This window comes from Mustela nigripes, chromosome 12, assembly GCF_022355385.1.
Source record: "Mustela nigripes isolate SB6536 chromosome 12, MUSNIG.SB6536, whole genome shotgun sequence".
Taxonomy (NCBI): domain Eukaryota; kingdom Metazoa; phylum Chordata; class Mammalia; order Carnivora; family Mustelidae; genus Mustela; species Mustela nigripes.
This window is the reverse complement of record NC_081568.1, coordinates 13,539,611-13,611,699: the sequence shown is the minus strand read 5'-3', so window position 1 is coordinate 13,611,699 and position 72,089 is coordinate 13,539,611. Positions and strand designations below refer to the sequence as shown.

General features: G+C 43.3%; 1 protein-coding gene across 1 annotated transcript; it reads right to left on the bottom strand.

The window, feature by feature from the left end:
• Positions 1 to 14,330: 14,330 nt before the first annotated feature.
• On the bottom strand, positions 14,331 to 69,006 carry BASP1 (brain abundant membrane attached signal protein 1). Its single transcript, XM_059416467.1, has 2 exons — positions 68,791 to 69,006; positions 14,331 to 15,924 (listed from the first exon to the last, which is right to left on the bottom strand). Exon 2 carries the CDS (start codon positions 15,913 to 15,915, stop codon positions 15,250 to 15,252), a length of 666 nt encoding a protein of 221 aa, XP_059272450.1. The 5' UTR covers positions 15,916 to 15,924; positions 68,791 to 69,006; the 3' UTR covers positions 14,331 to 15,249.
• Between the last annotated feature and the right edge of the window lie 3,083 nt (positions 69,007 to 72,089).

Below are 72,089 nucleotides of genomic sequence, written 5' to 3'. Positions count from 1 at the left end.
GGATCGAGCCCCACATTGGGCTCTCTGCTTAGCAGGGAGCCTGCTTCCTCCTCTCTCTCTCTCTGCCTGCCTCTCTGCCTACTTGTGATCTCTGTCAAATAAATAAATAAAATTAAAAAAAAAACAAAAAACAACCTCAGAGGGTCCGGTCTTATTTCCATTCTTGGTTCTCCTCTGGTTTAATGGGAAAAAAAATGTAAACTGGTAGTTCCAGAAATTACCATTAATATAGCAATAATTCTTATACTTTATGGTCTCAGGAAAGCGGAAAGTGATGGTAGCAATGTCATTCTTCCTCTGATGCACTGATGTCAATCAACCCTTTCTTGTGATCACTGATGTCTTAAAATTATTTCCCATTCCTTCAGCCTGTTCCTTTCCCACCAACTTAAAAGCACCTATACACCTGCAGACATATGTATGGAGACCTGCCACTCCCCATTGTCACCTGTTTGCCCATATACTAAGTTAATCTAAAGTTCAAGTCCGAATCTGCAATGTTTCCATCCAATTTTTCTTTTCTTTTTCTATCTCTAATAAATGTACATATCAACCTCACCCATATCTGAACTCATTATCTATAAATAATGGCCCCTCCCAAACTATGTTAGTACCTCTCCAGGAATGTTGCCCTTTTAGAGGTCTGATTAACTAGACAAACAGGGCATGGAACTCCAGCCACATTTCCAACACGAAAAATAGCCTTTTGTTTTAAAATGTGATTTTTTTCTAGTGAAAATTGAATATGACTTATGGTGACCACGGAACAATTCCTCAAGGCAATAATTAAGAACCATTTTTTCTTATTCTGGAAGTCAGACTTTTTGAGAAATCCAGCCATCTTGAGCACAGATATGAATGCAGAAATAAGTTCGTCATTACTGTGGAGAAGTCCAGATTACCAAGTCAGAATGTATTCCTGACTTTGTATTCATGGAGTCACCTGCTTGCCGAGAATGCACCAACCACGTTTATGCCCAGTGCTTGTGTCTTCGCCCTTGCAGTAATTCAGACAGGAGAAAACATTACTTTCAAATAAAATGGCAATTCAATCAAGAACAAGTGGGGCTTTGAGGCAGATTTAAATTAAGACACTAGCCATAAATCCACAGAAAGTCAGTAATATAAAAACATGTGGATGCTGTCAAACATCGATTTGAGATTGAGATTTCTATGTAGTAAAAAAAAAAAAAAAGGCACAAAAATGTAAGCAGTACTTACCAAGGACCTGGCACTGTTCACTCCATTTGTCCCCACAGGACCCTCCTAGGGTAGATGTTATTCTCATTCCCATTTTACAGATGAGGTCAAGGGTAAGTGACTCAGCCAGGATAATCAGCATTTAGAACCAGAACTCGTAAATCACCAAGTGAATCCCCAGCCTGTTATTTACCCCCATACCATCTACTTCAAGAGCAAGAGAAATAAATCTTTTCTTTCCACCTGGCGATATGGCTTTTAGTAAGGACTTTGGAGTATTAAAATATGGTCTACGTGTTGTTGTTTTCTTAAAAACACTTCTGGTCTTATGTCCATGACGTTATATTTTACACTCAGGTAAGCTTCCCTCCTCTGCTATATAACACATGAGCTGATATTTAGGACAGGTCTTACCATCAGGCAAAGATGACAGTCCTCCCTCAGTGGATTTAAGGATGTCCACTTCCCAAAAATATCTCTCCCACCCACTGATTACACTGAGTAAAATTGCATCCCCAGAAAATGTGTGGAAATGGCCACATACTGACAGCTTAATGTAAATGTGTCTTCAGCTTGATTTCTTCCATCCCAATTATTCTGCACCCATGGGCATGGTCGGGGGGATGACAGGTTCTTGTTGCAGCAGTGGCAGGTCATAGGTGATGTTTCAATCACCACCTCCTCACCTCCGGGTAAGGAAGGAATCCCCACCCAAGAGTCATGCAGGGGACCAAACACATGATGCTCAACACAGACCAGATGACAGCAACAGCAGTTTCTTAACGCACATATGCACAGCCTGGGAAAAGAGGACACCACCCGCAGGGTACACAGGGGAGGCACTTGGGAGCAGAGTGAACAGGCAGAGGTTGTGGGAGCCTGACACTGTAGTAACAAGGGGGTGAGGTGGCTCTCCCTTCCCAAGAAGTTGTGATGAGCTTGTTTGAATAACTCCGGGGACTTGCGGGGAAAGGAGCCTGCCACTCAGGGATAAGCAGGACCAGTGCACATCTCTATGATAAGGACTGGCTAGAGCACCCTGCCCAGGGGAGCAGAGAGCTGGGGGTAACACACTGTTTGACCCTTCAAGACGCTCCCAGATTCCCCTAGATGTGCAGGCAACACATAATACTGGTCCTTAATTTTAACCCTTACAGCACAAATGGACAAGTACAGAGGGAAATGGAAGAGAGATGAGGTCAAGTGAAGAAGTTATGGCCTTGAAACTGCAAAACTAGATGATTGGAAGAGTTGGCTGGAGGCGGCTCTTAGCAAACTCTAGAGAAGACATCTCAAGGGCATCTCAAGGGCACAGTCTGTATGGAGACAAAGTGAGTGGTGGGTTTCTTCTTGATCACTATTTCTGGGTTGAGGAGCATTAAGTTAATGACAAAGCCAGTGAAAGGAGTTCTTTGATGTTATTTAAAAGAGGACAGTGTGTGATTGTATTCATCTTTCACTTTTCAACTGATGGTATTGGCCGCTTCATGAACAGAAATGATGTTCAAGATCGCACAACCCTAGATGGCGTCCGTTGAGCACAGACACAGCTCGTTGTTGACAGTTGGGTCATTGTTTCTCAAGCAGTCTGATGTCTGCCCTGGAGACTGGCAAGATGGTGTTAGGTGCTCCTGGGACCCAACAGGAAATAAAAGGGGATTTCATAGTTGTTGCTTCCTCAGTGTTCTTCAATCCAGACTAAAGGCAGGTTAGAGTCTCCGCTTGGTTGCTAGGACTTTGTCCCATTCTAACTAACACTTACGGATCTTTATTGATCCAGTGTGCCTCTCATCCCAAGCCGGCAGCAGCCCACACTATCAGTCTAGAATTCAAGTGCCTACCATCTTCCGGTAGCTCCTATTTATGGCAAATTAGAATGGTTTTCTTGGGCAGAAAATTCTCCATCATAGTTGCTATGAGTTATCTTTAAATATACTTGTTAACTGGTAAAGGTAAATATGATAAGAAACTTCTTGTTTCTATCCTCCACCTCTACCATTTCAAAATGGTGAAAATTCCCTTATATTCAGCACACCTATTATCAGAAATACAAGTAGGATAAGGAAGGGTGCAAACAGCCAGAGTACACATGTTTCCACATGTTCAGGAAAAGCTCTGGAAGGCCTAGGGAAAAGTTAAAAGCTTAAGCATTTATGGTAGATGCATAGATGGCTCGGTGTTTCACTACATAAATCACAAAGATCTTTGATTTTGTACTTTGTCTACTGACTGAGTGGTAGACATTAGTTCTACCATTAGTAGACATTAGTTCTACTGAATGGTAGACATTAGTTCTACCAACTCATTAGTTCCCAGTTGGCATGCTCATTTCTGGGCCCTGTCTGTTTTCAGGCAGGCATCTGTCCCATATACAACTCTGACCTGAGGACCTTGGGTTTCACGAGTCCTCAGAGATCACACAGCACTGTCTTCTAACTTTTCTGTAAACCCAACCAGTCTCAAGGAACAGTGCAGAGTCATAGTCTAAAAAATAAAAATGAAGCCAAAATTCAAGATACTTTTAGGCTCAACTCAACAAAACCATCTGGATCATCAGCCGTATTTTAGGCCTCTTCTTGCTTTGGAAAGTTGTGGTGGCTTGTAGCTGGTATGAAATCTCTCATAACTATGAATTTGCTCTTGCTTCAGAGAATAGGGAAATAGAAAAAATTGGAAAAATTTGATTTGAGCATCAGGAGGACCTCATATGAGTGAATCTGAACTATGGAATATAGAGGGTTGGGCAGCCAACAAGATGGTGGTCTTCAAAAAAGGTAACTAAGATTTCATCAAAGTTAAGGATCACTGACAGATCCAGTTGTTTGGTTGAAGACAGAGATTATAAGACAATATTGATCAAGCTAAATAGCATGACTAGCCAGAATCTCTCCTTAAAACCAGAGGCCAGTTTACATGGAGAAATACCAACGTGAGTGTTTTGTTAATTAGAATAATCCATGTACTTTACAATCTTATACATACTGTTTTCATTGTATCAAAAATTTGATCATTGAACAAGCTTTAATACACTAACAGTAGTATTTTAAAGTGCAATATAGGTGAAACATCCTTTTGTATGACTTGTATAAATGAAGAATAGTAAGGACTTTTTTCTAATTATGGAAATATAATGAAGATATAGGCACATGTGTAGGTTTAGCATGTTAGTGGATGCTATAATTGATGGAAATCATGAAGACATTTTTTTCCCCATTAGGAAAAAAATACCATGATTCAGAAAAGAAAATCTATAAGAGAATCATGTATATTTCCACTGGAAGTTGACCAAATCACTGTGCATAACATAGAGAGAGAGGATAACCTTTATGTTACTTTACTATAGGGACTTTCCCAGAATAAACTTACTCTCCAGATATCTAAGAACTTTAAAGGATTGGTTCTAGACTTGGTATGAAAACCTTGACTTCCTTGTTTTAAAAAAGGTAAAGAAAATTAAAGATAATTATTTAATAAATATTAGTTGGTCATCTGGAAGACTTGGTGAGAACTAGGTAAGAAAATACCAGCTCTTCTAATCAGGTTAGAGCAGTCCATTGAACCTCCTGTGGGACCTTCAGAAAAAGACTGAAAATCAGACTCTGAAATAGTTGTCAAATTTCTAAGAACTCATGAAGAACCCAACAGTAAATGTTACTTTGTCCAAAGAATATTAAGCAAAATAAAGGCCTTGCTTATTGCTTTTGTCTTATCCAAATTTAAATTGAATAACAGTATTTTCAGCAAGATGGCTATAAGGACCTCGATTCAATGACTGCCCAACCCCATGTGAATACTGTTGGAGATCCACTGGAATCTATTCAGACACTGAAGCTCATTGATGCCATTTCATTCAACATCTCTGTAAAATAATACCGCTTGGCTTCAGTCGGGGAGTCACAGATGTTTTTCATTTATAATATTTGAATTAGGACAAGCACTCACATTCCTTCTTTTCCAAATACGATTTACATTTGAAATTCATTAATAAGATAATGGATGATGTTGCTACCGAATAAAGGATTGGTGCTCTTAATTGAGAGAGTCAAAAATGGCCAGGCATGACACAGTTCCAGTGGTTCTAGAATGATCTTCACTGATAATACTGCGCTGCCCACCCAATGTCACCCCACTCTTCCCCAAATAACTATTTCCCCTCTGCCTGACCATTTATCTGAAACTAAACAATTGGGAATCATTTTTACTTAAATTTTTTTTAATCTCATTTTAAAAGACAAATAAGTCCGGGAAAGAACATAGAGGTCATAGTATATGAATCATTTACATCTCATCAAATATTTTTAAAATACTTACTAAGTGTGAGGCAACGTTCAAAGTACTAGAAATAAGGAAATGAGAAGGAATGCCCTCACCCTCAAGTCACTCAGCCTAGTGGGGGAAGAATCACATGCCCGTGAGTCAATCTCATGGAATTTGATGTTGGCTGGTAGGGAGCTGTCTGCCAGCAACAAAGGGACCTCATGAGTTATGTCCAGTCTTCTTGAGTCAGAATGAGGAGAAACCTACAGACACTCAGTGATAGGGGTTGGTAAAGGCAAGAAACACACAGACATGGGGATTATGAAGGAAAAGAAGTCTAGGCAGATTCAAGGACAGAGCAGTGCTAACAGGTGAACTGGAAGAAGTCCAGTAAGCCTGGAGTTCTGGGAACAGTTGAAGAAACAGGAAGATACAACGCAGTATATTTTCTCTGGTCCCTTACTAGCTTCCAGGTCCTGTGCTTTAGATCCATTATGTGATCTGAGCTTGGGTAAGTGATATTATTATTGCCATTTTACAGATAAGAAGGACGAAGCAGTAAGAGGTTAAATAACTTGCCCAAGGTCCCTGAGCTCACGAAGTCTCAGAAATAGGCTTCAAACCAGGGGATCAGCCAGCATCTTCTAAATGCAGTTTGTGAGAGAGGGAGAGTGAAGAAGCATAAAGTCACCGGAAGTCTTCAGAGAGATTTCAGGTGATTAGAAGAGCGTGCTTGGCCCATGTGCAAAGCAGGTTCACCCAGCTGGGCTTTATTTGAGTCCCAGACTACAAGGTCTCCTGAGGCAAAGTAGTGGACATCTTAAAGAAAATTAAGGGCTTCCTCCTTTCTACTCATTTGGGCAGCATCTGTTTCCAAGAAGTCACCACCCAGATCAGTCAGGAGCAGTATTAATCACCTCCCTGACCACTGCTTGGAAAGACCTCACACCAGGTCTTACTAAACAAAACCAATGGCCATTTGGGATGGAACTCACCGTCCTCAAAGGGAATGATAGAACCTAATCTCCATCCCTCATCTCCAGTCATCAGCCAACACCCAACTGTCCGCTATCATGGGCTCCCTCTTGCTGTGATTCCCTCATGCCCATAATGCCTTCTGCTTCCTTGCCCCAGTTTAGCTTGCTTTCTTCCCCACCTCCCAACTTCTGCCACTACAAGCCCTGAAACCACAGCATCATAGCCAGCGAACTCCTTTTTACCCTCAACGCTCTACTTGGAACACCCCCCTTCCACGTCCCTGCCTTAATTGAAGCCACTGGGCACATGTCATGTGACATACACAGAATGAGTAAAGACCATGCCAGACTTAACCCATTAAATATTATATTGCTTTAAAAGAGATATTGATCACAAAAATCATGGTGAGGGGAAGGATGAAATTGCCCCAATCTTCACTGTCACTCATTCAAGAAGGAAATGCACATCACGGGAAGACATCCATTTAATGAACATTTATGTACCAGGCACTGTGCTAAATATGACCTTCATTTCTCACCACGAGCCCTGAGACAGGAATATTCTCTACTTCTCGGATGAGCACTGTGAGGCTCCAAAAAGTTAAATCTGTTTCCAGGTCCCAGAGCCACCTGCATATACAGTTGGGACTCCAGTGACTTCATCTGCCATACGCTGAGGCAATTTGTTCTCTCTCCTTGATTCACACCTTAGCTATCTTGGTGATGTAATCTGAATATTCTCAGGAAAACCATCTTGAATCCTGATGTCCCTCCCAAACAGTTTCCATACATCATATATGTGTTTTATCATTTTCCTACAAACAAGGTTGTCTTCTCTAGGATAACTTGGGTCTCGATTCCATGGGCATTGCCTTTGCATTTCTAAAGAAACATGAAGAAATGTCTTCCCATTACATTTTCCTGTATAATTTCAGTAGATAATCAGGCCAGAGCTTACGATCCTAGCCTTTCTAAGGAACTGAAACCTCTGCTGTGGTTCATGGAGTATATGTCGTGAGCAGGTCACTCCTAGGTCCCACTGAGAACTTTCACAGCAACTCTATTATTGTTGCTATTCCCTTTTTCTCTAAGGAGGTCAGTGAGCCCCAGGATGTTAAGGAATTTACTTAAGGTGAGAGTAAAAGCCACAAAACCCAGATTTTAACCTTGTGTCTTCGCAATCTTATGCAAGTTACACTATCAAAGTGGATCCCCAGGGTGCCTAGGTGGCTCAGTCAGTTGAGTGTCTGCATTGGGCTCTAGCTCTGATCCCAGGGTCCTAGGATAGAGCCTGCACTGGGCTCCCTGATCAATGGGAAGCCTGCTTCTTTCTCTCTCTCTGCCTGCTCTTCTTACTTGTGCTCTCTTTCCCTCTCTCCATCAAATAAATAGATTAAAAAAAAAAAAAAGTTAATCCCCAAAGAAGGGCTCCACAAAACTCCACCTTCCACAAGAACTCCTGAATCAAAGCTATGCCTAGGAGCCTGGAAAGTTTTTATTTCAATATGCAAGAAGACTTTATGTAACCAGTTTGTATGGCATCTAGAAACCACGGCCCTACCTTCTAGAACAGAATTTCTTGGGGTGGAACATTCAAGATGTTCTTTTTTTTTTTTTTTTTTTTTTTTTTTTAAGTTTTTGTTTATTTGACAGACAGAGATCACAAGTAGGCAGAGAAGCAGGCAGAGAGAGAGGGGGAAGCAGGCTTCCTGCTGAGCAGAAAGCCCGATACAGGACTTGATCTCAGGACCCTGGGAACATGACCTGAGCTGAAGGCAGAGGCTTTAACCCACCGAGCCACCCAGGCGCCCCTAAAGATGTTCTTTTAATAAGCATCCTACATAGAAAGTATTTCAAATTATCTCGTATCCTGAATACATCCTCCTAATCTCCCTGCTACAGACAAACCGGGGAGTGGGGGCAAGGGAGACGGGAGGTTGATAAAGGGGAGTAAGAGACACGGGCTTCCGGTCTGGGAATGAAAGAGTCACAAGAATAAAAGGTACAGCAAAGGGACTACCGTCAGTGTATTAGACTCTCCCTGTGCGGTGCACATGGCGGCTACACTCCCAAGGTGACTTCAATCACCTTGTGAAACACCTGAAACTAATGCAACAATGTGTGTCCACTACACTTCAACAATAACAACAACAGCTACTACACATTTAAGACGGATGTCATTTCTCGAGTTGTGGCCCAGTGCAAGCGTTTGTGTCAAGGGAAGGAAGGAAGGAGGGAAAGTAGGAGCGCAGGAGCGGGAGAGGGGAGCCAAGCTGGCGGACATGACCACTTTGGAATTCAATCAGCTGACCGAAAAATAGGAGAAAACTTGACGGGGAAAGACAAAATGCAAAGGAAACAGAGTAAGGAGGAGAGGTAACAAAAGACAAAAAGTTATAATGAGGGGCTGACTAGCGCCAGAAATGTAAGCATCTCTTTTTGATGTATTCTCATTAGCTGGTCTCCAAATTGTAGTATTTGGGGTTTTGTTGCTTTTACATGCGCGCGCGCGCGCGCGCGCGTGTGTGTGTGTGTGTGTGTGTGTGTGTGTCTGTGTGTCTGTGTGTGTGTTTTATTTTGAAAAGGTAGAATTCGCTCTGAATGTCAAGGCAATTTCAGCTCCTGCCAGAGAAGGCAACTGAATAGGTAGCAAGTAAAATATAGTCTCCATTATATGCGCCTAAAAAAAAAGGAAAGAAAGAGAGAAAAAGAAGCCTCCAGGGAATTTGCATACTAGTCAGACTTCGGTACCCTGCAGTGGGTGGTTCCGGCTGAGAGGCAGCTCTATTCTTAGATGTCTGAGCCGAAGCAGGAGGGTGAAGGCTGGTCACCGCTGCTCTGGGGCCTTCCGTCACTTCCCTTACCGGGGTAACGTGTCAGATCAAATGCCCCGACCCTGTGCAAAAGACCGTTGTCATCAGACACGTCATCCCCTTTTTTTTTCCACGGGCGAATCTCAAAACAGGGCTGTTTCTGTCAGGAAAGTACTGAAATGTGGTCTTTCCCTGGCATGAATAATTGCACTTTCTTAGGAGCTAGAAGGTTTGTTTGGGGGGCTTTTTTGGTTTTGTTGTTGTTTTTTTAATTTTGTGTTTTTGGTTTTTTTTAAATTTTTCTCCCCCATTCTTTTTGTGAACAAAATTTTATTACAAGGGAATGTATCTACCTCAAGGTAGAAAAAAAAAATGTGTGCTTTTCCTTTAAGTAACCACACGATGGGCCTGGCTTTCTGGTTGTGTGTCCCTTAACTACAATCCAGGCGACATTAAGAATTAATTTATTCTTTTATGAGGCAAGTCTTCGGTGCCTCTTCCAAGATATTTTCTACTTCAATACATTCATAGCTTAAAAAGCCAAAAGATAGTGAGGTTGCCAGTAATAAGCCTTTCTTACTAGTACTGGAACTCAGTCTTCAACATACGTTTTTAAAAAATTTATCAGAATGTAGATTTTAAGAAATAGATTTCTTTTTTGAAGTTTTAGTTTACATTTCTCCACCCACGGCTTTAGGGAAGCCTGTAGCCTATCGGGCTTATACTCTGGTTTCTCTTCAGGTCGTATAAATCTTTCGCCTACCAGGCTTCAGAATCCGGAAATAGATGTAAAATCATATTTAAGATGAGACGTCCCCAAAACAGCATTTTTCTTGAGGCCCCCTTTACTCCTACCCTCTTAAGCTCTCTAAGCAAGAACAGATGTGAGGAAAACAAATATGCACTCTCTAAATGATTCCAAATCAGCGCACATGGCTTCATCATTTTGTCATTTGACAATTTAACACAATGGCCTGAGGGAGCGAACACAAAAGAAATGGATACATTATATGAGGCCAATTAATTTATAAATGAGTGATATTAAACGTGAACTTTCTGGACTCAGAGAGAAACTCAGGAGAAACATAAAACCACCCTCAAAGGAAAAAAATGAGGAACATATGTTATATTTGGACTTAAAAAATATGAAGGTCAAGTGTACATGAGATAGAGATATATGATATTGTTATTTGATTTTTCATTTTGGTGTGTACAGTTACCCTAAGAGTATGTTTTTAAAGATCACAGTTCTTTTCCAAGAAGATACTCACTCTTTTTACTTAAGTCTGTATGTGGATAGAAGAATACAGTTTCATAAAGAAAATTGCTGTCAATAAAATGAAGACTGAGAAAGACTCAGAGAAATGTTCCAAAACAGTGGTTTCTGGGACTTCAAGATTTCATACATTAGTAAAATTTCTATCATTAAAAAGGCATTAAACGGGGGGGAGGGATGTCCCTGGGTGCCTCAGTCAGTTAAGCGTCTGCCTTTGGCTCAGGTCATGATCCTGGGGCCCTGGGATGGAGCCCCACTTTGGGCTCCCTTCTTATTACAGAGCCTGCTTCTCCCTCTCCCTCTGCAGCTCCCCCTGCTTATGCTCTCTCGTGCACTCTCTCCCTTTCTGTGTCAAATAAATAAACAAAATCTTTAAAAAAAAAAAAAAAAAAAGAAAAAAGGCATGAAATGTATAGGCTCAGGGTAAGGTATAGCTTTTATTTTTTTTAACCGAAGATCTGTATCTTCACAAAAAACTCCCTGCATGGCCCTTTTCACTTTTCTAGTAGCAGAGAGAATTTAAAAAATAATAAAAATAAAATAAAATAGTAAAAAGAAATTTAAAATTAAATTCAATTTAAAAAATTAAAAAACTGCAGTCTCTAAACTAAATGTTTAAAATATTAACTCTTTGGCAGACCAAAAGCCCTGTAAGCTAAAATGAGGCAAATGTTGCCTCCTTTATGAGGATGCATATAAAAACTTTATTGATTAACCTCACAACTATAGTGATAGTGTTATTTGGCCTGTTCTTAAATTATCTTCTGAGCATCCAACATTTAATATTGAGGGGATTAGTTAAAAATAATGATCAAAAGAATGAAGATTAATCTCATTGATTTTGGGACAAGTAGTTGATCACCAAAATAGTCATTTTATGAATAGTAGGTTTTGTCCCCAAAGATGAAACTTGACTGAGATTGGCTGTGTATCACAGCTTTCTATCGGTAAAGTAGCAACCTAAGATGTGTGTCCCAGCACCAACCCTTGACAGCAGACATTAAGTGGTATGTTGTATGTTTCAGTGAAGATAGCATGTTTCAATACACCATGATGTTTCATTGAAGAAAACTGTGGATTCAGGAGGCCTAATGAAAACGAACTTTGTATAGCTGCTGGCACTTACCAATTTACCCAACTTGGGGAGCTGAAGAATGTCTAGATCTTGTCAGCACCAGAACTGGCCATCAATTCCATCCTGTACGCTAGACCTTGGGTCTGGACCCCACTGGAAGATTCTCCAAGAATGGTGAATTTTGTTCTTGGATCATGGCCATGTGTGACCTCTGCCTCTATCAACAGGGCCAGGCTGAAGATGGTCTTGGTTGAGGCCAGGAAGGCCCACCCTGGAAGGCCTGGCTCTCCCCAGCTCTTGGGATTTGGGTACATTTCCATCAGGCAGGGGCTGTGTCAGCCCCTAGACAGGATCTTCAAGATGGAGAGACAAAGCTGGTAACCTCGGACAAGTTCATTTCAATTCCTGTTTCCTCCTTACAGTATACACATTAGGTCCCCAACGAGTATTAGACCCTGGAACCCTCCATTCTTCATCGTGGTTGTACTCATGAGTTCATGGGCCAAACAGGTGGTGAGTTCCGAAGAGGGCTAACTTGCCTGTTAAGCACTGCACTGCCTGTGTGCCTCTTCAGCTTGGATTATTCACGAGGCGGGTATAATCTGGGTTAATCCAAAATTAATATGGATTGCCCAATTGTTCCCTTCCTGGCTGAGCCAATTACTCCCACACATGCAATGTTTTCTGCTGAATATATGATTTCAGACATCTTAAGTTTGCCTAAGTATGATAGAATTGAAACATGAACCACAGTTAGGTTCAAGTCTGACTTAATTTTGGTGACCACATTGATGACTTTAATTGTTTGAACATAATTCTTATAGTTAGGAGGAAAAAAAAAAAGGCATACTTGGCTCAGGTTTTAATTCTCCCATATGCTACCTACCCAACACATCGAAGTGTACGTCAACAGAGGAAACATCTCTTTAGTTTCACTTACCCCTAAACAGTGATTTATAGTGATAACTCTTAACCCAGGAGGCTGATTTGATTTTAAGATTTTTAAGTAATCTCTACATCCAACATGGGACTCACAACCCTGAGATCAAGTCACATGCTCTTCCGACTGAGTCAGCCAGCCGTCCCTGATTTGACTGTTCTGATCACCAAAAAACCCAGTGAAATTTTTAACTCAAAGAAAGGGATGAAAACACAGTGAATGTGTAATGTATCACTTCCACCAATCACATTTATCTGTAAGAAATGCATAGCATTTAATATTAGTAACCATATAAATGTCCTCCAGGGTTCACTGAATCTGTTCTCTTCTTCCCACCACTAGCAACCTGCCCCCAGGCTATTTTATATCTGCCAGGACACACTGTGAACAACCTGGACATTCCTCTGCCATTTTCCTTACCTAAAACAGGTGGTTGGTGGTTAAGGTGTTTACATATTTCTTGTATGCTGTGCTTTCAAGCATTAAGAATTCAAATTCATTTCACTATAGAAACAAGAACCAGAAGTGCCAAAGGCGGTAATAGAAATGAATTGACCCCAACACTCATTGTATCTGCCCGGGATTCAATTTCACCATTTTTTGTTCCAGCATGACCCACTGCCAACATGTTAGGTGTGGTAATCACTACAGACCACTCAGGTTAACTGGAGCCAAGTTCTTGAACCCATAGGAACAGGACCAGGTTCATTTGCGGTCACTGTATCCCTCATGTCTCTTTGGGAATTAATTCCAGTGTACTGACCCTTCCCAAGTTCTCCAGAAAATTTTCTATGTTAGAGTGTGAAACTGTATTTATTACAGATTACCACCCAATCCCACTCCCCAGCATAATCTGTCATTTATCTGATTCAATCACGAAAAAACTTTTTGTTAGGGTTGAGTTCATTTTTAAGAGCTTTACATCTGAGATGTAGTTTCTAGAATCCAACTAGAAAAGACCCAGTGACTACCAAGAGATCCAAGAGACCATTTCTCCTTTTATGTTCCAGATCGATGAGCACACTCAGTAAAAATTATCCAGGTTCTCCATGCTCTTCCCCAACTACAGAATACGGAATCCGAGCAAGCTCTGGGGGAGAAACCAAGGAATGGAGGTGACGTAACATCTATCCATCCTATAAAATTGTCACCAGGTGTACACACAAACTACTAAATATTTCCAAAGTGAAAGGAGTCTTTCTCTAGCCATCATAAAGCCTTCACCCTCTTGTAGTTAAAACAGGGAGGCTTGGAGGTTAGTGACTTAGAAGCCATATGTCATTAGTGACAAAACCAGGACAGGGCCACTATGAGGTCCAGTTCCATGCTTGTTCTCACAGTGCTCTTCTGCCTCCTCAGAGCCCTTGGGTCCCCTTTCCAGGCTTTGCAGGAATATGGTTAAGTAACGGGATAAAATATCACCATCATCAGTGGTCTCACAATGCATGTACATAGGATTATTTCTACAAGATCCTCTAATTCTCTTTCCAACCTTCAACTCCACTTATTGCCTCTTGTTTTATTCAAAATATCTGTTCTAAGTAAATTAATAACATCCATTTTTAGAGGGTGCCTATCCATAGCCATAGTCAGTTTTCAGTTTGGCCTCTCCAAGGTAGTGTACAGACACGGATCCACCGGCTAATTGTTGAAACAGAGAATGTTCGAGAAAATAGGAGCGCACTGCTTTCTACCCAAGTACCACCAGGAACAGGTCCAACAAAGCATTCTGTTCTCTACTGAGGTAATTACAGAGGAAAGGATGGGTGGTGAAAGAAAACCATAGTCTTCATTACTTTTTAATTGTTTGACTTTATTACTGTTGCACCATTTATACAATTACATATAATTTCAATGCATCCATTGTACATTTTTTTTGTTTTTTTTTTTAATTTTTATTTTTTTTCCATTTTCCAATGAGTGGTGTGTTGGTGTCTGTGACACAGAATGGAAGAGAAACCGGAACTGCAATGAACTCATATTTTTTTTTTTTTTTTTTTTTTTTTTTTCATTTCCACTGACCAATAAACAGAACTACAGGTGCACCCAACCACGGACATGCATTAACTCGTCATGAGAAATCTAGGGAGGCTAAGTAGGATGAGAGAATGTTTGTTACTCCCAAAAGTACCTGGGGAGGAAGAATGGAGTATTGGCATCAAGATACACACGTGGACAGGCTAAGTGGGCTGTCTGAAAGTTGGCATTCATCCACAACATTAAAAAAATATCAAAATAAGAAAAGCTGTAAATTAAAAAGAACACACAGAAAATACTGCTCTCATAAAGATCTGATTGCCTTGGCATAGGCCCCGCGGGCAGAATCAATCGCATCCCTCCCGACGCCCCCTTGCAGAAGACAAGAACGTTCGGATCTTGGCGGCGGAGGGCGTGTGGCAGCAGTCGGTGCGGAAGATGTGCACTTTCAGACATTGATCTTCAAAATCCAGGACTGACTGGGAACGAGGACTGAAGGTATATTAGATATTTCCCCACAAAAATACTATTTGGATTCTCCCCACCCCCTCCCTCCCTCGATGGGACAGCATCCTTTTTAGTTATTATTATTATTATTATTATTTTTATTTCCTTGGGCAATACATATCATGACTTCCAATTGAAACGAGTTAGTAGAGGAGAGAGAGAGACAGAGAGAGGACACAGAGAGAGAGACAGCGGCGGGAGCGGGACCGGGCTCAGAGGTGTCCGTGTTACTCTTTGACCGCTACGGTTTGCTCGGCGCTGGCCGCGGGCGCCTCGGCGGCGTCGTCTGCGGGGGCTGCGGGGGCCGGGGCCTTGGCCGTGGCCGTGGAACTGGGCGCTTCCGTGGCTGCCGGGCTCTCCTTGGACGACGGGGCAGCCTCGGTGCTGCTGGGTTTTGAGTCTGAAGCCGGGGCCCCGTCGCTTTTCGTCTCCTGCGCGGCAGGAGCTGCGGGAGCCTCAGTCTTTGTGGGTTCCCCGGCCTCCGGGCCCTTGTCATCCGCCTTGGCCTCCGCGGGCGCCTCGGGCTCCGCCGCCTGCGGGGCGTCGCCGGCCGCGGGCTCGGGCTCGGCCTTCGGGGGCTCGGCCTTGCCCTCGGCCGCCGCCTCCGTCTGCTCGGGCTCGGCCTTCGGGGCGTCTTCCTTGGCGGCCGCCGCCGTGTCTTTGTCGCCTCCCTTGTCTTCGGGCTTGCCGGCCGCCGCGTCGGGGCCGTCCTTGTCGGGCTTCTCCTCCTTGGCCTCCTTCACCTCCGCGGGCTCGGCGGCCGCCTGGGTCTCGTTCTCCTTCGGGGTTCCCTCCTCTTCGGTCCCGGCTCCCTCGGCCTTCTTGTCCTTGTCCTTGGCCTTCTCATCGTTCACGTTGTAGCCCTTCTTCTTCTTGCTGAGCTTGCCTCCCATCTTGCGGTTCTGCAACACAGCACAACAGGGCACAACACGGACACGGGTTACTGCCGGCTCGCGCGGGAGATCCGGGGGCCCCCCACCTCCCCCGCCCCCATTCCCGGGCCCAACTCCGACCCCCCACGGTGAGGGCAAGGCGGGGGGGGGGCGGGGGGGCGGGGCCTTCTCGCGGGGACCCGGCCCGGAAGGTGGCGCGCGTCGGTCGGGGCTGGTGGCGCGGCGCGCCCTCGTCCCCGGGGGGGAGGCCCGGCGGGGAACCGCCCACCCGCGGCCGCACAGCCCGCACCGGCCTGCACCTGCACGTGCGGCCTCCCCGCCTGCGCGACCCGGAGGGACAAACTTCCCCTTAGACGCCCTCAAGTCTACCCTAGTTTGTTTCAGGGGCCGGCCTGGGCCGCGACGCTGCCCTGCAGGAACACTGACGGCGGCCACTGCTGCTTCCCAAGCCAAGAGCTCAGCGAGCTGCTGGAGAGGGGACGCTTCCACCAGGGCGACCGGGGTCAAGCTGCTGTGGACGGTCTTTTGCCACAATCCAAAAATTCTTAAAAAGTGCATCATAAAAAAGTGAAAGAGCTCGAGTACACCGTGTCCAGCCGCAGCAAGCGAAGACAGAAGAAACGCAGAGCAAAGAACCCGTGATTAGATACTAAGCTCGGCCGTGGTAAGGGCCGGCGGAGCAGTGTGTGCGCGTGAGGTGCCTTCTGGCGGGCGGCTCCGAGAGAAGCTGGAGCACTTCTGTGCGAAATGGCAGAAGCAGCCATTTTAGATCCACGGCAGAGCTGGAAACAGCCTTCACAATCTTAAAATACTTCCCCGAGAAATGGCACAGCTGTTGATGAAAGCACAATCCCAAATTTCTAGAAAATAGTCTCTAACTACAAACTCCTCTGAAACTCCGTTATTCATATACCTGCTCATAGAAGCGCACATAGCTTCAAAGACCAAAGCAAGTAGTATTTGGCCTATCTCCTTAGTACAGCAGGACCAGTTAAAAGAAAACTGTCGCCCCAAACACGAAAACCCTAGACAATGTCTCTAGCTACATTTAGTTGGTTAGTTGTGTCCGACTTGTATTCATTGCTTTTTTAGAGGTTTTTGGCTTTAAAGATACTCTACAGCAATATAGAAATGTCCCTCATGGTCAATTACCGGATTCGAATTCAAACTAATAAAATGGTCATTAATGGACTTTTTTACTCCAGGTGAACTCCCCAACTTCTTGAAGGCCTTTGATTCTGACATCAGAAACTACAGTTGTATTTGAATCCTTGATTTTTCTCCTCTGGTATGAAAATGAACCCAAATACATAATAAATCCTAAAATTATAAATAATAAATTCATTCTAGAAACACTGCCAGAACTACACAGTCACAGTGTTTTTATTTTCAAGTGCATTTTGATACCATCATATATCAGTGGGAACTCCTGGAAACTATTGCTCTTCAGAGGAAAATCTGTTGCTTCTCCTTGATGAAGCATGGAAGAGATCCAATGCCAGTATTCTTTAGTCCCCACAATTAAGAAGAGACCAGGGGAGAGAGAGAGCCTTGCTCTGGGGCCTAGGGGAGTACAAGTGACAGCTGACCTGGCTCTGTCCTAGGTGAAGGATGACTCTGGGTTGAGTTATGAAGTTCTTATTGACCAGTAACCTTTTTTTTTTTTAAGTCATCCATTTAGAACAGAAAATTTTATTCTTTACACTTCTTGGAAACATGCATGATTCATGAGAGTGAAATAATCTACATTTATCTTATTTAAAAGCTGGGTGTTAGGTAGGAGAGCGCTATTCTTCAGTCAAAATTTGTCTCTATCTGCTAATTTCTACCCTGTATGTGAATTTCCTGTCTGGAATGCCTTTAACATTGGAGGAAGAAAAAAAGCAGTAAGCAGAAAGATGACCAAAATAATGTTCCAAGTCTGAAGGAAGGCCTTTATTATGTTCCGAAAGAATTTCTCTTACATATCTCTTAAAAAAAAAAAAAGGAATGGTTTTTGGTCATAACCCACTTCAGACACCCAATGATGGTTTCTATTTGACTTAATTTTGGGTTATTTTTCCCTCAGAAGTGGGGGCAAATACATATGGTAAAATACAATTAAATATACTTTAATCTTATAAGCAATCACAAAGCAAAAATGAAAATACAAAAAGAAAAAAATTGGACCAGTGTTTTAAATAGTTTATAACTCAGTTAATTAGCCAGTGTGCAGGAATGTCAGAAGTAATTTCAGCTCTGACACTTTGAGATATATTCTGGTACATTAGGTTAGAGCTAAGAAACAAGAAAACCTGACAGCTCTGCTCTTTCTATATATTCTCCCATTCTACAGTAGAAAACCATACACCAACTTACAAATTAAAGAATAGAAGACAAAGTGTAAATGTGGTGTGCATTCTGAACATAAAGGAGTGCCTCTTTCTGACACACACAGCAAGAAACTCTATACGGCCATCCCCAGAGGCTTAAAGTCATGTTGGTTTACAAACCTAAAATCTATGTTACTAAAATTGGTTTTTGGAAACACAGTCAGGGACACTTTCTATCCTTTAGGCCCAGCTGCGATTCATTTCTGGGTTGGAAATAAATACATATCATCAAGTTGTAAATAAGAAAGTCTCTATCCTTATCTGTTTTTCAAACACAAAGTTAATAAACACCCCTGCTTTTTGCTAATTTTCTTGTAGAAGTTGCAGTGGGGTATCAGAGGCAGGCTTATAGAATCCACAAGAACCCTGGAAAAGCAAGGTAGTCCGGTTTTTCCCAAGATAATATGGGTGAAAACCTTGCCTATATGCAATTTAACATCTATTAATGGTTTTCTGAGTGTCAAGCACAATCCTAATCCTAAACACATTACTAAATTATTATTTAATCTTCTCCACAGTACCATAAGGTAGTAAATTTACCATTAGCACGCTCATTTTACCCATATGGAAATTCTAACCAGCAGAGTTCATGGGGCAGTATCGTAAGGAAAAGGTCAAATCCAACAGAAATAAGGTGAGAAGGCATCATCCAGGAGGTCAAAGGGAACATCATGAACAAGCCGGTAACAGGACAGAGCTCATCTCAGGAATGTTACCCACGCTGGGTCACAAGGTTGGTGCACACAGATGTGGGGTGACTCAGAACTCAAGACATCACCAAGTGAATGATGAACACAGAACTTCAGGTACTCTCTGCCCCTAACCTTGTCATCACCCCATTGTCAGTGGAGCTTTGTATCCATAAGAAGTAAGGAGAGCAACGGGCACAGATTTTAACCATTTCTCTCGAATCTGTTATTTCTAATTTTGAAGGAAATTAGCTGGTATATAAAGTTTTAAGTTCAAACATCTAGGTTAAAAAAAAAAAAAGGCAGTCAAAAAACAAAAACCCAGCAACAAATAACCCACCTTGGAAGTCACTTAAACCTCAATCTGAGCTACAGTGAAGGCTGAGACTACCTTTTGCATTTCTCCACATCTGGGACACTCACTAGCCACTAAAACGCGACCCACGCTGATGGACTGAACTAAGCTCCATGTGTTGATGATATAATAACCCAACACTTACGTTGATCTCGTAGTTAAAACACGTCAAAAGAAAGCAAACTCCAGAGCTGTCCTTTAAAATTACAAGAGAATCTGATGCCACAAGGACCAAACTACAGACTTATTTTCTATGCCAACGCGAAGACCTAACAGTCAGCAACAACAGAGAGAGAACTTCACTGTCCATAATCTAGAAAATTCTGGACAAGAATTATTTCATGGACTATTTGCATGTTGCCTCATGGTTGACTCCTATAACATGTTGCTATGAATCCCATCTCCACAGTGTACCTGCCCTGAATCTTTGGGCAAGTCTATTTAAACTCTGTCCTCTTACTTCCTGTACAGCACAAAATGTCAACCTTATAAGAATTTAACATGAGGCATCAGGACAATGTTTGACATTTCATGGACCTGCAATAAATGTTAATTCCTTTCCCCAACATTTAATTTTGCAATTCTTGGGTAGTTCTATCCTCGTAAATCCCAAGAGAATGGCAGAACATGGGCTCGGAACACACAAGCTCTATGATCAGGTCTGAGAAGCGCTGTAATTAAAAGAATATTTAAAAATATTTAAGTGTCATCATGAACATTTTTTCTATGTGTATCCCAAGCTTGTGCCTGATGACTGAGTGTACGTGGAAAGGAAGCTGGTGCATTTATACGCTGTCACCATGCTGCCGACAGTAAATTAGTCTACTGTAGACTAGCCAGCAAATCTCCATCCTCCAAATTTGAGCTGATACTAGAGCGACCACAGAAGAAGTATTTCATCTTCCCACTACCTCTTCATTTGTTCCAGAAAAACAAGAGAAAATCCATTTCAGTCACGAGGATGAAGATAGAACCCAAATTCTGCAGTTGAAACTCATTTACTGCCTATTAAATATGCACAAGGCAACAAGCCTGACCACATCTTAGCTAGTAAGCTAGACTTCAGTTTCTTAGGAGTGAGCTAACACCCTCAAATGCCTCCCCCTCCCCTTTTATCCAACTTTCTGCAGAGGAGTTTTTTCTTGTATAAAGTACCAATACTTTAATATTTTGAAGGTCCTAACTTGGGTCCCACAGCTGGCCTGTACTTATTCCCCCACTCTTAGAAAACCAGACCTTTTTCTGGTTAATTAATTCTATTGGATATAAACGAATATTCAGAAAAACTGAAGTCCTGCTTTTTGGTGACTGGAGGAGAGAGAGGGTCACTCTGGCATTGTGCACTGATCAAAGAAACCTCGCGTAGGAAGTGGGAGTCCAGAAGAGAGGCCATGAAAGAGTAGAGCAGGGACCAATGGTGCTGATTCTCTAAGGTTCTCCTGGGTGAGGGAACTCAGAGCCCGTATCCGCATCCACCACCTCCCTGTTGTTAGCTTACACTACACACTCATTTCTTTTCTTTTCTTTTTTTGGGGCGGGGGGCTGGTGGTGGTGGTGGTAAGGATTTTACTTATTTATTTGACAGAGACACAGTGAGCGAGGGAACACAAGCAGTGGGAGCGGGAGAGGGAGAAGCAGACTTCACACTGAGCAGGGAGCCTCTGATGCTAGGCTTAATCCCAGCACCCCTGGGATCATGACCTGAGCGGAAGGCAGACCCTTAATGAATGAGCCACCCAGGCGCCCCTACATACTCATTTCTGACACAACTTGCCTCTGTTTATTGGCAGCTAATGACTTTTCCTAATAAAGGACAGTGTATTCAGGAACTTTCATGAAAATTCCAACGGTGTGTTTCTCTAACATCTTCAGGTGGAGAAAGACACACAAAAAAGCAATTTTTTCTCAAAGCAAATATTCTGTTGAGGCTTAAAGCTGACAAGCACTTTTTTGGTTTAAGATATTATTTATCTGAGAGAGCAAGCAAGCGAGAGAGCAAGAGCATGAGCAGGGGGGAGGAGAAGTAAGAGAGAGAGGGCTCGATTCCAGGACCTTAGGATCATGACCTAAGGAGAAGGCAGATGCTTAACCAACTGAGCCACCCAGGAGCCCCAAGTATCTTTTTTCTTATAAAACAAAATCCTGTTTTCAAGCTAATGTGCAACTATTAAGTTGGGTACCATATTTTCTTTTCTCATTATATATATATATATATATATATATATATATATATATAAAATCACTATATATATATATAGTGATCCTATATATCACCACTATAGAAAACCTAAAAAAAAATGAATGACTCTTGAGCACTTAAATTTAACATGAAAAATTTCTTTGGGGGATTAATGGCAAGAAATCATCTGAAAGGTTACGTTGTAATCAACATACTCTAATAGATATGATTTCCCCTACAGAGTTCTTGAATTCTTTTTTACTTTTGCTCTAGGAAGCCTGCCAAGGAACATGGAAGATGTTCCTTAGCCACCAAAAATCATCTAAATCGTATTTATTTTGTAGACACAACCGCCAGGATACACGGAGCTCGGAATCACCTCTCTACAAGCTGAATTCAATCCAGAATTCATTCAACAACAATTCTTGCAGTGTGTGCTCTAATGTGATCAGCTCATCTAAAACTTTCCTGATATGCACCTAATTTTCTTACCTTAAAACAAACCAATCTAGTGGCGCCTGGGTGGTTCAGTGGGTTAAAGCCTCTGCCTTCAGCTCAAGTCATGATCCCAGGGTTCTGGGATCAAGCCCCACATCGGGCTCTCTGCTCCACAGGGAGCCTGCTTCCTCCAATCTCTCTCTGTTTGCCTCTCTACCTACTTGTGATTATCTGTCAAATAAATAAATAAAATCTTTAAAAAAATATATTTTCAGCATAGCCTCTGAATTAAAATTTAGTCTGAGAAAATAAAGGCAGAAAGGCAAAGGACAAATGTCATTTAGAAAAAAATTAAATACATTATGAATCTTTTAAGACGTGTCAAAAACAAACCACCTAGCACTCAATATGAAGTTTGCTAAAAATGGCAAGTATGCTGAGTGCTGGTCCCAGCTGTAAGTAATTTGTTGAAGACTCTGCGCAAATCACCTTCCCCTCTGGGTCTCGAATTTCCTACTCAGTAAAATGAAGATATTTAAAGTTCATTCTTGGGGGTGGGGGATGTTATGTGTGTGTGTGTGTGTGCGTGTGTATTTTATGAATGCTTGTGACACTAACAAAATACTAGTGTGTGTGAAAAATGTGTTATGCTCAATATTCTGAATGTTTGTATCCTCCCAAAATTTGTTAAGTTGAAAACTATTGCCCAAGGTGATGATACTAGGAGATGGGACCTTTGGGAGGTGCTCAAGTCGTGAGGGTGGAACCTTCATGAATGGGAGTGGTGCCCTTTTTTAGAAGAAACGCCACAGAGCTCCCTAGCCCCTTCCATAAGGGTAAGGACACAGCAAGAAGTTGGCATTTTCCAACTCAGAGAAGGCTCTTCGCCAGAACCTGACCATGCTACTTCCTTATCTTGGACTCCCCACTCCCAGAACTATGAGAAATAAATTTCTGTTGTTTAGAAGCCACCAGTCAATGGTACTCTCTTAGAGCAGCGGGAACATCCTAAGACAATCAAGTTCGAATGCCCGCGAATTATTTACCATAAAAAATTACACCTTGTGTGTAATCTTGCACCCTGAAGATGAAATCAACAGTCAGCTGGCTTACTGATATAACTGGATTTCTTTCAACATATGTGAAGCCTGTTAAAAATTAGAAATAAAATTTTATTTTTATAAATCCAAATATTTATCAAAAAGTATTTTCTGGTATCTTCAATTCCATTATTTTAAAGATTAATTTCTTTTGGAAAGAGAGACAACAGGGGGAGGGATAGAGAGAGCATCTCAGTGGACTCCCTGTTGGGCGAGGAGCCCATTTTCGGGGTTAACCCCACAATACTGAGGTCATGACCTGAGCCGAAATGAAGAGCGGGAGACTTAACTGACTGAGCCACCCAGGCGCCCCTTCAATTACATTAGGAAATGTTTTCAGAATGTTTCATCTCTTAAGCATTGAGTGAGAATGGAACTTAACACTGAAAACATGTCAGATAAAGACATAACTGTCTGAAAAATCATGTTTCTTTGGCTTGGCTCATGCAGAACTATTTTGTAGTGTTTTATTTACAGAAAATACTCTGTTGTTCCCCTTGACCTACTTTTGACGGGTCACCTACCAACCACTGGTGGTCCTGCTTGGCAAGATTTGCCCTGTGTCACACTCTAAGAAGGAGCATTTTCTAAAAATGATCAAATGCTAGCCATCTTCCCTTTTATGCAATGCTAAAGATAATTGAAAACTATCTTTTCAACAGAATTTAAGTCAGTCTACAGAGGATCGATCTCAAGTTCCTCAAGCTAACACGACATTCAGTTAAGTGTTGTGTAGAAATATTGAGAAAAACCATGTGGGAAGAGTTCTTGGGTCCAATTTGCTAGAGCAGTACGTAACCCTCAAAAAAGAGGTCAGTGACTTAAATAGAAAGACAGTGACATAAAATGATTACCAAGCCCGAGTTGCCAAATTAAACAGTTTCCTAATCCCATCCTGTGTCATGTGAAAACCATTCAAATATATAAATCCTGGGGCATGTGGCTGACTCAGTCAGTAGAGCTTGTGCCTTTTGATCTGAGAGTCATGAGTTCAAGTCCCATAATGGGTACAGAGCTTACTTAAATATATCACATATATATAAATTCAGCAGTTATCTAAGTCTAATTAAAGAAACTGTTTCCTGTATATAAAAAGCATTTATAGGGCTCCTGGGTGGCGCAGTCACACTCTTGGTTTCGGCTCAGGTCATGATCTCAAGATGATAAGATGGCGCCCCACGGTGATAAGATGGCGCCCCAGGGTGATAAGATGGCCCTCCATGCTCAGTGCAGAGTCTATTTAAGACTCTCTGACCTTTTCCCTGCGCTCTCTCTCATTTTGAAATAAATAAATCTTTTTTAAAAAGTGTTTGTAAAACATAAAATTATTTTCTTGCCATCATCCCCATGGCCTCATCCAGAATTAGCCGATACCAACAGTGTTTGCAAATGCTTCAGGAACACTGCTCAGTGTAAATGGAGGACTTGCCTTCCTTCTAAAGCAAGATTATACTGTTTCACAGGACACTAACACTAAGCGCTTAGTCATGTGTGGCCTCCTGACAAAATCTATTTTGTCTGCCAGAAACCAGTTTTCACCCACTTGCTACGGGTGAGAAAAATGATCTAAGCAGTGATTAGATTCACTTCTTCTTCAGTAAGTGCTAAAATTCTCAAGCTCCTAACCAAACTCCCTCATACCCAAGAGCTGGCAAGAGGTATTTAAAATATACAGGGCAATTCTGCTTAAACCTAGGCTGATCTCATGGGGGGTGGGTGGGGGGGAAGCTATCTTGAATTTTATGGAAAAACGTAGGTTTAATTCTTGAGACAGAATAAATATTAAGATTGTCCAGTACTTAAAAAAATGGTCTACATTTTGCGGGAGTTGAAGGTTTTCTCTGAAGACTCCTCCTTCTCTTTTCCTTTCTTTTGAGAATCGGAAGAGCTTAACACATAAGCACTACCGTCACCAATCAATTATACCACTTACTTTGGGTAGAACCATTTTTGTTTGTTTTATCTTTAATTGGGCACAGATATATGGAACATTTCTTCCAAGGGGAAAAAAATTTCAATTTGTTTGTAAAGGTCCAGATCTTTTCTAGATTCTCTTACATGCTCATAACTTCATTAAACAGTTTTATCTACGACATCTCTCATGAATAGCTCCCCCCCCAATTAGGGGATAATTCATTTCTACATTTATTGTCATGGAAAAGTCACACAAGACAAAGCCAGGACATACCACCACTTTTACAAAACTACCAGAAAGCAACATTTTAGAAGATTTTTTTTGGAGTCTGTAAGTCGGGGAAGAGTTCAGACCAGGTATAGATATTAAATGCCAACTCTGCTTTGGGAATATCAGCATGAGGTCATGGTGATTTTAAACACAGTAAGGGCCAAGATTCATTACCTTCACATGAAAGAGAGAGCTAGAGCGACAGTGAATGAGACAGGCAAGACAGAATATTTTTCATTTTGAATAAAGTCTCTCTCCAGCTTCCATATAATGCTTTTTCTGAAAATCTACTCCTCCACCAGATCCAGTATCTTTCTGCATTTTTAACCTACAGAAACTAAAGCCAAATGTTCTGTCCTGCAAACTTCCCTAGCAGGACACCTCCAGGGCACCTAAGAATGAGAACACCCAGCTGTACAGGATTTATACCTTGACTCCATTATGCACGGAAGCTAAAGCAAAGGCCTTCTAAATCAGGAAGCCCCTTAAAATAGCTCCTCTGTTCTCTGGTGCTCAGAAAGGAGCACAATCTGGCAGACACCAGTTGCTGTGGTGAGCGGAACCCCTGATGTGACTTAGTGTTCAACAGCCTCCATAGACAGAAGACAGCTCTCCCTCTTCCAGAATTGAGGTTCCCAAATCCTATATGGCTGCTATCAAGAAAAACACATGGCTTCATCCCAACCATCTTCGATTTCAGTCAAGAAAAACTGCCAATGTTTTAAAACAAAGGAAGGCACAGCCCTCCTTACCTGGAGAGCATCTATCACTATTTTAGCCACGATGGAGCTGTTCCTATGGCTTCCCAGTGAAATGTCGGGTTTCTAGGAGCTATCATTTATGCTTTCCTGTCTTTAGTCCCTGATATTAAACACTTCCCAAAGAGTCTGGTTGGGTGCAGGTGAAAGAGAAAAAGAGAAATGTTAGATCAAAAGGAGTTCTAAGCAGAAGAAGAAGCAGGGCTGACTTCGACATTTTAGTCCTTTGAGGCAAGTCTAAGTAACATGCCCGCCAGCCACCCCAGGAGAGTCCCTCCGGACACCTGGGTCATCCTAATAGCTTGCTTGCTTTTTATTTTTTCCAGAACATTCTTCTCACCCTCACAGTCCCACTGCCATCAGAACAGAGTTCAATGATAAGAAATGGACTGCGTGTTTTCGGGGTAGCTGTGTCACCCAATGAATTCCTCTCTCCCAAGCTTTGCTTTCTTCCTCTACATAGTGGGGGACACTTCATCTCTATTTTGCTGTATTTTTTTTAATTGAAAAACTTTTTTCTTTTTCATGCCTCAAAGTTCCCAGATGCTTTTTTTCATTGTAGTTGATAGCTGATATACAACGGTACATTAGTTTCTGGTGTACAACATAGTGATTCGACAAGTCTACACATTAGCTGTGCTCATCCCTTGTGTAGCTGCCATCTGCCGCCACACAACACGATTAACAATACCACTGACTATATTCCCAATGCTGTACTTTTCATCCCCAAGACTCACCCATCCAGTAACTGGAAGCCTGTATCCCCTGTGCCCCTTCTCCCATTTTTGCTCATTTCCCACCATGTCCAAACAGCTTTCAAGAATCCGTCTGCACCTTGGTGGCAAATGAAATTATTGGTAGTTTAACTATTAATATTTATCTTTGCCCACTTACTGAATTTTAGATGTTTTGATATGCAGAGAGTCATCACTTGTGATCTTTGAATCTTTATTTCAGTAGCACAGTGTTGGTTATATTTATTAGTGTTGCACAAGTCTTTGGAACAAAAATGCATGCCCTGATTATAGCACTGTCTCTCTTCAGAAAATGCAACCTTGCATGATGACACAGTTTCCAGGCATTAACCACCTCAAAACCACGGGGGCCTACATGCACTGTATTCTTTCTACAATTACTACATACTCCATGTATCACCCAATTCCATGTCTTATTAGCATTATTTTCACACTTTTGTTGCTCTGCCAGTGAACACCACTGTAATTCTAGGACAATGAAAGTAACTGGTATACTTAACTGGTATAGAGAACCAAATAAAAAAAAACGGCTAATATATATAAATTTTCTCCCATATGACCCCAAAGTTACGACATTTACAACTTCACACACTATTCTATTTATGTCTTCCTTCTCTAATACCCAAGCATCTCCTCTGTAGGACAGTTTGAATCACACAAAGGTCCCACCCACTGCCAAGTTTTGATTTTGAAAATGCAAGTGTGGATTAACTTACCATTTCACCTAGAACCAAGAGAAAAGGATTTCTAAGGATGACTGCAAACAGATTACAATGAAGATGACGACTCTATCCATACAGCAAAACAACAATGAATGTGCCACAAACGGGACTGGTATTCCTGCTTTGACTGCTGCTTCATGATGGGACCAGTACAAACCAGTCTCTTTTTTGTTTTGTTTCCATTTTACAATCAGAAGAAAATACATCTGCTTCACAAGGATGCTGAGAAAGGATCGATGTTTCCTGACAAGGGTAAATGTATGGCCAGAGCGTACGAACATTGTATCCTTGAACAAGCAATTGTGAATTCAGGGCTGCAAAGCTTCAACAGGTTGATAGACAAAGCAATCCAGTATTGATATATTTTTTTTAAAGGAACCTATAAAAAGTCAGAGCTGACTTGTGAATTGCATTTTCAAATGAACTCTTCAGGAGACCAACTGGGTTTATAATGACTCCGGACACACAAGTAAATCCAAGTTATTGGCCAAATCCAGCGGAAGCAAATGCTAGGATTAGAGGAAGGCGGGGGTGGGAAATGGCCCTTTAAGAAAGAATTTACAAAGAACCAAGAAACGTAACAAACTCAAAAGCTTTATTCAATAAGGAGAGAGGAACGAGAGCATTCACTTGGTTATGTCCAACAATTTTGAGTATCAACAAATGACTGTTCATTTTCTTTTAAATAGTCACAACTTTTATTCCAGAAGAGAAAAACTGAAATAAAGACCCTGGAGCCTATGTGCGTCTTTGGTATTCCTACCAGAGTGCGCTTGGTCACAGCTGATTTGCTGTGAGGCTTTATCAATGCCTGGTGATAATATACACTGTTGAAATTACTGTTCTTGGTATCTGGTTCAGTCAAAGCCTCTATTCAGCAACTGTAACATCACCACCATGGAGGTGATGTGAATGTCCTCTGGGGACAGGGAACTGTAGCAAGAATTGTCAACTTATGTCCCAAGTTTCTACAACATTTAAGATGATTTATTCCCATCATAATAAAAAGCACCAAAAAGTGTTATTAAAAAAATGTGCAAGAAATATTTGGAAAAAAGGACAGACACACTCATAGTTTTACAACCCAATTTTCCCACCAAAGAGTTGATTAAGAAGAGTTGGACCTACAAAACCAGAACAGTCTCAGCTACAAAACAAAATGAACCACAAGTGACCTCTCCATTATCCTCCTTCATAAAGCACAGACTAGAAGCATCTTCAAGTTATCTTTGGAGATCGCTCACCAAAAACCCAACAGATGGGGCACCTGGCTGGCTCAGTAGCGTGCAACTCTTGATTTCAGGTTTGTGAGTTCTAGCCCCACGTTGGGTATGCAGAGATTGCTTAAAAATAAAATCTTAAAAATAAAAAATAAATCCAACATGCAGAGTGGCCTCTAAAACTTCAGATGTTCAAAAATTATTCTAGAAAAATAGACTTGACTTTAATGGAAAAAGGAAGCTTTTTGAAGTATAAACAAGTATAAGAAGCCATGCACAGGGACAAGTCAACAAAATGCCTCCTCTAGCCTTGCAGGAGAGAGAAGACATACAGAGACAATTAAAATGAGAGGATGTGAAGTGTTTTAAGAGAGTGAAAATTCCCCCAAAAGACAGCCTTTCATCCCAGTCAGGGCTCAGGAACATTTTATAGAGAAAAAGGGGTCTGAGATGGTAGAAATACGGAAAGTACTTACACACACAGTACTTACTCTACCTAGAACTCTTACTATTTAATTTCTGTGTATATGAACTCATTATAGCTGCCTCATGAATCCTAGGAGGAAGGAATTCTTACTACCTCCACTTTACCCTGAGGAAACAAAAGCAGGGTGCAGGTGAACAGCTCACCTGGGACAATTATGTAATTACCCACCTGGACATGGGTACTGAGCCCAAGCGGGCTGCCTCACCTGAGGGGTCAGCCACCACGACAAATGGCCTTGAAAGATGGCTATGCTATCTGTAGATGAAGATGGCAATGTAGAAAGTATGTATGTGAAAACCAGGAAGGTCCACTTGAGATTTTAAGAAAACCCTCTGGAGATTTAGGAGATGGGGAGGATGTATCTACCAGGCCGGAGGGGGGGCGGTGTGGTGGTAGAATGTAAAACTATAAGGGTCGTCTAACAGAATGTTGGCATTTAGGTGGCAGAAAGTAGAACATGAGCTCTTAAAAGTAGCTGGGAAAGAAGGAAAAGTCTATGGCTCAGAAAGCAAAGGGACAGAGGACTTTAAGAAGCAGTCTGCTTACTTGTGATCTCTGTCTGTCAAATAAATAAATAAAATCTTTAAAAAAAAAAAAAAAAAAAGAAGCAGCCTGGAGGTTTTCTGTGCAGCTGCAAAGTAGTTAACAGAGATAGGACAGAAATTGTGCAATTTGATCTGGTGACTTGTCAGCTGCTAACTCTGGAGTGACCCAGGTAGAGGGGTGAGGACAAAGGTCTCTTAGGAAGGGCTCAGACAGTCTAGGAGGAGCCACAGACCACCCACAATGGTCAACATGAAAGAGTGCTGCTCAAGGAAGGGAGAAGTCAAGACAAGAATTTGCAATTTTGTCAAGATGGAGTTTACAAGGACTGGGAAGACCTGCAAATACCTAAGGGGAGATGGGAAAAGAAAAAGAATAAAGAAAGAAGCTCAAGTAGCAACAAGGAGGAGAAATCACTAATACTTCAACTTTCTGGAAGAGCCAGAAAGTTAGTCAAAAAAACCAAGTTTATTTACTAGACAGATGGGGAGGAAGAGAAAGAGGAGTGAGGGCAAATCCAAGTCCAACAGTGCGCCCAGACTCTGCATCCACATCACTTTCTTTCAAGTGAATATGGTCAGTGTAATATATTCCAGAAAAAAGATTCACTAAGATCTCAGTAAGATCTTTCTACCGTAAATGTTAAATCATGAGCATCTGAAATAGTTGTTTATCTTTCTAGCATTTCTGGTCTGTATTTGTCTAGTCATTTATCTTATCACTTAGCTTCTTTCATTTAACAACATTTAGGATTTCTCAAGTTCAAGGAGGAAAAGGACAGACATTTCATCAATTAAAATGCTCAAGGACAAACACAGTGACCTCTCAATCTGGGGAGGTCTTACTGCGAAATGATTTGATGGGCAAAAGTCAAGCAACAATGCTTGCTTGCTGCATTATAAAAGGGCTTGGGATATGGGAATGCTCGGCTGGGTCTCTAGACACAGATTCTCCGTGGAGATGTAAAAAGGACATCAATTCTTCAGAACCACCTCGCCACACTTAGTTTTCCTGATCACGCAATCTGGTCTTGGGTCTTTAATGAGCCATCCGTCTGTGGTATTTACCAGAAACATCCCTCCTTACCTCATTTCTATTCTGTTGTATTGTGTAGGGAGTTTTACCAGTAGAACAGAACCAGCCTTACTTCAGCACTGATCTCAAAGGCTGTCTTTAAATTTATTCAACATAAATCTGAAAACCCCAGAACAAAGACTTTGTGTTAAGGTTAATTCACGATGGATGCCCGATAAGTATTGCCGACTTACTATACACCAAAGCATGCAATTTTCAAATTACAAACTTAAAAAAGGAAAAGAACCACGAGTATAAATTCAGTTCTATAAACTAAGCATTCACTTAGCAGTAGATCTAAGTACGCTGAATTGTAACTGAAACGTCCGTTCCATTAAATGAGACACGGCCAAGTTCCAGAGATCCTGCATGATGGCCAATTCTATGGAGCTAGCTGTCATCTCGCCATCAGGGAGAATACACAAACCACTGCAGTAACACTGGCCAGATTATCTTTGAAGCTGCTGTATGCATACTGGAGAAACCATTTTTCTCAAAGTATACCTCCTATTGATTCTACAAAGCTTAACCATAAAACCGAACTGATGATGATGGCCCTATAAATCCAATAGATGATAGTTAAGCTTGTCTTTGAAAATCACATTGACCAAATGCAGACCTTCGGCAGAGAGGGCTTTTTTCCTCCCGTTTAAAACATCCTGCCACTTGCAGCAGACACTATCAGAAAACATGCATTATTCATTCTCGTCGATAGTTAAATACCTTCCTGCGTCTGCTGCGGATTTGTATCATTATTTATGTGCACTTAACGAGCAGTCCTTTCAAAAGCCCTATTTCCAGCATGCTAACATTGGACTTGATAGGAATCACCTGTTCTTTCGATCAATAAAGCTGGTAAGTGAACCCACAACCAACTCAGGACATGCAAACTAAGATCACTCCTGAGCCACTCCTCCCATCCACAGACCCGGGAAACTAATATGTCCTATCGCTGGGACTAATTTCAGACTCTCAAGAGAGAATTAAATAAAGCGCAGGGAAAAAACAAACAAACTAAAAAGGCTTCCAGAAGTTGAGATATTTTTGCAGCCTACTGGTCAACTAGACAGTCCATCCTGGGCTTGGAGCCATAAGAGACTCACTCAATGGAGTCCGCCGGACAAAGACTGACTGGTAGCCAAGGGAAGGAGGAGGTGCACCTCCTCAGGGAGTAACCGCAGTTCTATTTCCAGGATTTTCTATCTCCAGTCATAAAGGGCTGGTTCACACTTTTTATGGCCGCTTAAAATGGCCACATATTGACATTTTAATGTATCTTTTGGTTCTGGCACCAATGGTGAATGTAGAATTTCCAATTCTGAGGTGATTTCATATTTTAATCATTTTCAAGGAAAACCATTCTAAAGTATTATATACACGTCCTTGATTTTTTAACAAAGAATTTGCTTTTTGTCTTGATGTTAGGCTTTAGCACAAAACAAATCAGGGTTTAGTAAACCTTTGGGGGAATTAAGAACGTATGTATTCATGCACAGATGAACGAGATTCTCTGGGTTTCAAGAGGCTACTACAATGCTGAGTTAATTTATTTTTAAGATTTGATTTATTTATTTGTGAGAAAGAAAGAGAAAGCACGCACAAGCAGAGGGAGAAACAGGCTCCCCTACTCAGGAGCCCAATGCAGGGCTGGATCCCAGAATCCTGGGATCATGAATTGAGGCAAAGGCTGATGCTTAACGGTCTGAGCCACCCAGGCATCCCTGTAATGTTGAGTTTAAACAACACAGTGTGACATTTAATGTGCTTTGTAATGTAGCCCCCCCAAATGGCAGTATATTCCCCACACACACACACACCCCAAGCTGTGTCCCCTAGGTGTTTTATCTCCAGACCCTTATGGATCCCAAGCATCAACTTTTTTTCACAAGTTGACCTGGTAAACCTGAAGCCAGTGGCTCCAGGGCCACTCATTGAGCAACACAGACAGACGGGGTCTGCACCTTTTGACACTGAGTCACGGAAGGCTTTGCATCATCTGCATAAACTGAAACACGAAAATCCCAAAGACCAGCATGATTAAGGACTCATACCTAGCAGGGTCTAGCCTAGAGGTAAGGGTGTAGAAAACAGGGTGGGATCAGCCCCAAGGAAGTCTCCTGGACTCCTGAGCCATCTGAGTTCTCTGTGCTATCAGAATCAGGACTATGTCACAATAATCAGGACTTAGCGTCCCGTACAGAAATTCCCGGGCGGCCACCTGCTCCCACCTCCTCTAACCTCCTCATCCATAACACTGTTCAGCCACAGAGGAGGCAGCCCGGAAGAGAAGGGCAAGGCTTCTGCCCCAAGGGTGGGTTTTATCCATTGCAGAGAAGCCCCTAGGCCTCCACCACACCTCAGGGGCTCCTTTGTGGCGCCAGCAACTTCTGCCACAGGCTGGGGAAGAACACACTCCAGTAGCCAGAGGGCTCTGTAAACTCCCTTCTTAACAGAACTCAGACTTCAGTTGTGGTTCAAGTTTGCAGCCCTCCCTCGGAGAGGGTACTGTTTTCAGAAGCATCCATTTTCTGTCCTTAGAAAATAGGTTTTCTCTTTTACTTCAAATGGACTTTCCTGGCTCACCCAGGAGTCCTGAGCCCCAATCTGATACCCTCTGTCAGAGAAACGTGGGCAACGGGTCAGCAGGCCAAGGCCGGCTATGTGAACTTGGACAAGGACGTTAGCCTCAGCAAACTCAACCTCCTCTGTGAAAGATTAAAAAAAGGGGGGTGGGGGAGGTTGTTCATAGCATTAAACGAAGTATTTGCAGGACAGAGTACAGTTTGGTTCATGACACACAGTAGGTGTTCAGCAAATTTTCATTTACCTTCTTTTACCTTGTTAAAAAGAAAACCACAGGGCCCAAAGGGCATCACTTATGCTAGGCCAAGTCCCCAAACCAGGCCTGAACACCTAAGCTAACTGCAGTTTCAACCTCCCCTAGAAATGCGGGGTTACCCCATCAGCCAGGAATTTTCTGATCAGCACCAATGAGGTCATCTGTCACATGGGCTCTCTCCAGGCTGGAAGGAAGATGAAGTAATCCACAGGACAGGAGCAGCTCCTCTCCCCCAAGCTAAGGGAAGGTGACCTTGCCTGAAACAATCCTTTTCTTTTGCTAATAACGTCCTAACCCACCCTCTTTCCAGTGAAAGCCTTCATTTTGCGCACTTCCTTGGAACTACCCCCTACTTGCCAGATGGGAAGCCGCCTGGTTCGTGAATCCCTGGAGGAACCCAATCGGATCTTTACATTTTTGTGCCTAAAACCATTTCTCAGTTCTGTGAATAGGTAACTTTGAATTTCAAGAGGCAGTAAAACACAGGTGGATCAAAGTACTGCATTCAGAACAGGCAAACGCATGGAAATGGATTCAGTTACGGTCCGTAACATTTAAATCCTAGGTGAAAGCCTAAAATACTCATTACATAATCTGTAGATTTTAAGAGCAAGTAAATGTTACTAAAAGTGCAAAAACGTACAATGATAAGAACAGATGCCTCGTGTTGAGAAAAGATGAAGGCCAACTAGGAACACCAAATGACTAAGTGAGCCCAGTATATACGGGAACACGTTCCAGAAGAAAAAAAAAATGTCTCAAGAGGGGCTTTACAGCAACTTTGGGAAAGAGTGTTTTCCAAACTATGTGTGTTTCCATCTTACTTGCTTTAGGTAGGTTGACAGGTTGTGGCAAAGGGCCACGCACAATACTCTGTTCTGCCCATTTCACATGTCTGGAGTTCAGTCTTAGTTTTAAAATGGAAATATCAATAAACCTTTCTCCTAGAATATTTTATTTTCCACCACTGCTACAAAATAATTTATTCAAACACAAAGTAGAAGAATTACCAGATACCCTTCCCGAATCTTAGCATAAAATTCAGGCAAGAAGTCAGCCATTTCTTGTCCCCACCCCGAGCCCCCCCCCCCCCCCACAGGCTTAGAAAAAAGCCAGTCAAGGAAACAGACTGCCCAAATTCGTGAGCGGTTTCCTTGGAATTCGGGGGCCACGAGGAAAGAAGGCACTGCATTCCAAGCCACGCCAAAAGCACGTAGGGACTCGTCTGCTGACCAAATGCTAAATACCAGCCCTACACGCTATCATAAAACCAACACCTTATCAGTGCCTCAGGAGAGCCCCTCCCGGGGTGTCCAAGCCACAACACACTGACCCCAATCACTCCCCTCAGAAAAGGAAAGAACACCATTAACTGCATGATTTTGTGAACTTGAATCTTTAAACATGTGTTCAACTTGGGTTTGAATCTCATGATGGCTGATGTGAAGACAAGGTAAAATACAGAAAAAAATGAAACTTCCAATTTACAGCCTTGCCGAGGCTTGGACAGGCAGAGTGTGACTGACCTTCCCCCAGCAACTCAATGGCCTCCGTGTCAGCACTCTGCTAAAGAGCCCAATATCCAGGATCCTGTAAGTCTCCTTTAACATACAAAAATCCCCTTGGAAAATTCCTTTATCTCCTTCTCCACACGCACAAGATCCATGTTAGCAATCACCCTCCAAACACACAGCTCACATCTTCCATACATCTTAAAGGTCTCATGATTCGGGTTTTACTAGACGTAAGTACATGACCCCTCAAGGTCCTAGAAACCTTGCTTCCCAATTCCTTAGAGACCTATGCTATCCGTAACCCCCTCCCAACTGGCAAGCATATCATCAGTCCCTCCTTCCAATGCCAGTGCAACTTTTTATGCCCACAGGGCCTCTCTCCGTGCTTTAATTAAAATCACCTTTTATGCACCGAAGATGTCTCAAGAATTCTCTCTTCACGGTTCACTCCCAGACTCCAAAATCTCACATCAATGGCCACTACAAGCTGCTTATATTAAGCCATTTTTTTAAATCCCCCAAGGCTTGGTTATTTCATTTTTGATATTAGTGACTATGATTATAACCCTTAGGTCTGTAACTTTAGACCTTTGTACAAATGTGCAATAATCAAGTGTGGACTGGATAAGACCGTATTGAGCACTCAAATCCACTTTCCCATTTGTTTCAGAACCACCACAAACACCCAGGCACAGTCCTAGGTTGACTCCGAGTTCCCAGAGGTCTCGCTAACCCACATTGCAGGAAAAAACACCTCTTAAAAGTGGCCAAAGGTGAAATGCTAACCTGAGGGCTGGATTCTGACAGCATGGTTTTAAACAATTTTAGCAAGTACACTAAAATTAAAAGTCAATTATTTTGCAGAGTTAGAGTAGAAAATGCATAGGCAGTGGCCCACATATCTGCTAACGAGGCTCTCTGGGCTCTTTTAGGGATGCCTTTCAAATTTGTAGTGCCCGGAGATGTGGAACAAGGTGAGCGCGGCTAACATGGGGTGCTAAAGGCAAGGGCAGGAAGTCATGCTGATCCCGGAGACCTGAGGATTCACTCAAACAGGTACGAATTCCTTCTGATACAGACGAAGGATCCATCCTATGCACTCAACCCTTGTCTCCTATGTGGGGTACCTCGAGTTCCCAGTCTACAAACCTACTCCGGTCTGGAGGACATTGCTAAATGGAATACACTGGTGACAGAGTGAGTGTTAAGTAATCCTGAAGTTTTGACAGATGTGTTTGAGGAGAGGTGTACTGTCTTAGTAAACAAGTCAAAGGCAAACATATAGTCCATTTAAAACAGAAGGCAGAAGCGACAGAGAAGACATTCCTTAACGTGACAAAAAATCTATCTGATCCAAGCTAACAAAACTTGGCCTCAGAAAAGACTGAGACTTCCACTCCTCATTCCCACCACCAACCGTGCATCCCCACAACTTCCCACACTGTAACACAATTCCGAGAAGTGGGTTACAAATTGCAACATTTCCTGATTGACACTAGGCATCAGTGTGGGGTAAGAGACTGGGGGAAGAGATTTCAAAACAGAAGGCAGCCTTAGATATGCACAGTACCACAGGTTCCCTAGGACTCTTAGATGTGAGGAGAATATAGAAGAAAAGCTTGGAAGCTTTCCTTGGAAGCGACTCATGAGTTGGTTTTAATGGAGAAAATCGTAGCATACTTAACTGTAGTATTAAGTGGACAGATTATTTTACAATGTCATGAACATGAGACCTAAAATAGATTAAGTTGAATCAAAGGGAAAGAGAATACTCATTAGGACAGCCCCTTCTAACCCCAGTGACTAGAGACACCTGTCCCACGCATCTCTGGACCTACATTCTTCTGTAAAACAAAGGGACTGAGCTAAATCTTCTTTAAAATCTGAGACATGTAAGACATCAATACAACAAATGCCAATAGAGAAAAAATCTACAGGTCCGAAACTATTTACATGTTTGAACAATGGGTCCAAAATATTAAATATATAAATAAAAGGTGAGAATAAATTATCATGGAAAATTAAAGCTATACCTTTAGTCAGCTGGAAGGCCAAAAAAGATGCAGAGTGTGAATTAACGTGACCTCAGACTGCCCATAAAAGAGGGAGCATCCAACATCAGTTCTCAGAACACTGTTACTTTTTTTTAGCATCAACTGAAACAAAATGGCCAAGCTGGCAAATTCGAAATACAGACATCCAGCAGAGTTGGTGCTTTAAGATTTATTCTCTCCCCCTTTACACCAGACCTCTTATCTACTGTAAGCCTAAAATGTCTTAGGAATCAGTGCCATGCATGACGTACAGTAAAAATTCATTATCCTAGATCACATGACTCATACTTTGTGACAACCCAAGTATGGGATTTGCAATTCTTCAACAAATTAAAAGAGAAATAAATGTAGGTCTTCAAAACTGTCACTGAGTTCTTGACTATTTTGACTGAGTACAGATTCACTACAAATGTAGCAGTTTTTATCGGAATGACTTCCTTCTACTTACTCACAGGTTTATATCCCCTCATAAAGTAACTCTGAAAGTAGATGATGCTAAAATCCCAATCATTCTCTAAGCCAGGCAAAATGGAGTCTTTTGACTTAGAATTAGCAAGACTTGACCATCATGTGTGATTATCAGAGACTCTTAGGATTCCCAAATCCAAGCTCCAGCTCCTCCAGTCACTCGAACTTCGAGACCTTTTTGCACAAGGAGAAAATATTTTATTTCCACTAAGTCAGGAGGACAGCCAAAGGTCACACAGCTACTAGCACTCACAGGCCACGAGAGGGTATGTGGGTTAAAGGTGCCATCCTGTTGTGGGCCACCTGGGTGGTTCAGTCTGGTAAGAGCCCAACTCTTGACTCTTGATTTCAGCTCAGGTCATGATCTCAGGGTCCTGGGATCGAGCCCCGTGTCAGGTTCCCAGCTCAGCAGGGAGTCTGCTTGAGATTTCCTCTCTCTGCTCTTCCCCCAGCTCACTCAAGTCCTCTCTTTCCAATACAAACAAATAAAATCTTAAAAAAAAGAAAAAAGATGCCATCCTGTATTACTGCAATGCATGCAGCTTGCCTGGGAGGGACAGGCGCTTTTAAAGGAACCCAAAAGGTGAACTAGAATTATTTTAACAAAAATCTGCTTTCTCTATTACAAACAAATGAGAACTAACAGCTGAAAAGAACAGAGAATCTGCTTATGATTCTTTACAAATTCATTATGCTCATTCTTCATAATCAGCACTAATCTGCATAAACAATGCTAATGTCCTCTTAGTTGTTCTTTTATGAAAAAAGGTATTTCCCCTAAAAATGTAGTCTAGTTCAATTACTAAAAACTCTCAACAATGGTACAAATCAAAGGGCTGCAACTGGAACACATTGTAATATGCGAATTCACTTTACAATGCTTTTCCAAGATAGGTGTGGACATCTGCATAACACAAACCAAAAAACACCAGATGAACTACTGTTGAAGAATTTTTCTGTTCTTTGAAGCCTCCTGAATGCACTAGTCGTCTTCTGATCGGTGGGGAATAAAAGGATGAAAATTTGCCAATAGTGTGAGTATCCAAGCCTCCCCTTCTCCAGTCTTTAACACCACAGGTGCTGGGGTGCAGACTGATGGTGCTCAGAGCAACTCAAGTCTCAGTTGGGTGATCAAGTGTCTACGTGACTTTGGGGTTGACTTGAAAGATGTAGACTACTTTTGAGTGTTTCAGAAGGACCTTGGTAACTCAGAATTCTGTCCAGAGTACACAGGAGAAAATAAAACAGAGAATATGACAGGATCTCCAAATTCCTACTTTGCATCTGTTCTCCCAGAATTACTGGCATTACACTTACAAAAGATCACTACAGAGCTAAAGTCAATTTTAAGAACAAACCTAGCTAAGTATTTTTTGAGTTCTAGAAATAAGAAAAAGTAATTCACTATTTCCACAGTTTTGTCAAATGATTTTAGTTGCAGGATTAACAGCAGAAATTGTAGAAGTTAAGCATTCTTCTAGAGCAGGAGTCGGCAAACTAGGTCGCCTGCTTGTTGCTGAAAATAAGGTTTAATTAGAACACAGCCATGACCGTTCATTTACACACTGAGCTGTTTTCATCCTGCACAAATGGGCCTGAGTAGATCTGACAGAAATTGCATGGCTGGCAGAGCCTAAAACATTTGCTATCTGGTCCTTTGAGGAAAAGTTTGCAGGTCCCTGCTGAGCATGGGGTCAGATGCGGGGCTCGATCCCAGGACCCCAAGATCATGACCTGAGCCAAAGGCAGACACTTAATGGACTGAGCCACCCAAGCACCCCCTGTCTAGTCTAAGACAAACACAAGTGACCAGTGACTCAGTTCTACTATCAGATGAGGATGCGATTCAAGTCTGAAAGGTGCTGCAAAGATCAATCACGCTCCTTTTGGTTTGCAGTAACATTATCAGTAAAGAAGATGGTCACAGGGGAATGTTTTAAGATTGGGAAACAAGACCATCATCGTCATCAACACGGTCACCCACCTTCTTTTTTGTTTTTCTTTTCTTTCTTTTTTTTTTTTTAAATTCTCATCACTTTGTGTATTTTGAATACTGAGAGCAAAGAAACTTAGTTTGTAGTTACCAACACAGCACTTTCCAGGTCAAAAACTGCTGACAGGTCATCGAACCCCTCAGGAGGCATGCATGGGACTGAAGCACAAAATCCTGACCAGAATCAAAGAACGTGCTTGGTTTCCAATCCCTCAGTACCATCCCTTTTTTGTGCACGGCAAAGAGACGGCTGCCTAACCTGTGTATGCCTGGTTTTCAGATGCATAAAATGGGGATAATAATACCTTCCTGCGAGGGAAGATTTATTGAGAGAAGATCTATTAATAATTAAATGAGACAACAAAGACTTCAGTGCTCTTCTTGAACAGACAGCGTGGTCTTGTGGTGGAGCCCTTTAAATTAGATCATACCTAACCTTCTCTGAAGTTAATGCTTGTCTTTTGATGCTTCCATAGAATCAAACAATAGTCCAATGGTGAAAGTGAAGCTAAAAACAAAAAAAACCAAAAAAACCCCACAGCCATTGGGACACCTAGGTGGCTAAGTTGGTTAAGCATTTGATTTCAGCACAGGGTCGTGATCTCAGGGTTGTGAGAATGAGCCCCAAGTTGGGCTCCACGCTGGGTGTGGAGTCTGCTTAAGATTCTTTCTATCCCTCTCCCTCTGCTCCTCCTCGCCCCTCTAAAAAATAGTAAAAAAGAAAAACACAGCTACAGCTTCCCTCTGCAGACCGGTCCTTCTCATCTTCAGGCCTCAACCTTCTTCTCTTTTCTGTCCATGACTTCCTTCAAAGATTCACGGAGGCATCACCCTTGGTGCTCATCACTTCACCTCTCTTGCTTTTCCTGAGAGATTCACCCACTTGCACAACCTCAAGAGCCTTCAGGGATGCTGGGGGTTCTTCTGTCTTGTGTCGATCGCTTACCCACTGTTCTTTCCTGAGCCACAAACTCAGCCATGCTGTGGTATACCTACGACCCAACATGGACATCCCTGGGTACCTCAAACTCAAGATTTCCCCCAAGTGAGCTTATCATCAACTTTCCCACATACCTGAACCTACTCCTTTTCCTGCGTTCCCTATCCAAGAGTAGAACCACCATCTGCCCCACCAAGTTTTCCAACTGACTATGTCTTTCTTTTACTTAAATAGGTTCATGACTCCACTACTAAGTGCTGGGAAACAAAAGACAATCTAAAGTGTTAATAGGTACTTCTGAGGAAAAGAGAGCTCAGCATTCCAGCAGTCATTTTGAACCATGAGGGCAGAAGTCAAGATACAGAGTGAAAGCTGAGAGACAGGAGCCCGGTACCCAGTGAACTGCCACATGAACCCTGCTGCCCATCTTTGGAATTTTATGTAAAAGAGAATTAAACTTCTCTGCCATTTTAGCCATTATAACTTAAAAACTTCCGCTCTATGCAAAAAAAAAAAAAAAAAATCTAATTCTACCAGTGTTAAATTTCTCAAAACCACTCTTTAAGCACCAAAAATTCAGGTTAAAATATCTCAACACATTTGGCAATAGAATTATTCATAGGAGGGCTCCTTCCCCACCTGACCATCTTTCCAACACATGCACTTCTCAACAATTGGTGATCAGAACATGGTATCACCTGAAAATACCAAATCTGAATGAATTCACCACAAAGAATATTACTCGTCGTGCAAAATAAATAGTAACAAAAATCAGGGTGATTTTTAATACTTACTGTAAGGGCAATGCAGCTAATGTCACAAAGTAGACACATTCATCGAAGAATACATGTCCTATAAAATGCAGTTGTTATGAAGAATAAAATAACATTTTAGACAAGTGGAACAAACATCAAATTGACATGGGCCTATTTTTCTACGGATGGAGCAAAAAGCACTAGCAAGAGTTTTAGCAGTAAATAAAAGCAATGGAACCCTCAAAACACATTCAAATGAAAAGCCTTAGGGATGGTCCAAAGAGAGAGAGAGAGAGATGTGATTGTCAGTTTTAAGAAAATTAACGAAAGAGCAAGGTGCAAAGCAGGCAAAGATAGAGAAATGTTAGTACGTGAAAAAAAAAGAGCCATTTACACAAAACATGAGAGAGTCGACACTGAAGGCTTAAAACTGTGTGTCACCAGTGATTTTAAGTAGGGCTTGAAAAAAAAGATGATGGAACTGCCTTACCACTGACAGAAGAGACTGAAGAAGCCTCTGGTAACGAATCTGGCTTTGCAAATTCCATGTCAGTGAATCACATCTATCTAGACTTCTGCTCGCTGCATAGCTCAGGAGTGAACAGAAGACCCTGAATGAAGACCCTGAACGTTGCAACGCAAGGAGGTCGACTCTGGACCTGCAGTTACGTGCAGGAAGAGCAGATGGCTGCTTACCTTTCGAATTCTCTTCTGGCTGAAAAACAAGGCTGTGCGAGTCTGACATCTGACACCTTGGCTTGCAAGGTCAAACCCACCCCCCAAGAGGTGAGGCGGGTCCAGGCCAGCAATAGGGAAGTCTCCTGCATCGTGGGGCCCCACAGGCATAGGGCAAGGGTGTCAGCTCTCAAGGGTCCTGTAAAATCTGAGTTTTGAGATCTCGAAGAAATAAAGCAGGGCGTCCAAAATATAAAGAGGACTCCAGACAGACTGAATGCTCCCCCACCAAGCTCTTATGTTGAAACCTAATCCCCAGTGTAATGGTATTTGGAGGGAGGCCTCTGGGAGGTGGGTGTTAGGTCATGGGGGGGGGGGGGGGGGGGGGGGAGAGAGCCCTGATGGATGAGATCAGTGATCTTCTCAGACAGGTCCAAAGAGCATCTGCCCCCTCCACCCCATGAGCTGAGGGCAAGAACAGAGTCCTCAATCAACCAGGGAGAGAGCTCCCACCAGACCCCGAATCTGTCGGTGCCTTGATCCTCGAAACCCCAGCCTCAAAGCTGAGTGAAATTAGCATTTACTGCTTAAGCCACTGACTCCAGAGCTGTCTGGAAGGGCTAAGACAAATGTTTACAGTAACAGTGATACCATCGAGCTTCTACATATCAACACATACAGATCTATCGTTATTGCAAAATAAATTTAATCTGAGATGTGAATTTTTTAAAGTTTAATATAATGTGGTAAAAGGCCTCCATAATTAAGAGATGTTCAGATTTGTGGAATGGTGGTTTGGGGCTAGAAAAAAGGTAATCAAGGAACAACAATAGGAAAAAGCACTTTAAGAGCTTTAAGATACAGCTGTGATGTAGCACGTATTTTTTTTTTAATTTTTTATTTTGTATAAACATATATTTTTATCCCCAGGGGTACAGGTCTGTGAATCACCAGGTTTACACACTTCACAGCACTCACCAAAGCACATACCCTCCCCAATGTCCATAATCCCACCCCCTTCTCCCAAACCCCCTCCCCCCAGCAACCCTCAGTTTGTTTTGTGAGATTAAGAGTCACTTATGGTTTGTCTCCCTCCCAATCCCATCTTGTTTCATTGATTCTTCTCCTACCCACTTAAGCCCCCATGTTGCACGTATTTTTATCCAGACGTTAGTCTTCCAGGGTCCTCTTGTTTAATGTGGGCAACCATAAACATGCTTGCTTTAGGGCTCCGCGCTATCCTCTCGGCAGAAGGAAACTGACACGTACAGTGGAACTTGAGTTTGCAAGAACCCCTCAGTGACTGAAATTGGTCAGAGTCTGAACCTGGTTTTACAAAGCCTCAGGTGTACACAATGAGAAGATTCCGTCATAGAAGACACACTGCGCTGTCCTTCTGGCAATGATTATGAACCACCACCATTGCCCAGAGTACTGTCCAACTAGAGCTGGAGGTACTTTTTGAGTTATTCTGGTGAAATGACCCCCTCACCCTGCTACCACTGAAATGTACACAGGGCAGTCAACCTAGAATTAACATCACACGTGCACTGAAATTCAAAATTTTGTTGCCTTATCCATCACACAGAGCAAACGCCCATGATAAAAAATAACTTCTTTTTTTAAAAGATCTTATTTATTTGACAGACAGAGATCACAAGTAGGCAGAGAGAGAGGAGGAAGCAGGCTCCCCGTGGAGCAGAGAGCCTGATGTGAGGCTTGATCCCAGGACCCTAAAATCATGATCTGAACCGAAGACAGAGGCTTTAACCCACTGAGCCACCCAGGAGCCAAAAAATAACCTTTAAAAAAAAAAAAAAAAGAAAGTATGGTATGATCGTTTTCACTTCAGGATCAGCAGATTAGTAAGGTCCCAACGGAGGCTGATCGGCACACCTGTTGGTCAATTTCTCCAGGTAACAAACATCAAACAGGAACTTGTCTTTCCATCACAACAGTTTACAAACAGCGGCCAAATCGAAGTGTGTGCCAGAGAGACACTATTGCCATTTACAGTTGAAGAGAATTCCAACAAGATGACTACAGGTAACCATCTAAAATTTATTTACCAGAGTATTTTTTATTTTTACACATATACCTGTTTATTTTAGTGAGCTCAACACCCAGTGCGGTGCTTGAACGCAAGACCCCAGGATCAAGATCACGTGCTCTACCAACTGAGCCAATCATGTGCTCCGTATTTACCAGAATGTTGACTAGCATGAAACCATCTGTTCACTATCCCAGGTCTGGGATATCTCAGACCTATTTGAACTGAAACAAAGTCCTAAGTAACTGAGGAACAAGACAAAGTAAGACTCATGACCCTGGGGGACTGCCCAGTCCATGGCCAAGAAAGCCCCGTGGTGGCCCAGATGCAGAGATTCCTGATTTCTCTGATCACTAATGCCATCCCCCCCAGGAAAACAGTGGGCCACTGTTAAAAGAGACCATAAAAATGCTAAATATTTTCCAAATCCTCTACCGTACACTTATCCCCTGATTCTCATAACACAAAGTCCACCAATTCTTTTAAGTTAAGTCTGGGACATATGACGGGCCGAGGACTGGGCGAGCCATTCTCACATACTTAATTCCAGCCACTGTCTTACATTGGAAGAGGTACAATTTCTTAAAATTAACTGAGGAGTTATCCCATCAAAGGCCAGCTTAAGTGCTGGGCGGGGAACTTTATAGGCCACATCAAAGTTGACTCCCAACCATGCCCACCTTTTGAAGGAGCACTCCCGATAAGGGTTACAACTTGGAGATCAGAGCACATGGAACATCCATCCAGTGGGCGGTCTGGTATTCAACTACTTCTTCCAGCTGAATGACGACAGAGTAACATTTATGTTTTTCAATCCCCTGCACCAACGAAAACATCACTAGAACTTACTTCTATGCAGGAAGTCAGAATCCACATCCTTTGGGGCACCTGTGGAACCCTTCTCAGTCTACGAGGCTGCAAATCAAAGGCCTCTCAGATCTGCATTTAGAACTTCAATCCAAGTAAGAATCCAACACTCAGAAACTGAAATGACTTTTATAAGGTGAGACAGGATGATAGACGCTTAGTCCTTCTCTGCTAATGGTTGCTGCCAGAGTTCAGATCCCCAGAGACTCAGGGCTGGGGAGCAAAACGCAATTTGGGTAAAAGTCTTGTATGGAAGAGTTTGTAAAGTAAATTGTGGAAAAAGGCAATTAGGGAATGAAACCCCTCTTTCACATTCCTGTTAAGTTACAAACAGCCTCACACACCCATGTCTAGTTACAGAAATGTGAGTTGACCCAAAGCATCGTACCGTTTCTTTAAGAGTAAGCTGTGCTTAAAGGAATTCAAATTAAATTAAATAGCAATAGTTGAAATAACCACCAGAATCCCATTCTGAATCTAAAAATCCGCCTCACGCTCACCAGCCTGCATGCAGTTTAGTCCTGGCTCGGGGGTTTTTCTCCCCCAGCCGAGTCACCACACTGCGCTGGGGGTTGGGGGGTCCCCGTGCTGCTCTGTTAGTATGCACACGTCAATGAAATACGGGTGCACTGGCTCCCCATTGCCCTCACGGGGTTCAGTTTTCAACCTCGTTTCCAGGGTTGTCATGGCCACTGTGATCTAGAATTTCTACCTTTCCCAAAGGTCTTTTATGGGAAGGGTTCTGTTCTCGTTGATTGAGCTCAGACCGTCCTCTGAAGAGGCTAAGCCCATCCTCAAAGCGGGGACAAGTTGGGGCAATGTTACCTGGCTGCAAGACCTCTTCCAAATACTCCCCCCCCCAAGACGTATTTTATTTAGTTGAGAGAGAAAGACAGACAGCACAAGCAGGCAGAGGGGCAGGAAGAGAGGGGGAGAGAGAGAATGTCGAGCAGACTCCCCACTGAGTGTGGGACCCAATGTACGTGGGTGGATCCCAGGACCCTGAGATCAAGACCTGAGCCGAAACCAAGAGTCAGAGCCTTAACCCAGTGAGCCACCCAGAGGTCCCATCCTTCAAACGCTTCTGAGTATGATGAAGCTCTACTATGAAGCTATCTCCAAAAATTCTAGAAAGATTCTAGAAAACATCTAATCCCTTTCTAGACTCTTCTTGACATTTTTTTCCCCTCTATCCACACGTTTCATCCATACTATTCAACTTACCAGTAATTCACCACATTTCCCAGTTTTATGTACCGACTCTAAGAAAGCAAACACAGGCTGAAGTGTCTCACGTACATCGTTCTAATCCAGATGCTTCCAAACGATCCATCCTGATACCAGCTGAGTTGTCCCACACGATGAATTTATTCCCCATGATCTCAATTCCTTCTTTCTCTCCTTGTCTCTTCTTCCCTCCCTTACCCCTTTATTTTTTGTCTTTTCTTACCTCAGCCAAGTTTTCTCTGTATTTTCCTAATTTAAGGAGACAGTCTGCCTAGAAGGGGGGAAAGAATTATGTAACTTTCTATGCAGAGCCTAGTAATTTCTAAAAGTCTATAAAATTATACAATTTATTTCTCATTCATCTCAGAATTTAGATTTGTACAGATTTATATATAAAATACGTATTCAGTATTTACACTTATCACTTATACAATGTGTATTAACAGTTTGAATATAATAGTGAAACCAAACAGTGTTAATGGAATAGCTCCACGGAACAATGATAAAATACACTCCCCACCGTCAAAATGAGAGCGCAAAATATTGTTTTCTTTTTAAATTCCATTTTAATTTAAAAATAATTTTAATACTATCAATGTTAAATAAGGAAACAATTTAATGTAATTTATTTGATAGCCACTACAGGGGGAAATGTCTTACTTCAACAATGACATTTAACTACCTTTTAAAAAAACTGTCATTATAGTATCTTCAATGCACATCAATGCAAATACATATTCAATAATATGTCTCTATCAAGTCCTACTTTGGTTACAACATCACTTTAGTATCTGACAGTACATGCAACAGCAGTGCATGCGCGGTTAACTCAGAGTCCTCTATCACGAGTTCCCTCTTCCTTAAAATGTGGGTTGAGGGGACACCCCCCTAGAATTCAATGTTGGACCCCAGCTTGGCAGGAGTTACAAACTACAACACAGGTCCCCAGATGGTCACAGATGACAAATTACTAAGCCAGACTGTGTCTTCCCGACACTGGAGAACACTCTTAAATTCTATTCATGTTTAAGGGTCAGTACAATTTTTACCTGTACACACAGAGCAAAGCAAACAATAGTGACGGGAATATAAAATTCAGTGGAAGTTAAAGCAGCTCACTCCCAAGCATAAATCCAACTACACTAGCATGTGTTAAATGTTAAACACAAACACACCCCCACACACAGTGCTGGACTAACCTTTCCTCTTACCATTCTGTCCTCCAGACCCTGGGAATATGTAATGTACAGATTTCTTATCAGGGGAGTATATACTGGAAATATTTAATATGCAGATTCCCATAACATGGAAACTTATCTTCTACTATTTGAGAACCTAAAATATCAATTAGAAATCTTGAACCCTGTTCACGGTGTACAGTGTAAGCATCTCTCTGCTAAGAATGCAAACCCAATCAATTAGACCTCTTTCACGTCAAATTAGACACAGAAGGTAAGATGGCTGGAGGCAATGGCCTGAGCCGACGACCGTTCACACAAATAAGGTGTGACCTGAGGATTTAAGTCCAGGTGAATGGACCACGACACACCCCTTCATCACCCAGGTGGAGGGACCAGGGGAGGAGCTGTCTGGGACACCAGCGGCTCTCAGGGAATCTCATGCAGAAGGCAGGCCACGGGCACTGGCTCTGCTCCAGCTGCCGGGCAGGATCTATGCGAGCTTAGGAATCTAGTTCATTTTCAATAACCGCACAACATGGACAGCACTTAAAGAGAAAAAAGTTACCCAAATTAGAAGCAACAAAGTCAGTGTTCCTGCTGAATGGGAGTGCTCCCGCCAATTACTAGCATGGAGAGTGGGCCCCGAAGGGCGAAGTCACACTGGCTGCATATACTCTTTCTTACTTCTCTGTGTCAAAATTTCATCATCTGCGCAATGGGTAACAGCACCTACTTCATCAGGTGACTTTTCCTTAGCATGTCAGTCTTTGTAAAGCTTGGAACACTGCCTGGATGGCACATGGCAAGCCTGTGTTCAGTTGACCAAAAGGTTTTATTCTGTTATATTGCCATTAAAAGACATTATAAAATGCTGTAAAATACTATTAAAAAACAAAATCAATCTCCGCAGTTTTTTGTCTTCCCTGTGATGAAGGTTTTACGCTGTCAGCTTAGAGTCGAAATCACAATAATCCAGGCTTTTTATTTAGCAGTCTGTGAAATTACATCTCTATTAACAGTTCCAACTACAGACTACAGACTGAAGGAAGAAAGGTAACCACCAGCACACCACGGGAGTGACATTTCCGAAGACTCCGCCACCACCACGGTAGTCAGCGGTAAAAGGGACTTTGAATAAGTACAAATTCACAGACTGGGGGGGAGAGGGGGAGCCAGACTAGAAGAGCTTTGCCTCACAAACTAGAGCCTGGATTTTCAAGCGTGAGAGGACATTATGAGATGCACATATGCCGTACATATCTGAAATCCTAGATGGGCCCTAATGACAAACAGCCTTGTTTTGCCAGTCCTTGGAAGAGAGACAGAGGAAGCTGTAATTTGGATCGACAGCCCGGGCTATCTAAACACATCCTCGGGACACTGAGGCCTCACCCCAGGATGAGTGTGAGGTCAACCATCACCACCAAACATATGGTCTTCTGTCACATGTACCAACACTGACCCATGTATTCAGACTCTGAATTTGGTGGCTTCACAAATGGTTTATCAAGCGGAAAAAACAAAAAAAAACAAAAAAAACACTGGGGTGCCTGGGTGGCTCAGTGGGCCTCTGTCTTTGGCTCACGTCATGATCCCAGGATCCTGGGATCGAGCCCCGCATCGGGCCCGCTGCTGAGCGAGGAGCCTGCTTCCCTTCCTCTCTCCCTTCATCTCTCTCTGCCTGCCTCTCTGCCTAATTGTGATCTCTGTCAAATAAATAAATGAAAAATCTTTTTAAAAAATTATTTTTAAAAAAGGGAATGAGAGGCCTTTTCATATATGCTGTATTTCTTTCTAGGAGGAGCTAAAGGCCATGTGCAGTATTGTCACGTGTTGACGGATTATCCAGGTAAGAAGGTGATGGATGGTTCTATCTGTCAACTCGTTTACATACTGTTAGATAAAGCCAACTCCACTGGCTTCCAATATGGGTAAAATGAGCAAGCACTAAAGCAATCCTCCTTCCCTAGACATTTATCAGACCTGGACACTCCTCACTAGGGTGGAAAGAGACTTAAAAGACACCAAAGATTACCAAACTTGAACAGAAAGCAGGTGATTAACAGTTTACACTCAAACAGAAATTTCCACGTATTCTTTGAAAAGTCACTGTCACAACAATATTTAAATGCAATTCATACTGAGTCATGTTTCAACAGCAATACCGCTTATGTCACACTTCAGTATTTGCCAGAAATTACGAACAGTTCCTGGTGCTAGAAAACACGGTAACAAACCAGAGGTGGCGTGAGGCAGTCAGAGACACAGCAGCGGATGAAAAGGAAAAGGTGTGCCAAGGTCCAATGATATAAGGCCTGTGGCCACCCTCCAGCACGTCCAGTCGAGCCCACGTCGGGGGCAGGCAACCCTTTTTCCTTCTCGCTTTCATGGGATCCGCAGAAACCCCTGACCACAGAGCATCAAATGCTCAACACAGAATATTAAAGGTTTCGGCACACCGTTCTGAAGCTTGACATTCATCTCCATTAACACTTAACTACACGTTTCAGCAAATAAACATCAAATTATTCCCAAGATAAACACTGGTAGGTGTTAGTTGAAAGGGAGAGACGGGCGGCTCAAGCTTCGGCAGTTTCTTTGAAGTTTTATTTTGGTTTCAATAAAAACTCGGAAAGCCAGCTATGTAAACTGGGTTGGCTGGAAACAGCGACCACTCTTCCCGTGTAAGCAAGCTGAAATGGCGAGAACCAAATGAATCTGCTAAGATTTTAAGGAGAAGGAAAAGTCCCGAGCTGTTCTTTTTAATTAAAAAAAAAAAAAAAAAAAGGCAACTTCAATAAATAGAAAACAGAAGGGCTCCTGGACAACAGAGTAAGTAAATTCACACAAAATATTTCAAGTCAAAACCAAATAAAGTGGCAATCGAAGTGCCAAGTTGAAAAGACAGTAATTCCCCCCTAATAAGCCTTTACGGAACTACACAGCCTTCTCTCTCTCTCTCTCTCTCACACACACACACACACACAGAGTGCTACGCTCTGGTTTGGGGACTCGAGTACCCCGACTTGAGAAAGCAGCATCAGGGAACCCCTAGCCAGAGTCAGGTGACAGAATCCTCATTCCCGTGGGTCCACACCTGTAATGCCTGCAAGTTGAACCACAGACTTCAGCAGTTTTCCTTCTCCAAAATGAAAACTACCCAAGTCACTAAGATTAAGGACTATGTAGTCTGTCTTTTACTTCAGAAAAGCATTCCAGATGAGCTCAAATGAAGGTTCTTCATGTCCCTCATCACATAACCTTATCAGTCCTTCAGTCTTTGTTTCAACACTTTCATGAAGAATCCTTGGGTGTTTCTGGAGTATGGCTGGGAGATTCCATGAACAAGCTTTCAAGTTCTACAGAAAAATCCCAGCCTTTGAAAATTTCAGGGGAATTACACAATAAGACACCAGCTTTTTGGATAACCAGAATTGTGATGTATTTGTATCAAGACTGCCTGTTAGCAATTTTTTCTTAAAATATCGACCTAATGGGAGGTGTGCATTAATCGTATTTAACTACTCAGCCTCTAGATACCAGAATCTATGACTTCATATAAATCTTCAATTCCTATTACTAAAATATTTGTTTTTTCTTTAACAGGTTTTTAAACTGAACCCGTAAGACCCACTTTCAGAATATATTAAGCAGCCACTTAACGATTTAGGACAGAACGTTAACACAAAGGAACAACTGATTTCCTATTTACCAGCCGGGAAATTAGCTCTCTGAATAATGTGCCCAAGATCACCACCAATGTATACACTGGTTTAATACCTGTAATAAGAAGTCACTTTTGCTTTTCTCCCTGGAAGGTGGAATAACCTCAAGGATTAATACGCTGATTCACATTGAGGAATTACTCTGGGCCACCTACTGCCCGAAGTTCTAGAAAGACTGCACTGAAGCAGACAGGGTTCCCGTGACAAGTCATCACTGGTCAAAGAGCCATTACAGATGGCAGGTGTACAAATCAGATGGGAAGCTTAAGGCCAGAGGCATGGTAAGAGACTGACTACCAACCCTGCCCTAACTTTGTTGAGATTAAAAAGAAAAAAAAAAAAATCACGTTCGAGAGTCTCAGCTACTTCTGTAAACTCTTTGCAATTTAGGAGTCCATAAAAACCAGCACTTTTGGGCGAAAGGGACTATACATGGAGGGAAATAGAATTCCTGTAACAAAATATTAAGGGAAAAATAATCTGTTGCCCTCCCTAGCACTACACACTTACCCAATTCATGAAGAAGCTCTACATGTTTTCTCTGTACAGAGATACCCCTTTGTATCACAGGTGATGTGTAATTTCAGAGTTGTTTCCATGCACCCCCAATTTGTGTTCCTAGGGGTTACTTCGCTCTCCGGAATAAAGGACAAACACCACTTACACCTTAGATTCAAGAAGTCAGCTTCCCTGGAGTAACAATTTGAAGGATCCTGCACACTGCCGTGAGCTTTCCCTAGAATCTTCTGGAGAGAACAACAGTAATTCTTCCCTCAGTGTCTCCAGCTGAGTACCCACCCCGCCAGTGCGGTTAGACAGACAGGTCAGAGTGCCCTGGGGACATTGCCCCAAGAGGTCCTTCAGGCACTGCAGGGTAAGGACACAAAGTATATTCTTACTGTGTTTTAATTACTAACTTTTTGGAAGGCTCTTCCTTCCATTTCTAATCCTTTGAGTGCTTTATTTTGGATGGAAATGTAGGATACATAAATGTCTTTTCTATCTTTAGAAAATTAAGACCTTTAAATGAAACAAAATCAATCCTGAATTCCACACGCTCACAAGTGATATTCACAGAAAACTCAGCAGTTGCCAACTGAACTTGGGAGTATCTCACATGGCTTAGTCGAGTGAAAGAGGCGGGTCCAGGGACACACAGGTAGAAAAGAGAAAAGGTAGAATCAACGGCTGTCTCACGCATCTAGAGACCAACACTTGTCTCACTGTGATTACTGGTGTGCTTGTTTGCCTTCCCCAGCTCTAAGCTCCTTCAAGGAAGGACGCCGGTCTTTGCATCTCCCAGCTCATTCAATAAACAAACAGTAATTCTGCAACAGTTGGATGTGGTTTGCATTTTCCCATGTTGTCTTTAACAGCAGATGAATCCCACATCGGTTGCTCATTCGAAGGGCTTTTCAGGAGCTTGGTCTCCACACTGATCTTTAAATAAAGGATACATTCACCACAAAAACAATATTTGTATGTTTTAACTATATATATGTGTGTGTGTGTATATACATTATATATAGTTTTTTTACTTATGGCTGCAAATGTGTCAGCGTGCATCACGTGCCATCGACCCCCAAAAACATGTTTACAAAGCAGAAGAGGAGGAAGGGGAAGTATGTGCTCACGACAGCCAAAGACCGAGGCCCACATGAATTCCCTGGAGTTTGAAGACGACCAAATCTGAACACCCACAGCAATACTGCTTGGGCTTCCTTAACACAAGTCACATCATCGGGATCAAGGAAAAATAAAGGATGGAAATACCATCTAGGAAACTGTTCGGAAATACACAGCAGCCAGTTTGTGTCAGGACTCCTGCTCAACCACGGACACCACGTCCTGCCAGCTAATGCCACCTTCTGAGCACCTAACCTACAATGGGGCCAAGGGTTCCAAACAGAACATGAAGTCAGGGGGCCTCAATAGTGCCTAAGATAAAAAATTTACTGCAAAGAGTGACCACTGCCCTTCCTATTCCACTACCCAATTGAAATCTAACGGGCTTGACCTTAAGGATGAGACCACCTCCAGCTGTGCTCTCCCTTTTCCTGATGGCTAGCTCCTCTTGATGGATGCAGAAGTGCCCTTCTGGAGGCCGAGCTGAGGGGCGTTAGGGGAAGGTTACAGGTGCAGAGAATGCCACTGGCTAATCCATAAACTGAATTCATTCAAAATGAGACCCCTTAAAGATGAAGTATTGATTTAATAGCATTAGTAGTAAGTGTGTAGGGTATAAATCACACAGAGGGTCTCGCAGCCCATCCTCAGCTCACAAATGTAGGCAACGAAGACTGTGATCATCTCAACTACAGCCTTTAATACATAAAAAGAAACCTGTTACAGGAAGAATTTTGCAAATGAAAAGATCAATATCCAGAAACATTTTAGGATGAGTAAATTATTTCTGTCAGACACAAGTTTACCGAAACCCTGCATTATTATTTCTTAAAGATTGATTTGAAAATTGATTTTACATCGATGTAAAAAACTACCAACATTTTTTTTTTATTTAATAAGAATCCCATCAGTACAAGACTCAGCTTTAGGAAACTAGGCACAGATCTGTGAGAGATCTCAAGAGTTGACGGTATTTATTGCTCTAAACATCTTAGTTTCAACTAAAGCACAGCGCTCCTGGAGGCGGCTATGACAGTTGAATGTTGACCATCAAGCAGAGTATGAAAATGAGGAGGGGAAGGGGGAATTACAAGTGCTTTCTTAACTGTGTACGCCCCACCCCCTAAAGGAAACACTATGATGTTTGCTAAAGGTTCATTACCAGCTGGTTCCTGGACTTGAAGGCAAAACAAATAATATGAAATACGCCTTATTTGTTTGTATAGAATGACTGATGCCAAGTGGCCAAAGGAAACATGCCTTTCCATGCATTCAGCCCTTCCTGCAACCACAGGTTCTGAGCCAGAAACTTGACATCCAACGAGGAACGAAGCAAGCTGCAAGCTTCAAGCTTGGAGGATGTACAAGTTAGAGTAAGTGGTTACAGCACAGAATCGGGGCTGAACTCACTTTTACTTATTATGATCAACTAAGGCGTGAAGATTTAAAACCACACACCATCTGGGGGGCCTAACACGCCCAACTTCACAGGGGCTGTTAGGTAATGCATTAGTTAAGTTGTTCAGTCCTGACCGATCCAGTGCGAACCAGGATTCCATCCAGGCACTTGGAGGAAAGGAAGAAGAAGGTACCTGTAATCAGCCCCAGCTTTCCCCCGCTGTGCTGTATTTCCAGAAAGATTCCACAGTGTAATGGTGCTTTGTTTCTCACCAATAATACAGTTTCATTCTTCCTTGGAGACCCTACCTAGGGAGGAGGCTTACAGGGCATAAGCCATTAGTACCAATTATTCGTAATGTCTCGGGGCTTTAGAACAATTACTACTAAACTTACTGCCTCGAAACAGGATAATTACACTAATTGGAGTTCATCAGATATTCATCTTCCTAGTAAGCACAACAGATGAGGTGAAATTTAGTGTCCATAAATGAAGCCCTTTCTGCTGCCAAAGGTGATTTTCAGAAGAAAGATAATGTGCAGTAGGCAACCTCGTACACTGCACAAACATGGAGTGCCTGCCATCAGAACTGTCCTAGAACACGGTTATGGGTCAACAAAACCAATATATTCCTGCCTTCTGGTCTCTTCATCCAAAAGAGTGGAGATACTCAATAATCACATCCGTTTCCGTCAATGCAAGAACAAAAACACCAAGTGCTCCAAGAGATGTGGGGACAGGCAGGGGAGGCATCTCTGAAAAAGCGGCATTTCACTGAAGAATACTTGGACAGTGGGAAAAGAATATTCCAGGCAGAAGAGAGTAGGCAAGAGGCAGCATGCAGCACAGGGGGAACCACGTGGGGGGCCATATGGCCGAGAACAGAGGGCGGATGAGAGAGAAGCAGGAGGGAGTCTGAAGAGGAAACTAGAAGATAAATGTGCGGGGACTTGCAGATCAGCAAGGATTTTTATAGTTTATTCTAAGTGGACCAGAAAGTCATGATATCAAGTCTTTGGCAGAGGGATGCCATGTTCAGATATAGACGAGTTATCAGGGCGGTCATCAAGGAGAGGAAGAGAAGCTTCTGCGAGGTTCACGGCTTAGAGTAGAGGCTACTGAACAGACGGAGAGACAGTGACACGGCGCACTTCAGAGCTTTGTTACCAGAAGAGCCCAGTGTTCAGCAATGAGAGGAGAAGGGACCGGCCAAGAATGAGCGCTCAACTGCGGACCACGGACATCTGCTTGGAAAGAGACGTTGCATAAATTAAAGAGTTAAAATTAAAAATTCTACTACTTATGGCACATTCTATGCAGAAAGTAATCTAAGCTTTTAAAAAGAAACTAAAGAGCACCAACTTTCAATTATTTTAGGGCCCGTGGTTTATCCTGTCTGATAAAACGGAATTATTATATTCAATTTCGTGGTGGATTAATGAAGTAATATTTTTATTGCTGTAGTTAACACAACATGACGTGACCTGAAATTTTAAACAGCCAAGGCAATGGCTGAATCATTCCAGAGGGTACCTCAAACACGGCACATTGCTTTTGTAGAAAGAGTCTCTCCCAAGTGTGACATTCAGCGGAGACAAAACCCCACCCCACACCCACATTTGTTGAGAATGTCCCTCAAAAAAATCCCCTCAGTATCACTACTTGTTTTACTGCTTGGAAAGACCCAAAATTTATTAGCCTTGATGTCAGCAGTCATCAAGACTTTGTAGGATTCCTGACACTTCTTAATTTTCCACCTGCTAGAGTCCCACTGTATGGTAAATCTTTCATTAGATCTCTACCCACTCCTCCCACACCTGCCTTTGTTAAAACCCCCGTCTCCCATCACCTCCATCTATTAAAACCTGCTCCATGGTAAGATTGTGTGTGGTGAATCCCTACCAATCCCTATGAATTGGTAGGCTTATCCCTACCAATAAGCCTTGATGCTAGAAGAGGATTTCAAATTGGCCAATGCATCTGTTCAACTCTTCCGTCTACAGTAAGGTCTCTCTGCCACGGTCACTCTTGGTAGGAGCTTTCTAAAGAGAGCCTTCCCCGAATAACTCCATCTTCATTTACTCAAGACTAGCTAGTTCTTTACACTGTTCTAAGGAAATCTTTTTCTCACTCCTTTGTTCACTCTCTTGTCACATTTGGGTATGTGGACATCCAAATGGGAAAGCCTTCGGGCAGAGGCAAAGAATCATGATACAAGGCTGTCTGGCCACGCGCGAATGGTGACCAGTTGGTGGCAACAGCTTAGGGCACTGTGTTGAGGATTCATTCCAAGGCCCCTGGCATGGACCCAAGTCCATCACGCACACAACAGAGGGGACAGGATCTGCCTACACCCTTTGCCGCCCCCAGGACAATGATGCCACAGAAACAGGACTTTCGAATCTTATACCAGGTTTGCCATTCTCTGGTGATGTGACTCTTGGGGAAGATTAACTTCTCTTCATCTCATGTCAAGTGGAGGCTCTTATGTTTGCCCCCCATGGGTTGGTGAGGACCAAGCCAGGGGCTCAAGCACTGTTGATTCTCTCCACTCTCCTCCTCGAGGGTAGCAACCGGTGAAGCAGCTTTCTGCATAGGACTTTCAAACGCTCCTCACTGTTTCTTAATACCAAGCACGAGTTGTTACAGGTTGAGCTGTGTTTCCACACAATCCATCCACTGAAGCTGTAACCTCCAGGACCTCAAGATGTGAATGTATTTGGCGCCAGGGTCTCTCAACGGGTGATGAAGCTAAAATGAGGCCACTGGGGTGGGTCTTCACCCAGTGGGACTGCTGTGCTTGGCAGAGACACAGGGACAGGTGTGTGCCCTCGAATGCAGGAGGACCCAGCTAGAGGGCAGCTCTGCAAGCCAAGGAGAGAGACTCTGGAAGAAACGAAATACACCGACACCTTGATCGTGAACCCCCAGCTTCCATAAACTGTGAGAAGAGCAATTTCTGTTGTTTAAGCCATGCAGCATGTGGTATTGCATAATGGCAGCCAGAGGACATAGGCAGGAGCACAGCACTGGTGTCTCCTACAGTCCCCGGTACCCCTTCCTCTGTCACATGAACCTCAGACGGAGGGAGCAGTGGGGATCCACTGACAAGGCGTCACTGACCCTTGACCTGCCACAATGTAGTTTTGCTTACTTTTTGTACTTACCAGAAATCCTGCCCACACACAGGGAATCCAGACACTTCTAGAAGCAGAAAAGGATTGGGTGTTTCCCCTCTCTCCGGCCAGACACATGGCTGCAAAATGACCGAACAAAAAACTTCCAAGTACAGCCCCTTCCTCCTTTTCAGAACCATCTTATGCACCATCAGTATTTAACAAGGAATGCCACTGCACAAGTGCCCCCCCCCCCCCCCCCGCTCCCTGCAAGACCGAACTGCTTCCTTGGGTCGGGAGATCCTTCAGCAGGTTCTCAGAATCAGATTTAACTGGAACAATGAAACCTAGCACTCACCACAGTGCATTGCAACATTCTAACACCTTCCTGTAAGCAGTTAGATGATTTCTCTACCAGGTACACTATGCAAACAAGTGCTTCCGTGCCAGGGTCTGCCGAGTTAGCCTTGTCACGTGCAAGACTACCAACTGTCTACATGCCCTAAGGGGTTGGGTTGGGTTTGGTGGGGTTTTCCACCTCTATCTCCCCCAGGCTACATCCTCTTCCAACACTAATCATGCCCAACTCGAAACTGCCTTCCAGTTTTGGGGTTGTTTTTTTTTTCCACTCCCCTTAGCGACCAGAGTCACATTTTTTGCAGTATTACATCATTCTGGACTTCTCTACCCTTTATCTGAGATTCCTGGCTACCTCACTATAGAAAGGAGCGACAAAAGATTCTCCTTTGGTAGAATGCCTAGCCTATGGCAATCAATACAGGAAGGAGAACTGAAAATAGGAGGCATTGGCTTAGAGAAGGCAAGTTAAAGGGGAACATGAGTTCATCTGTCCTAATTTGCCAACTGCTCCCTCTAACCAATACCTGCTCTCCCGAGCATCCTAGGATTTGTCGCCGGAAGCAAGGATACAGTCAGAGATTGTGCTAGTATGGACAGCACTCAAGTTCAATGTCTAACAAAGTGGTATTTTATAAAGCAGAAGGGCTAACGGACAGGGTTGTTTGGATGTGGGGGAGCGAAGTGAAGCCTATAAACACTCATATTCACTTTTCCAAAAATTCACTTTTTGTAACATTCCCTGCACTCAGAGTTGGTAGAAAGTTAAACATGAGGTCTTAGAGATACTAGGAAAACTTCTTTCCCACCGTGTTTGTTCCACTGAAAACGACCGCTCTTACCTTACTGAAATCATGTGTTTTAATTCCCTTGGGGCCATCAGGGGTCTCCCAGGATGACCTCCACCCTAAGAGACTGTAGTACAGGTGAAATAAAGCTAAACTCTCTGGATGGCGGAAACAAAGCCAGTTAGAACACAAAAGGCGGAGGGGAATGGAGTGAGCTATTAATGTTTTTGTCTCTTGCGGCAAAGAAACCTTCGGGGTGGCTTTTCGATCATGAGCCCACCCCTGCATTGGAGGAGGGAGAAGAATGACATTCAGATGGTAGTCACGTGAAGAAACACTTAACCTGAGAAAACATTATTAATCTTGTATTAACCACCTTGTGAAGAACAGTGTTACAAACACCTGTTCCTATTTGTCTGAAAGCCAAGCACTGGAAATTCTAGAACCGCGTGGGTTTCCAAAGTCCAGTTGGGTGAGCCCTGGGAATTCAAGGCTTAAGGTCTGGACAAAGGATTATCAGGGCTACCGAAGAAATCTGAGCACAGTCTAACAAACTTCCCTGTCAACAGGGCGTTACTGGTTACTACTCATTGCTCGCTGAGGTTGGGTGACCAGGAGAAGCCTCGGGAGCTATTGTCACCACCAACTGTTGAGATTCTTTTTTCCTTAAGAAAATGAAGCATCCAGAGAAGATTCCAGACCACCTTATTTAATCATCTGAATGTCTTTAGTAAACGCCCACGTGGTCACGTCTCCTTACCCTACCTCCTTGATGAAATGCAGGATAACGGAAGGCAGAAAGGTATCTCTCATCTTCCCGCCTACAGATCACTGACTTCTCTAGATCTGCCTTTTCCACAACCATCTCAAATATGCCCAAGGCGAATACAGATGCTGCTATTCTGTACTCAACAGCTGAGAACATCTGTAAAGGTCAAAGACAGCAAACATTCCTCCAGCCCCTACAGATTTCTACAGGCCCAGAGAAGCTGAGATAATACTCCAGGAAGACCCAAGACCTTCCTTCTACATATCCTTAAGTAAGGCGGGAGGTTCTTACAGTTACTAGATGGCTGCTGTTGTTTTCTCTTTTGATACAGTGTTTCCCCAATTAATTGGTGTTACTATTTAACTTGGCTATTCCATTAGTCTGTGTGGTAATGGTGTTTTGAACAGAGGTCAACAGGTAAGTGAAGTGGGTCTGTTCAAAATCGATTTGCCAAGCAATCTAGGAAACTTGTAATTCAGAAGCTCAACCAGCAAAGCCTGGTCTCTAAGGTCTGTTTCTTCGAGAACTTAAAAAAGAGGTTTTCACTTGGATTTATTCTGGGACTGTATTTCTGACCTACGAAACTGTAGTAATTAAAAGCACTACTAAAACTGTGAAGTCACTTCCATATTGCGGGCTTCCCTGGGAAGAACAGAAATTCACCAAAGCTTATTCTCCACTTATTGAAACGTCTAAACAGATCACTTAAAATAGGAGATGAAAACTGCATCTCATCAGAGGTAAACTTACCACGGTTTCTCGGAGTGCAAATCCACGTATTTTTATAAGGCTGACAGAAGTTTCAAAAGCCTGATTATTAAGCCTTACAAAATGTTTGCAACAACTTAAGTACCGTATTAAGTGCCGTATTTTCATGGCTACTTCAGAACCTTGCGGCACTTTCAAATCCTCTAGTCGGTCCCAATACTATAAATGGTAATTCTAAAGAAAAACAATTAAACCTCATGTTTTATGTACCTCTCAAACTAGGAGGCCAGATAACACTAGTAATAAAAGCTGGTGTCCATCTTTCTCCACAACATTGTACACTGGATCTGCCAAGACACTCTCAGCATCCCCAGCGTCCAATTCTGGATTGTTCCACTCATTTTACAGCACCCCCCCCACCACCAACCATGAGTCTAAAGCCAACTGGCTTTCTTTTCAACTGTGTACCCTCTCTCTGCAGCCCCCCAAGCTAGCACCCGGTTCATTTAAGGAGGGAAACAAAGATATTGACACCAAAATTTAGTTTTATTAACCAAGTTATTTTAATGCATGCCATAAATGCTTTGGCCTATGAAGGAAGTCACGTGCCTATGACGCAAGAAGAAAAAAGAGATAAGCTGAAGAGGAAAGAGGGCATGCAGCTAGCAGAACAGCAGGGACTCTCCGCAGACAAGTCCCATCAGTGGGTCCATCAAAGGCAGAAGAGATGGTTTCTGCAGAGGCAGGGATAAGAGGATGGGCAGGAACAGACACCCAGGATCAGGACTGGATTTTCAAAAAATGGTACCAGGGTACAAGCATGGCAGGAATTTAAGTTGCAGAAATTGAGTAAGAGTTTGACTCAATTCCACAGAAGGGAGGGGCAGCTGGAGGAAGGCTTTGTTGGGAAATAACCTGGTTTTCCACCCGCCACTAACCAGCTCAAGACTTTTGAGTAAGCCACCGACTTTTCTAAGATCCTTCTGAGCTCTAAAGTGTCGGTCATGAGCTTTCAAACATTCTGTTAGGATGACACAAGGTATTTACAAAAGGCTGAGGCTAGGGTAGCCAGGGTAGTAGTATTTAAAAGCAGCCACCAAACTCCCCTAAATGAATCCTGCAGAGGCAGAATGAAATGGGTTCACAACGTTGGGATTCAGTCTGTTTCTCGCATCAGGCAACGCTAGGTACGGAGCAGGAAGGGGGTCAAGTAGTATCTTGATTAGTATCTCAAGGGCAGAATTACAAGGAAGGCATTCGAGCACTTATTTCCACCAGTGAAGGGTAATAAGGAAAGTGAAGGGGCCAACCAAAGTCACATCCATCTAAGAGTCCTCACCACCACCACCACCATGACCATCGTCATCATCATCATCGCCATCCAAGAAAAGGAGGACTTAAGGATATTAGCTCCTGTTCACTCTAACAAGAAGCATTTCTAATCTACAGGTCAACTTCATGTATTCAGTGACTAAATATTTATTCTGCATCATATCTCTCCTAGATAAGTAATTTTTCACTGAAGAACTTAGGACAACTCTCTCTAAATCCAAACTGAAAATGCTGATATGTTAGGAGGTCACCCCTTTATCCCACGTCCATCTGACGTAAGATAAAACGTCCAAGGCTTAATGGAAAGTACAGTGTAGCACTGGGGAGGAGAGGGCCATCAGACATGGATTTGAATTCTAGCACTTTCTATTTGCTTTACAGTCTTACCTACATTATGGAGCCCTCCATTTTTTATTTACTTCTGGGTAAAATTCATTTTATGGTTTGTTTCAGGGGATGAAATTCAATTAGAGAATATGATATACAGGAAATACCAACAAATGTCCTCCCCCATCCTTCAACTTCTCCAGATTAACAGCAAAAAAAAAAAAAAAAAAAAGCTTTCACTGAGGAAAACTTTAAAAGACATAACATCCATATCTAAAACCTTTCCTACAGTGAACACCTGACAGAGGAGAAAATAAAATTTCCCTCCTAAATCCCTAAGATTCAAAAAACTGTTTTTAAAAAAACTAGAAAACGATTTAACTAGGACACCTGGGTGGCTCAGTAGGTTCAAGTTCCTGCCTTAGGCTCAGGTCATGATCCCAGGCTCCTGGGACTGAGCCCCACATTGGAGTGTCTGCTCAGAAAGGAGCCTGCTTCTCCCTCTCCCCCCCACTACTCATTCTCTCCCTCACAGATATAATCTTAAAAAAAAAAAAAAAAAAGAAAGAAAATGATTTAACCAAAATGACAATGACTTTACCTTCACCTAACAGCAAAACTCAGTGTCCAGGAGGAAAAACACAAACCACTTGGGCAGAGAGCCCTGAATTAAAGGCCTGAAAGGGTCAGTGATCCCAGGATTCACCAAACCCAACTTCCTTTTTGCTTTTTTTAAGAAGCCAGGATGACAGGTCTCCATGATGGTAATTTCAAAAATTCTGTGACCAGGTAGGTGACAATAATAATACTTCCTGAATAATACACATTTTACTCTTGGCATGGGGTGGTAGGGATATTGGCCAAGTGTAAACCATGTGTCTTCCCAATTTTAAATATCAAGATTGGTTTATGTCGATCTTTGTACCAATGACTAAAACCCTCCTTTCAAATGCAGACAAGTACATCTTGTTCAGGACCCAACAAACTTCCTACTTCAAGGAATCTGAATGCATTGTGTCTACTTCGCAGGTCATCCAGTGTTGCCCAGATCTCAACCTTATCAAAACAGTAAACCTTTCTCTGATGCTTTCACTTTTTTTGGCCCCATTTTAAAAGCAGTTCAATACGGAGGCTGGGGTTGTCTTCATCGACTCAGTCTGAACTTCCGAAACTAGGCAACATATTCGAGGTATCATGGCTACACCTGGCGTGTTTTCCTAGACCACATACTTCTACGTTCTACCAACGTTCTACCAACTTCTGTCCAAGACCTGTTTGATGACCTCTTGGACAAGTATGTGAATAGCTAGAGACATAGAGGGAAAGCTGGTTTGCTCACCACTTTATGGTGACTGGGCCTTACAAAGTCATGCGGAATACATGAGACAGTGTCCTAGGTGTTTGATGATTTCACTTGATCCCTACAACAACCCAATAGAGTAACCCCCATTTTACAGATTTTTGAGGGTTGAGGCACAGATAAGTTAAGCAATTTACCCAAGGCCTCACAGCTAGTAAACAACCCGGTGAAGTCCAACTCTACCATACCCAACCCTCCAAATCAGGCTTTTCTAAATATCATACCCTTCACACCCTGTACAAGCAATGGCCGAAATATATTTCAAAGAGAAGTTTAAGCAACAAACCAGTGAAATCCAGTCCCTTTGAAAATATGAAGAAAAATAATTCAAAAAAAGTTCATAAAATGTCTAAGTGATAAGGAGGAAATACTGTGCAAATGCTTTGCCTTCCCCACTAAATGCCGTTTTCTATATTATCTTGAAATGTTTTCTTATGGCCTGGGCCCCTGGTGTGCATGCAGATTGTTTCTATTTCTAAATTTCCAAAGCTTTCAGGAATTTATTCCCAGACTCTGAAACCTGCTCAGTTGCAACCTCCCCTCACCAACAGCCTTAGCTAGTCAAAAAACTCTCTGCTTTCCTGTTTTTGTTCAAAAAAATCTGCCGCCTTTAGAAAGCCTGATTTTTTAGGTTATTTAAATCCTCAGGTTGCGGAAGAAGGAAAATCCACCACAGGACTCTCTCTGCATCCGTGTCAGCCGAATTCTGACTTCCAGGGGGGGACAAGAGAAAGCTGTTTAATCAGTGTTGCTAAGGCTTGTGCCTTTATTTTTTATTTATTTATTTATTTTTTAAGATTTTTATTTATTTATTTGACAGACAGAGATCACAAGTAGGTAGAGAGGCAGGCAGAGAGAGAGAGAGAGAGAGAGAGGAGGAAGCAGGCTCCCTGCTGAGCAGAGAGCCCGATGCGGGACTCGATCCCAGGATCCTGAGATCATGACCCGAGCTGAAGGCAGAGGCTTAACCCACTGAGCCACCCAGGCGCCCAGGCTTGTGCCTTTAAAACTGCAATTTAACTATATCCTGGTAAGAACTGGATTCCATATGGTCCTCTACTTTCCATGTGGTTCACTGGACACTTACCTAGATGTCTGTCTTAATAGTGATGGAGGGAACAGCATTCAACAGAAATCTTCCTTTGGCAGGCTGGGAGCATCTGTGGCTCTAGGACTACCCCCGTATTTTCCAGTAAGAATGTAAATGCCATCTCTCAAGTTACGTAAGCAGCCATGGGAAATTCAATGAGGGTGGCTACCCTGGTTTCATTCAATCCACTTTTGGGCAAATTCCCATACAGTGTCTCATTAAATTTCAAATATGTACATGTATGAGAACAGTAGCTAGTAATTATGGTATTTGAGCATCTTTGAAACTGAAATATCTGATTTCCAACTGAATACACTGAAACCCACAGGTCCTGACTAATCAGCATGGGACAAAAATACAGCTCAACATACAGAAAGAGTTAGTGATGACAATCACACAACCGTTGAAAATGAAGAGTAAGAAGTCAAGTAAGAAGTCAAGAAGCCTCCGAGAGCTAGCCATTGTGCTTAGGCACATTTTAGCTCTGTGTGTGGTCCTTATTACGCGAGAAAATAAGAATTATTACCCCAATGGTACAACCAAAGTTAAGTTAAATTCAGAGAGGCTTGAAGTCATTTGCCCACAGTGGTTTAGTCACTGTCTTTAAGTGCTTTCAAACCAGCTCCTTTCCACTGTGCCTTAGGGAACCAATCCCAGATGTACCTTCTCAAAACACACTGAGTACTTTATCTTTGGGGGAAAAAAAAAAAATTCTGGGATCATCACAACTCAAAGCTGTTTCCTGACTATTTATCTACCATAATTAAGCCAAAGAATAAAGTTCATGTTGCACTGGGTTATCTGAAGTCTTAAGACACTAGAATAAATGGAAAGGATTGGGTGGGCTGAGAAAACTTGATGGAAGCCTAGATGCTGTGGCACCCACTTCCCAGAGAACAGCTTGCCTACGTCCTCCAATTTCCCTTAGCCGCAACTTGGCTTCCAGTTCACCAGCTAACATGGTCATTGAGATGTCAACCTTTGATAAAGAAGATGTAAAATGAGTAGGTATAATTCCATGTAAACTACAGGCCTACGCACATCAGAGTATTTCTTTCAATAGAACCAGACACCAAAAGCAATGGCTTCTGACACGGTAGTTGGCAAAGGCCTTTTCCGGATTTTTTTTTTTAAACAAAATTTTAAAAGAGGTCAGAAAAATAAGACAGAACAATTTCATAAGTCCTTTATTTTGTAACCATTGTTTATTACAGCTTTTCAAGTTCAGTGGCGTTTCACCTGAGTTTTTAAGCCTGTAAATGAACATCTTAATTTAAGATGTTCGAGGCAACCCGTATGTTTTACACTGCTAGAAACTGGAAATGAGCTTCTTAGGACACTTGCTACCTAGGCTCCCACATTGACATACATGTTTAGAAAGACCAAAAATTGATTATTTTCCAAAGACCAGTATGAAGCACTATAAAGTACCCAAAACCATATAAAATTCTACACCAACTAGTTTAGCTTATCATTAATAAGATTTTATTTTACCACATATGTATGTATATATAATGTGTATATATGAGCATGTATATAATGCATACACCCATGTGCACTTATGTGGCACCTTAAAAAATGTTTGGATTTTTTAAGTTTTTACAAAACTACTGTGTATAACACGCAGACATCCATTTTTACAGCATTTCACAGTGACCCAATCTCCCCCAAACCGAAGCTTTCCACACTTTGCTTATCTGACCACGGAATAAAAATGGTTTTTAAATTGTTCTTAATGTGAATTTGTTTAAAAAAAAAAAACACACACACAAAACTAAAGAGGCAGAAGACATCACATCTTCGACTATAGTATTATGTGTTCTGGTAAATCCAGTGAAATTGTAAAGATGCCTCCAATGACAGAGAGCCACAGCCCTTGGCCACAGCCCTTCCATCGGACATTCAAATTAGGGTGGTCCAGCAGGAGAGAAGATTCTCTTCCGTTCGCCATAATGAAAGCATGAGCACCAGTTAAAGACAAAAATGCCACTGCCCATATGCTTCTTGTTGGCACGTTTTTGTCAAAAGGCCCATTAGCTCCCTTGCTCCACCTGCTAAGGACGGCCAAAAAACTAACGAGATAAAAGAATAAGGTAACTGATGTTTTTTCCAAATTCAGTTTAAAAATCAACTTGCTTAAAAACCTACGACTCTCTGAATTTGGAACATATTAGCATATATTTGCTATCCAAATCCATCTATATTCCAACTCACTTCTCCCTCAAAAACATAATCTAAAGGGGAAAGAAAAAGAAAAAAACTGCAGATACCCCCCTAAACTGTAATAAGCCACCCAATACGAAGGAACAGAGTGGGTACCAGCCAGCTATCCTACCAAATATAGGTTCTGATATATTAAATGTGATCAATATCAATATCCCCTTATTAAAAGGAACAAAAGAGATGACTTCCATTTGCCTGCTCGATGTCGTCCCACCAGGATGTACGGAGAATACTTAAACATAAAATTCTAAACGGGCCATTGCAAAAATACCGTATTTAGCTATTTTATATCCGTAAGTCACCTTCTGGATAGTAGACTAAAGTAGCCCCCAAAACCCAAAAGAAATCTAAATGTGCATAATCTGGATAATACACCTTTTTTTTTTTTTTAAAGAAAATTGACCATCAAAGGTATATATATCATGGCTTCTTTTAGACAGTACAGAAAAGAAAAAAAAAAGAAATAAAGAAAAAAAGAAAGAGAAGCATTATGAATTCCATCAACCATCTTCACCCCATCAGCCCTAGTTGCCTTCTTCCTCCTTTCTCCCCTACCAATGATTTTCACCTCCATGGGGCTGGCCTTTTGGGATCCCTAGTGAAACAATGAGGCAAGAATCAAGAAGAAAAACAGGGTTAGGATTCTGACAAGGTAACCATTTTCTCTGTTCTGGGTTTTGTAGGCCATCTTGTTCCTATAAACGCCAAAATGTCTTAATTTCTCCCAAGCAGTGACACTAGGGGCAGACAGCCACTGTCAGTTTTGAAACCAATGTCCCTTAATCAAAGGATCAGCAGCAAAAAAAATCTGTCAAATGGTTAATTGATGCAAATCGAGGGCCACCATCACTGCAGTGCAATAAGCTACAGAAAAAAAAAAAAAAAAAAAAAAAAAAGGACAATGAAGAGTACTAGGAAGGAAAGTTAACAGGGTTCGGTCACAAAAATATTTAAGCCACAGTGTGCTCTCATCACCAAGGACCATCTTATTTTTCGTCAACTGAAATCACTAAGAAAGCAAAAGACGCAAGGTGACCTGGAAAAGAAGACACACACACAGAGGGGGGAAAAACTGTCATTTGTGTCCAAGGATTTCACGCAACATTTAGGGCAACCGCCTTTGTTCCTCGGCTTCAGAAGGGAGTGGGTGGGTGGGTGATGGAGAGATCAGACGCGGCTGCCGGGGCCCTCCACACCCTGCTCTCCGGCGCATGCGCGAGGCCAAGACAAAGGAATAGGTAATTACAGTCCCGATTCATTCATTTTGCCCGCAGTACTGAGATCGGTTATCCCTGGCTGTAATCCCGGGGAGGGGAATCCACACCCCTACAGCCCAACGACCCCCTCGACGCTAACCTGTTCGGTTTTAACCCCCCGTACATGTGCTCGCGGCCTCGCGGGAGACCGAGGTGTGTCGACCCCGCTCAAGGTCCTAAAAAAATGCACCCGCGCGCGCGGGGCTGACTCCGGCCGGGTGAACACTACACCGGCCGAGGCTGTCCGCGGAGCTCGTTTCGCGGCGGAAATGTCTCTGGGGACGCCGATAAGGAGCCCGGCCGAGCGTTCGATGAATATTCATGAAAAGAATGCGGTTAGTAGCCGCGCGTGGCGTGTGCGAACGGATCCAGGGATTCGCCGCTTTTCTTTTTCGGGGGCGGGAGGCCGGAGGGAGGGCGTGGGGCGGGAGGCAGGCACCGGGCGTCGGGTTTCAGCGTTAGCGCTTTCGGCAAAACCTGCTAAACCCCAAACCTTCGCTCGCAGCGGGGCTGCGCCGTGGGGGCCGGCGCGCTGTCAGGTTCAAGCTCACACCCTCCCCGCCGGGGCCGCGAGGGGGGAGACGCCCAGCGCATCTCGGAACCCAAACCTCCGTAAAAATGAAGTGCTCAGACACAGCCCACAGGTTAGTGGGAAAGCAGGGCGGCCGCGTCCGAGGCTGCGGCTCGGCTCCGCTCCGATGTGCTCCGGGAGGCACGTCGTCGTGGGAACCTCGCGCTCCGTGGCCACCGCAGGCCGAGAGACAGGAGTCCCCCGGGTCAAGGAACCCCATTTGTGACACCAAAGAGGCACCTCCCTCCTCCGGATCACACCAGATCCCCGTATTCTCTCTCCCCCTTACTCCCGCCCCACCCCACCCCCACCCTCCATCTCAGGCAGCTGCGCCCCGCGCACCGAAGCGCTTTCTTTCGGGCTGTGAATGGTTCCGATGACAGATACGCTCCCTTCGGCCGCACACAACCGTCTCTTCGGGACTCAGTGCGTTTAAAGGGGTTCGCATTCGCCAATTTCCTCCTTAACGAGCAGCTTCCCTCCCGTTACCCACCCCCCAACTCCGTTTAGCAGACTCGCCACCCCCACACCCTTCCCACCCTGCAAGAGGCTGAAGCCACCCACCTCGGGGGGCCCCCATCCCCCCGAATCCCCGAAGTGCGGCAGGAGCCTCGCGGAGGGTCCCCACGGTGGGCGCCGTCTAATCGGGCCCGCAGCGCCCCACGCCCCCGGCCGCGGCGCGGAGAGAACAAAGGGCCTCGAGGTGGGGCGGCGGCGCACGGAGCCCCCGGGCTCCCGGCACCTCGGGTCCGCGGGGGCGGCGGGGCCTCCGGGGCGCGCCTCCTTACCGGCTCTGGGTGCCTGTGCCGCCCCTGAGTGAGCGCGGTGGCGCCGAGGGGCCCGGGTCGCAGGCGTCGTCCGGCGGGTGCCTGGCCGCAGGCGGAGGCTCTCTCCCCGGCTCGACGGCGGAGCCCGGAGCGAGGAGCGAGTTGGAGCGCTGCCGCCGCCGCCGTCGCCGCTGCCGCTACTGCCGCCGCCGCCGCCGCTGCAGCCTCTGCATTTCTCGCGCTCGCGCTCCCCCTCCCCTTCCTGCCCAGCGCCCTCCCCCGGCGCGTCCGCCCGCCCAGCCTCCCTCCTCCCGCGTACCCCGCCCGCCTCCCTCCCCTCCCCTCCCCTTCCCTCCTCTCCCCTCCACCTCGGGCCCCGCCCGCCTCCCTTCAACTGCGCTCCCTCCCGCTCCCCTCCTTACGTCCCGGAGGTCCCCCTGTCCCCTTCCCCTCCCCTCCGTCCCCCGTCCCTCCGGCCGGTTCATCTGCCCTCCAGGAGGGCTTCCCACGCCCTCCCCGGCTCCCTCCCCCCCCCCCCCTCCCGTCCTGTCCTTTCCCCCGCCCCCCCCCCCCCCCACCCAGCCCTGCGCCGCCTCCCCTCCCCCGCCGCGCCAGGGCTGTCTGTGGGCCCTTGTCTCTTCTCTTTCTCTCCATCTCAACCCCCTTTGGAATGGTTTGATAGGAAGTGCTCCGTCTCGCTCAGTCTTAAGGGGCTGCCTCGAGGTGATGAATGACGCCCCCTGCCACCTGCTACCCTTCGCAGCACCCTAATCCCGCTCGCGCGCGACGTCCTCCTGAGATTGCGATACCTGGACGGGCGGTGAGGGTGAGGGTGACCTGGTGGCTCCCCTCAGCCCATCGAGGCAGACGTCCTCGGGGTTGAGGGTGGCGGCTAACGGCAGGCAAGCCCGGGCGGCGCCCCGGCGGACCAGACGAGCTGGGCAGGCGGCGCCTTCGCACGCTGGGCTGAGCCTGGAGGTCTGCGGCTGGGGACTAGCGCGACCGCCGAGGTCCACCCTAGTGGGGCGGGCGGCGTGCCCCTGCAAGAATGCTCTCGGGACTTGGCGAGAAGGGAGAAGGGACAAGAGCCCGAGGAAAGGAACCGTCGGTGTTCTATGTCTGTGCTTTAAAAGGGGCAACCAATTCCCGGGAAGACTGGGATAGTGGAGGCAACCCTTCCCGGGCCGCCTAGAAGCGCACAGGTCAAAGCCGTGGCCAACCACCTACGACGTGCCGGGTGGCTTCAGGCACTGCCACTTTAACACCGGGACATAAAATAACCGTCAGGGTGGCGTTGCATACCCACCTTGCTTATCTATTGGCAAGAAGCAAATGCGAGAAATAACACGACAAGGCTTGCCACCGCAGCTGTTTCATTAGACAAAAGCCAATTTTACCTTCCCGCAACCATCCGAACCTTTGGAACTGTTATTTGCGGCATTTTGGCGCCCTCTGGCTGTGCTTGGATTGCTTTCCTGTTTGCCAGCACCCCAGCAAAGAAAGCGGTGGAGTTGCAAGTCCTCCTTCAAGGTGGATCGAGCCCCAGACCTGTGCGTGGATTTGGGGGTAAGGTTCTCCTCCAGAATCAAGAAGACAAAATGCCACCATATTTAAAGGCAAATTTGGCACTTGCCAAAGGCAAGTGCGTCCGCATTCCACTGAGGAAAGGTAAGTCCATTTTCAATTAACGGGAAAAAACTTAACAGAACTTAACTATATTTTAAATTTAGTGTCAACCCAATACTTCAACTTTGCTAGAAATTATGCAGGGGAAACACTAGACTACGGCACTGAATGGATATTTACAGTTCATATATGACCACAGCAAATTAAACACGTGTAAGCTGGAAATGTTCACTTCTTAACCAAAAGTGGATTTTAAAAAATGGTGATTTTGTTTCTATGTAGGTTTTTTCCCCCAATTTTTTCCTTTCCTTTCCTTTTTTTTTTGCCACTTAAATGAAATAGCAAAGAAGTAAATATAGTACAAGAGCAGGGAAGAAAATTTCAACTAGGGTTGCCTCCAAAGCATTTTATATATTTGAACATTTACGCTCAATAATTTCATATGTTCGATATATGTCCCTCATTGTAGAACAGCATTTGTGAGGCTATATATTGGTTTTCTCAACCTCCTATTTGGGGCCAGTAATTTTTTATTTTGGAGGGGGTGGGGGGGGGTTGGGAGGGAACTGTCCTGGCTCTGTTGGATGCTTGCCTCATTGCTGGCCTCTAACCACTAGTTACCAGTAGTGAGTATACATGCATGCGACACATACCATCACCACCACCACTAGCGTGACACGAGCTGGGACAGCCAAAAATGTCTCCAGATATTGCCACATGTCCCCTGGGAGGCAAAAATCACTGCAGTTTGAAAACTGCTGGGCTGTAAAATTTTAGGTCATCCCAAGCAGGCCTCTAAGTTCTTACTTTACCAAATCAAATGAGCAGTAGCGATTTTATTAAAGCTCAGGACATTTACTGAATGTATTTGTTAGGACATCTGAATGGTCATTTCATTAATATTCAGTTTTTAACTCTGTGATCTTTCAGATAATGTCAGTCATCCACAAACTAATAAAACTGTTGTGTTTGTGTGAGTGGCCTCTGAATGTTATCTTCTATTTTTCCTTAGTCCAATTTTTCAAAAAAAAAAAAAAAAAAAAAAAAAGACAATACAGAAAGAAATGTTTGTTACCTTTAGTGCTTCTGGTCAAATGTTCCTGATGGAGAAAACAAGCCTTTCAAAGGAGTGATTGGAAAACAGATCACAGGTTACTATAGAAATGGAAGGCAGAAGCTTACTCCAGTGAGACTGTGTCTTGTCAATTTTATCTACCATCAGATCTAGTTGTCCTTTTAAAGGATTTTTTTAAGGAATTCTTCTTTAATGAAACAATGATGTAATTGGTTGATAGGGCTATTTATTAATCCCAGAATTTGTACTCATGTATCACATGGTGACCGAAATGTTTCATCTCAATCCATTACTACATAAAATCCAATATGGTGATGTTTTTAGTCTGATTTTTAGTCATTTTTCTAACATCTTACATTATTAAGGTGCATGCTCTTGAAAAATTTTATAAACACACACCTAGGGAATTCATGAATAAGCATTTGAAGCTCTGGAGTTTAAAAGAAGTTGTTAACATTAACCATTGTGGACATCACTAGCTGCTTACATCCTAAACTAACGACTTGGATGGATAAGTTCAAGGTGCAATTTATGACAAACTTAATTACCTGTTTGACATGACACTCATGAAAATAAAAACTGCTTTACTCTCCCAATGGAATGGATATATTTTTAATAA

Bases quoted from the DNA above. Each gene is read 5' to 3' on its own strand.
- BASP1 (XM_059416467.1), bottom strand. From the start codon at position 15,915: ATGGGAGGCAAGCTCAGCAAGAAGAAGAAGGGCTACAACGTGAACGAT.